Genomic DNA, 72,089 nt, shown 5'->3' with positions numbered 1-72,089 from the left:
GGGAGATTATTTCCTTTTCAAATAACTGAAAATGAGTTGTTGTAATCTGAATAAAGGGAAATAGGCCTTTCTGGAACATTGGGTGAGACAATCTTACTAATTTGCTTGAGAACAAGTTCGGATTTAAGTATAACTTTTGTATGACTGAAGCTTTTAGTGATAGGTCTAATGCTTTAATATTTAATAATTTCTGTCCTCCGAATTCATATTCATTGTATAAATAGGCCCTTTTAATTTTGTCTGGCTTGCCGTTCCAAATTAAATTGAATATATTTTTCTCATATAATTTAAAAAACTGTTCGCTAGGCGTAGGCAAGACCATAAGCAAATAGGTAAACTGGGATAATACTAAAGAGTTAATCAGGGTGATTTTTCCACAAATTGACAGGTATTTTCCTTTCCATGGTAGTAAGATCTTATCTATTTTTGCTAACTTTCTATTAAAATTTATTGAAGTGAGATAATTTATTTCCTTTGGGATATGTCTTCCGAGTATATGCACATCACCATCAGACCATTTTATTGGTAAACTACATGATAATGTAAAAATTTTATTTTTTAGTGATCCAATACGTAATATAGTACATTAGTCATAATTCGGTTGTAATCCAGAGAGGTTAGAAAATGTATCTAGATCCTCTATGAGGCTGTGGAGGGATTCTAGTTGTGGATTTAAAAGAAAACATGAATCATCAGCGTACAATGACACCTTTTGTTTTTAAGCCCTGGATTTCTAATCCTCTGATATTATTATTGGATCTGATTTTAATAGCTAACATCTCGATGGCCACAATAAATAGATATGCCGATAGTGGACAACCTTGTTTCACTCCTCTTAACAGTTTAAAACTTTCAGAGAAATAGCCATTATTTACTATTTTACACCTAGGGTTACTATACATGATTTTGACCAATTTTATAAGAGATTCTCCAAAATTGAAATGCTCCAGGCATTTATATATAAACCCCAGTCGTACTTTATCAAATGCCTTTTCGAAGTCTGCTATGAATAGCAGGCCTGGTTTCCCATATTTTCCATAGTGTTCTATTGTTTCCAATACTTGCCTTATATTATCTCCAATGTATCTTCCATGTAAAAAACCTGTCTGATTAGAATTAATAATATCCGACAATACCTTTTTAATTCTATGCGCTATACATTTTGCTAGAATTTTTGCATCACAACACTGAAGTGTAAGGGGCCTCCAATTTTTTTAATGGACTGGATCTTTATATTTTCCACTTGTATCCTGTTTCAGTAATAATGAGATCAGACCTTCTTCTTGAGTGTCAGATAATCTACCATTTACATAGGAGTGGTTAAAACATGTTAATAACGGTCCTCTTAGTATATCAAAAAAGGTTTGGTATACCTCGACTGGTATGCCATCCAACCCTGGAGTTTTCCCAGACTTAAAGTCTTTAATTGCATCCAGAAGTTCCTCCTCTGTAATTTCACCTTCACATCTGTCTTTCTGTATGGCTGTTAATTTGACATTATCAATAGAAAAAAAGCACTACAATTAGCTTCAGTTAGAGGAGATGGAGGCGACTGAAAAGAAAACATATGCTTAAAGTACTTTGTTTCCTCCTTCAAAATATCATTTGGTCAATTGTAACCAGTTTCATTAAGTTCTTTTTGGTAGCATTCCTATGTTGAAGATTTAAAAATAATTTTGTACATTTTTCCCCATATTCCATCCAGTTTGCCTTATTTTTATATTATATTACACTTGATCTTTCTTGAAGAAGTTTCTCCATTTCTTTTTGTTTTTCCTCTAATTTATTCTGTGCCTCTATGTTACAGTTTTTATTGCCATCTATCTGTTCTGTTAGACTTTCTATTTCCTTTGTTAGTATAAACTCTTTTGACCTAAACTGCTTTTGTTTTCGAGATGAGTACTGAATTGCATGGCCTCTAAAGGCACATTTAAAGGTGTCCCATACAATAAGGGGATTTGCTGTACCTGTGTTATGTCGGAAAAAGTCAGTTATAAATTCCTTTCCAATTTCCTTAAGAGCATGTGGGTGATTGTTTGTGGTGTGATTTCCTTTACGGTCCATTGAGCTATGTGGTGGGTGTCCTTCTTTGTCTCTGTCCTGAATGGGGCCAACAACCACAAGTTAAAATAAGAGAGAAATTACAGGAATAAGTTGGATGCAGAAACAAAGATGGTTCCCTCCTGTTGAAAGGATTTGAGTCCAACTTGGAAGAGACTCAGGAGTGAGCAAGACGAAGCTCATGTGGTTGATGTTACCTTGGCACTTCAGTCTATCCTAGTTCCATATCAATGTGAATCAGTAGTGTCAAGCCTCCAACACCCATGTACTGTAGGCCTACAGTATTCACAGTTTCACATGGTACTTACAGTATATTAGCAGAGAAATGCTAATATAGGTACCATGATGTGCATTGGATTTGTGCCACAAATGCTAAAATGTTAGCATTTGAAAACAGTGCCAGGGAAACAAAACCAAAAAGTGTATTGCTGTCATACCTTGTCCATAGACTGCTGACAGGGTAAGGAAACCAATATGTAATTTGGGTGAGCTATCCCTTTAACAATATTACCTCTCGCAGGCCGCCATCAGGGTGTGATAACATCTTTATGCAAACTTTAAGTGAGCCTACTAATATTCTGGCTGTATATTGTATGAAATATACATCTATACACTACCAGTCAAAAGTTTGGACACACCTACTCATTCAAGGGTTTTTCTTTATTTTTACTATTTTCTACATTGTAGAATAATAGTGAAGACATCAAAACCATGAAATAACACAAATGGAATCATGTGGTAACCAAAAAAGGGTTAAACAAATCAAAATATATTTTATATTTGAGATTCTTCAAATAGCCACCCTTCATGACAGCTTTGCACACTCTTGGCATTCTCTCAACCAGCTTCATGAGGTAGTCACCTAGAATGCACGTCAATTAACAGGTGTGCCTTCTTAAAAGTTAATTTGTGGAATTTCTTTCCTTCTTAACGCGTTTGAGCCAATCAGTTGTGTTGTGACAAGGTAGGGGGTGTATACAGAAGGTAGCCCTATTTGGTAAAATACCAAGTCAATATTATGGCAAGAACAGCTCAAATAAGCAAAGAGAAATGACAGTCCATCATTACTTTAAGACATGAAGGTCAGTCAATACTGAAAATGTCAAGAACTTTGAAAGTTTCTTGAAGTGCAGTTGCAAAAACCATCAAGCGCTATGATGAAACTGGCTCTCATGAGGACCACCACAGGAATGGAAGACCCAGAGTTACCTCTGCTGCAGAAGATAAGTTCATTAAAGTTACCAGCCTTAGTGGGCTTAGTGGTACTATTATTTGTTTTTCAACAGGACAATGATCCAACACACCTCCAGGCTGTGTAAGGGCTATTTTACCAAGAAGGAAAGTGATGGAGTGCTGCATCAGATAACCTGGCCTCCACAATCCCCTGACCTCAACCCAATTGAGATGGTTTGGGATGAGTCGGACGGCAGAGTGAAGGAAAAGCAGCCAACAAGTGCTCAGCATATGTGGGAATTCCTTCAAGACTGTTGGAAAAGCATTCCAGGTGAAGCTGATTGAGAGAATGCCAAGAGTGTGCAAAGCTGTCATCAAGGCAAAGGGTGGCTATTTGAAGAATCTCAAATATAAAATATATTTTGATTTGTTTAACACTTTTTTTGGTCAGTACATGATTCCATATGTGTTATTTCATAGTTTTGATGTCTTCACTATTATTCTACAATGTAAAAAAAATTAAAAATAAAGAAAAACCCTTGAATGAGTGGGTGTATCCAAACTTTTGACTGGTACTGAATATATACATACATGTATATATATATTTTTTTTTTTATAGGCCGGCGGCCCATGACCCTGTTATTTGGGGGAGACTTTTACGCTATTTCTCTGTCGTCATAATCGTCTATATTAAGCATTTGGCTGACCAGTGGGCAAGGGCTGGCCCCCCTACCGAGATGGGCCGGCCCGGTTTTCTGATTGGCTGACCTGTGGTGGTGCAAATTCACATTCAAAGTCAAACGTGCTTAATCAAAGAGAGTGAGACCTGCTCTGACTCTGTCAGTCACTCAGTCAAAACAGAAAAACAGAAGGGTAGTGCCAAAAAAGTTAGAGAGTCCATGAAAGGTCTCTTGAGGCCGACGCTGCTAAATATGTGAAATTAACTGACTTGTTTGTTAAAAGTTCTGGTTCTGCACAGATCATGTAGCCTACTAATATTCTGGCTGTATATTGTATGAAATATATTTAATAGCTACTATAGAAGGCTAATTAGTGAAGGGGGATTCGGGGGAACATTTAGACACTAGGCTACTTGCAATATAGCCTAACAAGTCCTTAGATTGGCTTTCATAACACATAGGTAAGACAATAGCCATCTACTAGACATTTATACAGTGATTTTTACTAAACACAAGTCATCATGTATTACAATAAAGGTCCATTCGGGGACTGTCTGTGTTTTTAAATTGTTTTATCAATGTTTATTCTCTTCTAAATCTCAGTCTCTTCAGCCCAGTGAGTGGGTTTATGAGCTGTATCAACAAGTGACTCTGGTGTTGTCACGGATCCCCACAGTACTGGCCCTGTGTAGCTCAGTTGATAGAGCATGGCGTTTGCGACGCCAGGATTGTGGGTTCGATTCCCACGGGGGGCCAGTATGAAAAATATATGCACTCACAAACTGTAAGTCGCTGTGGATAAGAGCGTCTGCTAGATAACTAAAATGTAAAAATGTACTGCTGCTCATACCGTTCACCAGCTCCGGAGGTCTATGTCACCGGCTTTCTAGGCGTCACTGACCTGGATCATTACCACCAACCCCGGACTGTCTTGTCTCATTACGCACACCTGGTTCCCATTCCCCCCTGATTAGTATGTGTATATACAGTGGGGGAAAAAAGTATTTAGTCAGTCACCAATTGTGCAAGTTCTCCCACTTAAAAAGATGAGAGAGGCCTGTAATTTTCATCATAGGTACACGTCAACTATGACAGACAAAATGAGGGAAAAAAATCCTGAAAATCACATTGTAGGATTTTTAATGAATTTATTTGCAAATGATGGTGGAAAATAAGTATTTGGTCAATAACAAAAGTTTCTCAATACTTTGTTATATACCCTTTGTTGGCAATGACACAGGTCAAACGTTTTCTGTAAGTCTTCACAAGGTTTTCACACACTGTTGCTGGTATTTTGGCCCATTCCTCCATGCAGATCTCCTCTAGAGCAGTGATGTTTTGGGGCTGTCGCTGGGCAACACAGACTTTCAACTCCCTCCAAAGATTTTCTATGAGGGTTGAGATCTGGAGACTGGCTAGGCCACTCCAGGACCTTGAAATGCTTCTTACGAAGCCACTCCTTTGTTGCCCGGGCGGTGTGTTTGAGTTCATAGTCATGCTGAAAGACCCAGCCACGTTTCATCTTCAATGCCCTTGCTGATGGAAGGAGGTTTTCACTCAAAATCTCACGATACATGGCCCCATTCATTCTTTCCTTTACACGGATCAGTCGTCCTGGTCCCTTTGCAGAAAAACAGCCCCAAAGCATGATGTTTCCACCCCCATGCTTCACAGTAGGTATGGTGTTCTTTGGATGCAACTCAGCATTCTTTGTCCTCCAAACGCGACGAGTTGATTTTTAATCTGACCATATGACATTCTCCTAATCCTCTTCTGGATCATCCAAATGCACTCTAGCAAACTTCAGACGGGCCTGGACATGTACTGGCTTAAGCAGGGGGACACGTCTGGCACTGCAGGATTTGAGTCCCTGGCGGCGTAGTGTGTTACTGATGGTAGGCTTTGTTACTTTGGTCCCAGCTCTCTGCAGGTCATTCACTAGGTCCCCCGTGTGGTTCTGGGATTTTTGCTCACCGTTCTTGTGATCATTTTGACCCCACGGGGTGAGATCTTGCATGGAGCCCCAGATCGAGGGAGATTATCAGTGGTCTTGTATGTCTTCCATTTCCTAATAATTGCTCCCACAGTTGATTTCTTCAAACCAAACTGCTTACCTATTGCAGATTCATTCTTCCCAGCCTGGTGCAGGTCTACAATTTTGTTTCTGGTGTCCTTTGACAGCTCTTTGGTCTTGGCCATAGTGGAGTTTGGAGTGTGACTGTTTGAGGTTGTGGACAGGTGTCTTTTAAACTGATAACAAGTTCAAACAGGTGCCATTAATACAGGTAACGAGTGGAGGACAGAGGAGTCTCTTAAAGAAGAAGTTACAGGTCTGTGAGAGCCAGAAATCTTTCTTGTTTGTAGGTGACCAAATACTTATTTTCCACCATAATTTGCAAATACATTCATAAAAAATCCTACAATGTGATTTTCTGGATTTCTTTTCCTCAATTTGTCTGTCATAGTTGACGTGTACCTATGATGAAAATTACAGGCCTCTCTCATCTTTTTAAGTGGGAGAACTTGCACAATTGGTGGCTGACTAAATACTTTCTTTCCCAACTGTATATGCCCTCTGTTCCCCATTGTCCTTGTCGATTATTGTCCGTTGGTCTCGTGAGTACCGTGTAGAGTGCTCTTGTTGTTTACGAGTCTCGTCCCGTGTAGAGGTTACACCTCGCTCTTTGTTTGGGTTACATCCCTTTTGTATATATATACGTGTTTGTGTTGGGTTGAGTAAATAAAACCCCTAATACGTATTCCTGCGCCTGTCTTCAAATCATTATACAACGTGACAAGTGTCCGATTACGTTACACAGTCACTGCACTGAAGGCTGGAAAGTTCTGCCTATCTCCCGCTTATTTAATTTGCTGAAAGGCCGGTAATCTATCCACTTAAACTAGTCCCGGCATTGTTCTTTGACAAACTGTCACGGTTTCGGCCGAGGCTGCTCCTCCTCCTTGTTCGGGCAGGTTTCGGCGGTCGTCGTCCCCGGAGTACTAGCTGCCACCGATCTATGTTTCATGTTCGTTTGGTTTTGTCTTGATGTTGTACACCTGTGTCTAGTTAGTCCTCGTTAGTGTCCTATTTAGTTCTTGTTGTGTGTGTTGGGTGTTGTGTGTGATTGCTCCTCTGTTTGGTGTTCGGAGCTACGTATTCTTCCCTCCGTGTTTGGAGAGGTTTTCGCACATGTTTGTGCGCCCTTTTGTTTGACGCCTGTGTGCGCCGTTATTTCGCCTCCGGGCTTAGTGTTCTCGTGTACTACGTGAATAACTCACTAAAGTCTTTTGGACTTAGCTTCTGCGTCCTGCGCTTGATTCCTGCACCACACCCACCTTCAGCACCCCATGACAGAATCACACACCTTAATGAATGGAATCAGCAGGAGCAACAGTCACGCCTGAGTCGTTGGAGGAGCATGTCCGCGGCCAGGATGACCAGATACGACAACTGGGGACCGCTCTACAGGACGTCATCAACACCCTGCACCGATGGGAGTCCAGAGGGGTACCCACACCTCCACCTACCCTGCCACCCCCATTGGCCGGTCCACCAGTCCCAGGTCCGGAACCCAGTGGGATTCGGCTCTCGCTCCCGAGGGCATATGACGGAACAGCTGCCGGGTGTCAGGGGTTCCTCCTGCAGGTGGAGCTCTACCTGGCCACTGTACACCCGGTGCCCTCGGGACACGAGAGCGTTTCCGCCCTCATCTCCTGTCTCACGGGCAAGGCGTTGGAATGGGCCAACACCGAGTGGAGGAGGATGGACGCCACCACCATCTCCTACGCCGAGTTCTCCCGTCGCGTCAAGGCCGTGTTCGACCATCCACCTGAGGGCAAAGCGGCGGGGGAGCGTCTAGTCCACCTTAGACAGGGGAGGAGGAGTGCACAGGCATTCGTGCTGGAGTTCCGGACTCTAGCGGCAGACGCGAGGGTGGAATGAACGGGCCCTCATCGACCATTTTCGATGTAGCCTACGGGAGGACGTTCAACGTGAGTTGGCCTGCAGGGATACCAATTTCACCTTCGACCAGTTGGTCGATATGTCCATCCGTCTGGACACCCTGCTGGCCACCCGTGGCGTCCCCGAGTGGGGTCCGTCCATTCCACACTCCGGCACCTCCGAGCCGAGCCCTATGGAGCTCGGGGTGCTGGCGCTAGAGAAAGGAGGAGGAGGAGCCCGAGGGGGCCTGTCCCCTGCACCAAGTGCGGTCGTGGAGGCACACTGCGGCCAGGTGCTGGGGAGGGTTCCCCGAGGGAGGGGAGACAACAGGCCACGCACTGGGGAGCCCTCCCAGGTGAGTAGACGCCCCACTTACCCAGAGCTCTCTGTTGCGCACTTTTGTATACCTGTTTGTTTTCCACAGGTTGCACCTCATTCCCAGCATAAGGCGCTAGTAGATTCAGGCGCAGCTGGGAATTTTGTTGATCGGAAGTTTTGTTTAGATTTAGGGATCCCCCTCCTACCTGTTGACAAACCTTTTCCGTTCATGCTTTAGAGATAGCCGCCCGTTGGGGTCGGGGTTGATTAGGGAAGTCACAGCGCCACTTAGGATTTGTGCGCAGGGGGTCATGAAGAGACTATACAGTTGTATCTGATCGACTCTCCTGCGTACCCGGTGGTGCTGGGAATTCCTGGTTAAGCACCCATAACCCTGCTATTTCGTGGCAACAGAGGGCTCTCAATGGGTGGTCTGCTCAGTGTGAGGGCGATGTCTGGGTGTTTCCGTAGGGGCGACTTCGGTGGAAAGTCCAAACCAAGTGCCCGGACTGCACATTCCGCCTGAATATGGGGATTTAGCTCTCTTGTTTAGTAAAGCTAGGGCGACGCAGTTGCCTCCTCATAGACAGGGGATTGTGCGATTGATCTCAGGCAGGAGCAGCGCTCCCCACGGGAGCCACGTGTATCCTTTGTCTCAAGAGGAGAGTAAAGCTATGGAAACGTACATAGCCGAATCTTTGAGACAGGGATACATACGGCCCTCCACTTCTCCCGCCTCCTCGAGCTTCTTTTTTTGTGAAGAAAAAAGATGGAGGGTTGCGCCCGTGCATCGATTACCGTGGTCTCAATCAGATTACTGTGAAATACAGTTATTCACTCCCTCTGATTGCGACCATGACGGAGTCATTGCATGGAGCGCGGTTTTTCACAAAACTGGATCTCAGGAGCACGTATAACTTGGTGCGCATTAGGGAGGGCGACGAATGGAAAACAGCGTTTAGTACCACGTCAGGTCATTTCGAGTATCTCGTCATGCCATATGGGTTGATGAATGCTCCATCAGTCTTCAATCCTTCGTAGATGACATTTTCCGGGATATGCAGGGGCAAGGGGGTGGTCGTGTACATTGATGACATTCTAGTGTACTCGTCTACCCGAGCCGAGCATATAGCCCTGGTGCGTCGTGTATTGAGGAGGCTGTTGGAGCACGATCTATATGTCAAGGCAGAGAAATGTCTGTTTTTCCAGGAGTCGGTCTCCTTTTTGGGTTATCGGTTGTCCGCGTCAGGGGTGAGAATGGAGGTGGATCGTGTGTCCGCTGTGCGTAATTGGCAAACCCCAACCACTGTCAAAGAGTGCAGCAGCTCTTGGGCTTTGCGAATTACTACCGGAGGTTTATCCGGGGTTTTGGACAGGTGGCAGCTCCCATCACGTCCCTTCTGAAAGGGGGTCGGTGCACCTGCAGTGGTCGGCTGATGCGGACAGGGCCTTTAGGAGACTGAAGGACCTGTTTACGTCGGCTCCGGTGCTGGCGCATCCGGACCCGCGTACCCTTTCAGGTCGAGGTGGACGCGTCTGAGGCCGGTATAGGGGCCGTTCTCTCTCAACGGTCCGGCACGCCACCTAAACTCCGCCCCTGTGCTTTTACTCTAAAAGCTCAGCCCGAGCGGAGCGTAATTATGCGTCGGGGACAGGGAGCTGTTAGCTGTAGTTCAGGCCCTTAAGGTGTGGAGGCATTGGCTTGAGGGGGCTCAACACCCTTTCCTCATTTTGACTGACCATCGGAACCTGGAGTACATCCGGGCAGCGAGGAGACTGAACCCTCGCCAGGCTCGATGGAGTATGTTTCTCACCAGGTTCGTATTTAAAATCACGTACATCCCTGGGTCCCAGAATGGTAAGGCAGATGCGCTGTCCCGGCGGTATGACACGGAGGAGAGGTCCGTTGAGCCTACTCCCATACTACCGGAGTCTTGTCTTGTGGCACCGGTGGTGTGGGAGGTCGATGCCGAAATCGAGCGAGCGTTGCGTGCACGACCCCCAGCCCTCCACAGTGTCCTGAGGGTCGGAAGTACGTTCCGCTCGAGATTCGGGATCGACTCATTTACTGGGCTCACACGTCACCCTCCTCTGGACATCCGGGTATTGGCCGGACAGTGCATTGTCTTAGCACTAAATACTGATGGCCCACGTTAGCCAGAGATGTGAGGGTTTATGTCTCCTCCTGCTCGGTGTGCGCCCAGTGTAAGGCGCCCAGACACCTGCCCAGGGGTAAGTTACAACCCCCTGCCCGTTCCACAACGACCATGGTCCCACCTCTCGGGGATTTTGTGACAGACCTTCCCCTCTCTCAGGGGAATACCACCATCCTGGTCGTTGTGGACCGGTTCTCTAAGGCCTGTCGTCTTCTCCCTATGTCGGGTCTTCCCACTGCCCTACAAACCGCAGAGGCCCTATTTACCCACGTCTTCCGGCATTACGGGTACCCGAGGATATAGTGTCTGATCGAGGCCCCCAGTTTACCTCCCCGAGTATGGAGAGCGTTCATGAAGCGTTTGGGGGTCTCGGTGAGCCTTACCTCAGGGTACCACCCGAGAGTAACGGGCAGGTAGAACGAGTCAACCAGGATGTGGGTAGGTTTCTGAGGTCGTATTGCCAGGACCGGCCTGAGGAGTGGGCTCGGTACATTCCCTGGGCCGAGATGGCCCAGAACTCTCTCCGCCACTCCTCTACCAACCTAACCCCCTTCCAATGTGTGTTAGGTTACCAGCCGGTTCTGGCACCTTGGCAGCAGAGCCAGATCGAGGCCCCTGCGGTGGATGATTGGATGAGGCGCTCGGAGGAGACGTGGAACGCTGCACACGTCCACCTGCAGCGGGCCATCCGTCGTCACAAAGCGAGCGCCGATCTCCACCGCAGTGAGGGGCCGGTGTACACACCCGGAGATCAAGTCTGGCTCTCTACCAGAAACCTACCCCTCCGCCTGCCCTGCCGGAAGCTGGGTTGGCGGTTTGTGGGGCCTTTTAAAGTCCTGAGAAGATTGAACGAGGTGTGTTATAGGTTACATCTGCCTGTTGAATATAAGAATATTAACCCCTCGTTCCATGTGTCTCTTCTCAGGCCGGTGGTAGCTGGTCCACTCCAGGAAGGGGTGAGATAGGAGAGACTCCTCCGCCCCCACTGGACATCGAGGGGGCTCCGGCGCACACCGTTCGGTCCATCTTGGACTCAAGGCGCTCGGATGGGGGGTCTCCAGTATCTCGTGGAGTGGGAGGGGTACGGCCCGGAGGAGCGGTGCTGGGTGCCGCGGAGGGACATCCTAGACCCATCTCTCCTGTCGGAGTTCCACCGGGACCATCCCGCGTGCCCTGCTCCGCGTCCTCCTGGTCGTCCCAGAGGCCGGGGTCGGCGCACGGCTGGAACCGCGCGTCAAGGGGGGGGTACTGTCACGGTTTCGGCCGAGGCTGCTCCTCCTCCTTGTTCGGGCAGGTTTCGGCGGTCGTCGTCCCCGGAGTACTAGCTGCCACCGATCTATGTTTCATGTTCGTTTAGTTTTGTCTTGATGTTGTACACCTGTGTCTAGTTAGTCCTTGTTAGTGTCCTATTTAGTTCTCGTTGTGTGTGTTGGGTGTTGTGTGTGATTGCTCCTCTGTTTGGTGTTCGGAGCTACGTATTCTTCCCTCCGTGTTTGGAGAGGTTTTCGCACATGTTTGTGCGCCCTTTTGTTTGACGCCTGTGTGCGCCGTTATTTCGCCTCCGGGCTTAGTGTTCTCGTGTACTACGTGAATAACTCACTAAAGTCTTTTGGACTTAGCTTCTGCGTCCTGCGCTTGATTCCTGCACCACACCCACCTTCAGCACCCCATGACACAAACACAGAAGGTTGTATATTGAATTAAATTGAAGAAAACAGACAGAGAGTGAGAGAGAGAGAGACTGACAGTTTCTTAATGTAGCCATTGGCTACAGCCAAAACATTAAGGAACTGGCAGTCTCTCTCTCCTCTCTCTCTGTTTTCTTCTATTGAATTATATGTAGCCTAATATTTAAACACTTATCTAAAGTGGGCTGCGGGGAACAATTGAAATGCACTAATTTGAAATATGTAGTTAGGCTGTTATAAGGTAATATATAAGCCAATGGTCATCTATTAGACATTTATTCAGTGATGTCCTTCTTTGTCTAATATACAGTATGTGTTTATTCATTAACATATATGTAATAGTAACTAACCCTTAGCATGGGGGGGACATGTATGACAGCTAGGCACTTATATTTGCAATGTAAGTAGTTAGGCTTTCATAAGGTATCATGAGCCAATGGTCATCTATTAGACATTTATTCAGCAATCTTTCTTCTTTATCTAATAAATGTGTTTTTTCATTCACAACTAGGATGTTACTGGGCCCAGCACAGGCAGTGTGGTGCCCTGGTCTTCTGGTATCAGAGCTGTGGGAAAGGATGCTAGGCTTAGCAGAGACAGATCAGAGGTGAGTGCAGTGGAGGTAGGAAGAAAACAGAGAGGCACAGATGTACTGCCAGTTCCTTAATATGTTGGCTCTATATGTAATAGTAATTAACACTTATGAGTAACAGACAGACAGACAGAGACAGTGACAGATGGACAGACAGATGGACAGACAGATAGACAGACAGAGACAGAGACAGAGTGACAGATGGACGGACAGACAGACATAGTGACAGATGGACAGACAGCAAGACGTGGACAAAGAGCGAAGAGAGCAGAAGAAGAAGACAGAGTGCAGACGGACAGACAGACATAGTGACAGATGGACAGACAGACAGAGTGACCGGTGGACATACAGACAGATGGACAGACAGACAGACAGACAGACAGACAGACAGACAGACAGACAGACAGACAGACAGACAGACAGACAGACAGACAGACAGACAGACAGACAGACAGACAGACAGACAGACAGACAGAGTGACAGATGGACAGACAGACAGAGTGACAGATGGACATACAGACAGAGTGACAGGTGGACATACAGACAGAGTGACAGAGTGACAGATGGACAGACAGACAGAGTGACAGCAGAGAAGATGCAGAGACAGACTGCCTGACAGGGAGGTAACAGAGACACAGTTATAGTGGTGAGTTGTATCTCCAGTGGTGTTTTTACATGTTGTATTTGTCTTAAACATGAGCTGGTTAAAAAGAGATGGTTAAAAAAGGAGGAGGACTATGTTTGGCCGGTCACTGGTACAGTAAAAGTTGTTATGTGTCAGTAGCATTACTACCTGTGTGTAAGTCTTCAGAAGGTATTATACCCCTTGACTTATTTCACATTTTGTTGTGGGGGTAGAAGCTGTTAAGAAGCCTTTTGGACCTAGACTTGGCTCTCCGGTACCGCTTGCTGTGCGGTAGCAGAGAGAACAGTCTATGACTTGGGTGACTGGAGTCTTTGACAATTTTTTGGTGTCAGAGGAAGGCCTTAAAAATTGTCAAAGACTCCAGTTACCCAAGCCATAGACTGTTCTCTCTGCTACCGCACGGCAAGCGGTACCGGAGCACCATGTCTAGGTCCAAAAGGCTCCTTAACAGCTTCTACCCCCCAAGCCATAAGACTGCTGAACAATTCATCAAATGGCCACCCGGACTATTTACATTGAACTGCGTTGTTGGTTAAGGGCTTGTAAGTAAGCATTTCACAGTCTTAAGGTCTATTACACCTGTTGTATTCGGCGCAAGTGACAAATTAAAATTGGATTTGATTTGATTTACAGCCTGAATTCAAACTGGATTAAATATGTTTTACACACAATACCCCATAAAAGTGAAAACATGTTTTTAGACATTTTTGCAAATGTATTGAAAATGAAATACAGAAACATCTCAATTACATAAGTATTCATACCCCTAAGTCAACACATGTTAGAATCACCTTTGACAGTGATTACTGTTGTGAGTCTTTCTGGGTAGGTCTCTACAAGCTTTGCACACCTGGGTTGTACAATATTTGCACATTATTCTTTTAAAAATTCTTCATGCTTTGTCAAGTTGGTTTGCGATTTTCAAGTTTTGCCATAGACTTTCAAGTCGATTTAAGTCAAAACTGTAATTAGGCCACTCAGGAATATTCAATGTCTTCTTGGTAAGCAACTCCAGTATATATTTGGCCTTGTGTTTTAAGTTATTGTCCTGCTGAAAGGGGAATTTGTCTCCCAGTGTCTGTTAGAAAGCAGACTGAACCAGGTTTTCCTCTTGGATTTTGCCTATGCTTACCTTTATGCTTGTCATCGTCCTTGCCGATGGATTTGCCCCAAACATAACGCTTTGTATTCAGGACATAAAGTCAATTTCTTTGCTACATTTTTTGCAGTTATTGCAAACAGGATGCATGTTTCTGAATATTTTTATTCTGTACAGGCTTCCTTCTATTCACTCTGTCATATAGTTTAGTATTGTGGAGTAACTACAATGTTGTTGATCCATCCTAAGTTTTCTCCTATAACAGCCATTAAACTCTGTAACTGTTTTAAAGTCACCATTGGCATTATGGTGAAATCCCTGAGCGGTTTCCTTCCTCTCCGTCAACTGAGTTAGGAAGGAGACCTGTATCTTTGTAGTGACTGGGTGTATTGATACACCATCCAATGTGTAATGATTAACTTCACCATGCTCAAAGGGATATTCAATGTCCGCGTTTTTATTTTTATCCATCTACCAGTAGGTGCCCTTCTTTTTGCGAGGCATTGGAAAAACTCCCTGGTCTTTGTGGTTGAATCTGTCTTTGAAATTCACTGCTCAACTGAGAGACCTTACAGATTATTGTATGTGTGGGGTATAGAGATGGGTTAGTCATTAAAAAATCATGTTAAACACTATTATTGCACACAGAGTGAGTCCATGCAACTTATTATGTTACTTGTTAAGCATATTTTTACTCTTGAACTTATTTAGGCTTGCCATAACAAAGGGGTTGAATACTTATTGACTCAAGACATTTCAGCTTTTAATTTTTTATTAATTTGTAAACTTTTCTTAAAACATAATTCTGTGGTGATGTTGGCTGTTGTGGCTCAAATACCATGGCTGAATTTTTGTCCCAGTCCGCCCCTGCTTGTCTAAGTACTTTCACACTTCTAACAGCCATGGAGGATGTCTTGTTGCAACTACGTCCACATATGCCATGTAAATAAAAGAGGATAACATGACTTTACTATATTAAAACTTATTGTTTGAACAATAAAAGTGGTTGCATTGAAGGCTGGTGCATCAATGCACTGGTGGTTTTGTGCTTGTGTGGTGAGTAGCCTAACCTTGCCTGTCATCTGAAGACCTTTGTTAGCTTACCAAGCTAATTCCTCGGCTTTAGCTTGAAGGATCATCAGGGCCCAGTTTTTCAAAAGTTATCCATCTGGATTTCACCTATCGGATAGGATTAAATATAGATTAAATAGATAACTTTTTTGAAACTGGGCCCTTATGATCAGGACAAGTATTCATAAAGTGTCTCAGAGTAGGAGTGCTGATATAGGATCGGTTTGACCTTTTAGATCATAATGAATAAGATTTGATGGACAAGGGACCTGATCCTAGATCCGCACTGCTACTCTAAGACACTTTGTGAAAACGGGCCCTAATCCTAGGATCTCAGTAAGCGGCAGGTAGTCCGTGGATCAGGGTGAGCAGCCATTAGTTAGCTGTTCAACAGTCTTATTGCTTGAAGATAGAAGCTGTCTCAGAGCGTGTTGGTCCGAGACCTGATTGTCCAGGACCGTTTGCCAGACGGTAGTGGAGAGAACAGTCCATGCCTTGGGTGGCTGAAGTCTTTGGTCATTTTCCAGGTCTTCCTCAAACACAACCTGGTGTAGATGTCCTGGAGGGCAGGGAGCTTGCCCCCAGTGATGTATTTGGTGGTCCACACAGCCCTCTGTAGAGATGTAGAGATGGTTGAAGGCGGTGCAATTGCCGTACCAGGCGGTGAAGCAGCCGGTCAAGATACTCTCAATGGTGCAGCTGTATAACTTCTTGAGGATATGAGGGGCCCATGCCGAATTTCTTCAGTCCCCTTAGGTTGAAGAGGCGCTGTTGTGCCTTCTTGGCCAGGTCCAGATGGAGCTGGCGTGTCGAGATGACAACCTCTCCTTGGATGCACTCATCGCGATGGATAACCTTCTTCGGGAGTGTCGCCACCTCCATCGCCTCTCTCCCTCCTCCTTTGGCCGTCCTGAGACAGAGCCTGAACCCATGGAGGTAGGGTCCACACACCTCCCCGCGGCAGAGCGACACCGTCAGAGACAGCTGGGGCTCTGTCACTATTGCGGTCAGGTGGGGCACCAGCTTCAACGGTGTCCAGTGCGTCCCAACCAGGAGTCCACGAGGGCTGGCGTGAGTATTCCATCATCACTTTACGCCAAACCCTTTCTGGTTTCGATTTCACTGGTTGGCTGTCCCTCAGATGTTGTCTCTACAGCTCTAGTTGACTCTGGTGCCGTGGGGAATTTCATTGACAAGGCCCTCTCCTCCTCCCTGAACACCACCTCATACCTGCTCTCCTCTCCTTTTCTGGTTCAAGAACTGGATAGTCGACCACTGGGATCCGGGACAATCACACACATCACAGTACCACTCACCATCACTGTGGGACCTGTGCACCAAGAAAGCCTTCCCTTCCTTATCATCCAGGCAGCCGTACACAAAGTCATCCTCGGCATCCCGTGGTTCCAACGTCACGACCCCACCATCTCCTGGTCGAGGATGGAGATCCCTGCCTGGGCACCTGGATGTCGGAACGCCTGCTTTCCCTTACCCTGTGGTTCCACGTCGGTTGAGAGTCCTGTGGTTGCCCAGGCCAACATCCCGGAGGTTTACCAGGATCTCCGGGAGGTTTTCTCGAAGACCCGCCCCACCTGTCTCCCTCCTCATCGCTCCTGGGACTGTGCCATCGACCTGCTAGCTGACTCTGCGCCTCCGCGCAGCCGCGTCTGAAACCAAGGCTATGGAGGAGTACATCCAGTAGGCTCTCCAACAGGGTTTCATCCGCCCATCCACCTCCCCGGCGTCAGCAGGCTTCTTCTTCGTGGCCAAGAAGGAGGGAGGTCTGCCTTCAGCATGATGTCTGGGCACTACGAGTGGGCACTACGAGTACTTGGTGATGCATTCACTCCTCTCTCCTCAAGGGTGGCGCCCGTCAGTTGGTGTGGAGTCCTGGAGCCTACGAGGCCTTCCGCCTACTGAAGAGTGTTTCACCTGCACCTCATTGTTGAAACACCCAGATCCTACGCTGCCCTTCATGGTGGAGGTGGATGCCTCAGAAGTGGGAGTGGGGGCTGTCCTGTCACAACACCAAGGTAACCCACAGAAATATTATCCATGTGCATACTACTCTAAAGAACTGTCTCCTGCAGAGAGGAACTATGACGTCGATGACCGGGAGCCCCTGGTGATGAAGTTGGCACTAGAGGAGTGGAGACACTGGCTGGAGGGCGCCAAGGACCCATTTCTCATCCTCACCAACCATCGGAACTGTGAGTACATACGGACAACCAGGCGGCTGAACCCGCGCCAAGCAAGGTGGGCCCTTTTCTTGACTAGATTCAACTTCACTCTGTCATACCGCCCAGGTTCAAAGAACATCAAAGCCGATACCCTGTCCCGTCTCCACGATTCGGGAGAGGTTCCTGTCCTGAGTGCGCCCATCATTACGCCCTCCCGAATCATTGCCCCCGTGCTTTGGGACATAGACGTGGATATCCTCCAAGCTCTGGAGAGGGAACCCACGCCAGTTACCTGCCCTTCGGAGTGCACCTACGTTCCCACGGAGGTAAGGGATCGGCTGTTGACCTGAGCACACACATCACTTACCGCTGGACACCCAGGTATCACCCGCAACATTCAATCCATCTCTGCTAAGTACTGGTGGCCCACCTTGGAGCAGGATGTCGCCCGCTACGTCAACTCCTGCTCCGTATGTGCCCAAACCAAATCTCCTCGGCACGCTCCAGCAGGGAAATTCCTTCCCCTTCCCGTGCCTCAGCGGCCTTGGTCTCATCTGTACATTGATTTCATCACTGACCTCCCCTCTTCTGATGGTTTCACTACCATTATGGTTGTTGTGGACAGATTCTGTAAATCCTGCCGTTTATTCCCTCTCTCTGGTCTCCCTACCGCTCTCCATGTCGCCAAGGCACTGTTCCAGCAGGTCTTCTGGCACTATGGCCTTCCGGAGGACATCGTCTCTGACCGTGGCCCACAATTCATGTCATGGGTATGAAAAGCCTTCATGGAGAAGCTGGGGGTCACGGTCAGCCTCACTTCTGGGTGACTGGCCTCAGTCCAACGGGCAGGTGGAGAGGATGAACTAGGAGCTGACCCCCTTCCAGTGTGTCCTGGGATATTAGCCAGCCCTGGCTCCGTGGACCCGAGCCAGACCGAAGCTCCTGCAGTGGTAGAGTGGTTCAGGTGCGCAGAGGAGGTTTGGAACGATGCCCACATGAGACTCCAATGCGCCGTCAGCTGCCAGAAGGAGAAGGCGGACTGCCACCGCAGTGAGGCTCCTGTGTTCCATCCTGGTGATCGCATCTTGCTCTCCACCAGGAACCTCCCGTTCTGCCTGCCCTGTAAGAAGCTGAGCCCCCGGTTTTCATGTTTTCCTCCTCAGGCCAGTGGTTCCTGGTCCCCTGGCTGGTGCCGTCCTCCGCAACACCCCTCCGCCTCCCTCCGCTGGACATCGCTGGGAGCCCCACATCAAATTGGCTAGCTAATAACAGATCGCGTCAATATGGCTTGTTCACAAGCTAACATTTAAGGAGGTAAACTAGATGGCTAACGTAATATCCAAATATTGTTTGATTTTCTTCCCATCTGTAGTGGTGTTGACAGTAACGTTAGTCCGACTGACAACTTTACCAGGACAAGGACTTGCCGAAGTCAAGCTCTTTCCAAAAGCCTAATCTCTGATGAAGCAAGCTAAATGACTCATGTTGTTTGGTTAGCTAGCTAGCTACATGCCAAATGGATAGGCTACCATAACGTATCTGACATTACATGATTAATTTATGTTTACTGATCATGAAAAGCATGCAGTTACTTGCTGTATAACTCTGATGATAGAGCTAAATGTGGAATAATCAGAAATGCATTTCCTGCTTTTACTTATAGGTCAGCCATTCTCACATAGGTGCGGAGTGCAATAGAGATTGCATTATATGTGGATCTGTTGGGGCAGTATGCGAATTGGAGTGGGTCCAGGGTGTCTGGGATGATGGTGTTGATGTGAGCATGACCAGCCTTTCAAAGCATTTCATGGCTACAGGTGTGAGTGCTCCGGGGCGATACTAATTTAGACAGGTTACCTTGGTGTTCTTGGGCACAGGGACTATGGTGGTCTGCTTGAAACATGTAGGTATTACAGACTGGGTCAGGGAGAGGTTGAAAATGTCAGTCAAGACACTTGACAGCTGGTCAGTGCATGCTCTGAGTACACGTCCTGGTAATCCCTCTGGCCCTGCAGCCTTGTGAATGTTAACCTGTTTAAAGGTCTTCCTCACATTGGCTACGGCAAGCGAGATCATACAGTCGTCTGGAATAGCTGTTGCTCTTATGCATGGTTCAGTGTTGCTTGCCTCGAAGCGAGCATAGAAGGTATTTAGCTCGTCTGGTAGGCTTGCGTCACTGGGCAGCTCGCAGCTGGATTTCCCTTTGTAATCTGTGATCGTTTGCAAGCCCTGACACATCCGACGAGCGTCAGAGCCAGTGTAGTGGGATTAAATCTTAGTCCTGTATTATAGGCTTGGGCGATATACTGTTTATACAGTATACTGGGGTATTTCGAAATACTTAATTTATTTATTTATTTGTGGGCGGTTGGGGGCACCCTTGCCTGGGAGTGAGTGCTACGCCACTGCTTATAACTATAAGCTAAGTATAAATATAAGGAATCTAAGATGTGTCAAATAAATAATATCCAGTAGGGCTCTAGCTATGCATTTGGTTTGTTAACTTGCTAGCTAAGTGGCTAGATGTCAAGATATAGCTCCTTGGTTACAGCAGATACATTCAATCCCCACCTGGATCACAATCCCTGTTGCCTAAATTGTTTTGTGCGTCAAAAATGCAAATAGCGCCCCTTGTGTGAACATAAGGTAATACTGTACACCTCAGCATGGTACAGAAACAGTATGATGATATGAAAATCTGGACATCGCCCAACCCTACTCTATTGACATTTTGACTGTTTGATGGCTCGTCGGAGGTCATAGAGGGATTTCTTATAAGTGTCCGGATTAGTGTCCCGCTCCTTGAAAGCGGCTGCTCTAGCGTTTAGATCAGTGCAGATGTAATCCATGGCTTCTGGTTGGGATATGTACGTACGGTCACTGGAGAGAAAGAGAGAGAGAGAGAGAGAGAGAGAGAGGGGGGGGGGATATCCAGAGACCGCTGTCATCTCTCAGGTGTTGTTGCGATGGATGAGTGGAAGTTAGTGGGGGAGTGTGACCGCTCTCTGACACCACCAGCTGTCTCTTCTGTGGGGAATTAATCACCCAAATGGTTTACCTCAGTGTCCATGTGTTACTCTTTGTGTGTCTGTGTGTGTGCCTCTCTCTCTCTCTCTGTGTATAAAACTACACCTTTTGGAACAGCACGGACTGTGAAGAGACACACATACACACTCTACATGACCAACCGTATGTGGTCGTCGTCTTCAAAGTTGTTTCCGCAGGTCGCAAAAAGCAATATTAGCATGACATGAGCTGAATTAAATGTAACTTTGAAAATAAAAAGCTTGGAATATGGTCAGTGCTCTGTTGACATTTCACAGAGATATGCTTGCTTTTGTGAGAAATATTTGACAAACAACAGGAATTTCTAATGAATAAGAAAAGCGTACACTAAAACATCCATCTTACCTCTATAATGTTTTATGTCCTGCGGATTCGAGAAGAAAGATGACGAGTTCAACGGGATAGGTAGCCAGTATTTTATTTTCCAGATTTTTTAACACTTTTTCTTTCTCTGGCTTCCATTGATTTAGACACCCTAATTCTGGCCATCCTACAAGGGTAAAAACTCCAATAACCTTTGAACGATTTATGATGACATGAGGTTTGGAACATTGGTTTTCTTAGAGGAATATCTACACAGTTAATATAAATAGTATTTTACCCATTGGTCAAAATATGCGTTTTTTGATTGGACAACCTGCTCTTTCTCAACCCCCTCTCTCTCTCTCTCTCTCATTCTCTCTCTCTCATTCTTTCTCATTCTCTCATTCTCTCTCGCTCTCCCTTCCTCTATCTCCCTCTCCACCTCCCTCTATCTCCCTCTCCCCCTTCCTCTATCTCCCTCTCCACCTCCCTCTATCTCCCTCTCCCCCTTCCTCTATCTCCCTCTCCACCTCCCTCCCTCCCCTCAGACAGTAAACACAGTTCAGGGTTTTTGGATTGGACACCCTTTTCTTTCACAACCCTGTCTCTCTCTCAATTCAACTCAATTCAATTGAAGGTGCTTTATTGGCATGGGAAACATATGTTAACATTGCCAAAGCAAGTGAAATAGATAATAAACAAAAGTGAAATAAACAATAAAAAATGAACAGTAAACATTACACTCACAGAAGTTCCAAAGGAATAGAGACAGTTCAAATGTCATATTATGTCTATATACAGTGTTATAACGATGTGCAAATAGTTAAAGTACAAAAGGGAAAATAAATATACATAAATATGGTTGTATTTACAATGGTGTTTGTTATTCACTGGTTGCCCTTTTCTTGTGGCAACAGGTCATAAATCCTGATGCTGTGATTGCACACTGTGGTATTTCACCCAATAGATATGGGAGTTGATCTCTCAATAGCAAGGCTATGCTCACTGAGTCTGTACATGGTCAAAACTTTCCTTAATTTTGGGTCAGTCACAGTAGTCAGGTATAGCTCTCTGTTTAGGGCCAAATAGCATTTCAGTTTGCTCTGTTTTTTGGTAAATTCTTTCCAATGTGTCAAGTAATTCTCTTTTTGTTTTCTCATGATTTGGTTGGGTCTAATTGTATTGCTGTTGCTCTGCTGGGGCTCTGTGGGGTCTGTTTGTGTTTGTGAACAGAGCCCCAGGACCAGCTTGCTTAGGGGACTCTTCTCCAGGTTAATCTCTCTGTAGGTGATGGCTTTGTTATGTAATGTTTGGGAATTGCTTCCTTTTAGGTGGTTGTACAGTTTTTGTTGGTTGTTTTGTCATAGTTATGTCTAGGGCGGTATATTTGGGAGGGAATGCTGTCACCTCCAGGTAGGTGTTCTTCCCCTTGTGTGCTAAGAGTGTCAGGTTCTTGTCCAGTTCTGGCATTTAGGTCGCAACAGACTAGTAATGTCCCTGGGTCTGGAAATGGTTGATCTCCCCCTCTAGGATGGAGAAGCTGTCATCGTTAAAGTATGGGGACTCCATCGGGGGGATATAGGTAGCACACATGAGGACATTTTTCTCTGTTGAGATAATTTCCTTATTAATTTCTAGCCAGATGTAAAATGTTCCTGTTTTGACTAATTTAATAGAGTGGGTTAGGTCTGCTCTATACCGAATTAGCATACCCCCTGAGTCTCTTCCCTGTTTCACACCTGGTAGTTTGGTGAATGGGAATACCAGCTCTCTGTAACCTAGAGGGAAACCAGTGGGTCCGTCTCCTCTATACCATGTTTCTTGTAGGATGACAATGTATTTTCAGGCCAAAGGCAGATGACCTCAGACCTTGTATATTCCAGGATGAGATAGTAAAAGCTTAGTGTTCCATATTGTCTAGGACATAAAAATGGTATCCATGAATTCATCTGACTGTAGGTAAGCAGAAAAAGGGCTTAATTGTCAAAATATCGCACTGTCCCTTTAACATTCCCACACAGCACAACAGCCAGAGCAGACAGACATATGGAATGCCATATTGACACCATACTGAGACCATACTGAGACCGACAGATCAACATTGCTCTTCAACACCGATGTTCTATCCTACCCCAGGATAGGACCCTGTCTGAGAGGGATCCAACTACACACACTGACACTGACTGTGTGTCTGTCTGGCAGACAGACAGTGATACACAGCATACTGATGATTGGCTGGTCTTATCATAGGGGTTAACTACTGATGATTGGCTGGTCTTATCATAGGGGTTAACTACTGATGATTGGCTGGTCTTATCATAGGGGTTAACTACTGATGATTGGCTGGTCTTATCATAGGGGTTAACTACTGATGATCGGCTGGTCTTATCATAGGGGTTAGCTACTGATGATTGGCTGGTCTTATCATAGGGGTTAACTACTGATGATCGGCTGGTCTTATCATAGGGGTTAGCTACTGATGATTGGCTGGTCTTATCATAGGGGTTAACTACCGATGGTTGGCTGGTCTTATCATAGGGGTTAGCTACTGATGGTTGGCTGGTCTTATCATAGGGGTTAACTACTGATGGTTGGCTGGTCTTATCATAGGGGTTAGCTACTGATGATTGGCTGGTCTTATCATAGGGGTTAGCTACTGATGATCGGCTGGTCTTATCATGGGTACTATGGTTGCTGTTATCATAGGGGTTAGCTACTGATGGTTGGCTGGTCTTATCATAGGGGTTAACTACTGATGATTGGCTGGTCTTATCATAGGGGTTAACTACATCCTTATTACTACATCCTGGCTGTGGCCATTAGCAGAACAGAATATAACTTATTAGAAAATCAAATGGTCAATTGACAATTGAGTAGTCTCGTTAAGTAGTAATGACATTACTCTTTACATTGATTCCTGAAAATATCTGACGTGAGACAATGGAAATACAGTACCTAGGACATCCAGTACCGTTTCTACTGTATCCTTACATAATTCAGAGTATTATGTCTCGATAAAGTTCCTATAGGATCACAAATACTCTTTAAGCAAGGCTTGCATCCCAAATGGCACCTTATTCCATAGTGCAGAACTTTTGTCAAACTTTTTGTTCCCCCTCTCCTCTGTTCCCCCTCTCCTCTGCTCCCCCTCTCCTCTGCTCCACCTCTCCTCTGTTCCCCCTCTCCTCTGTTCCCCCTCTCCTCTGCTCCCCCTCTCCTCTGTTCCCCCTCTCCTCTGTTCCCCCTCTCCTCTGCTCCCCTTCTCCTCTGCTCCCCCTCTCCTCTGTTCCCCCTCTCCTCTGCTCCCCCTCTCCTCTGTTCCCCTCTCATCTGCTCCCCCTATCCTCTGTTCCCCCTCTCCTCTGCTCCCTCTCCCTCTCCTCTGTCCCCCTATCCTCTGTTCCCCCTCTCCTTCTGCTCCACCTCTCCTCTGCTCCCCCTCTCCTCTGCTCCCCCTCTCCTCTGCTCTTCCTCTCCTCTGTTCCCCCTCTCCTCTGTTCCCCCTCTCCTCTGCTCCACCTCTCCTCTGTTCCCCCTCTCCTCTGTTCCCCCTCTCCTCTGTCCCCCCTCTCCTCTGTTCCCCCTCTCATCTGTTCCCCCTCTTCTCTGTTCCCCCTCTCCTCTGCTCCCCCTCTCCTCTGCTCCCCCTCTCCTCTGCTCCCCGTCTCCTCTGCTCCCCCACTCCTCTGTTCCCCCTCCTTTGCTCCCCCTCTCCTCTGTTCCCCCTCTCCTCTGTTCCCCCTCTCCTCTGTTCCCCCTCTCCTCTGCTCCCACTCTCCTCTGTTCCCCCTCTCCTCTCCTCTGCTACCCCTCTCCTCTGTTCCCCCTCTCCTCTGCTCCCCCTCTCCTCTGTTCCCCCTCTCCTCTGTCCTCCCTCTCCTCTGTTCCCCCTCTCCTCTGTTTCCCCTCTGCTCTGCTCCCCCTCTCCTCTGATCCCCCTCTCCTCTGTTCCCCCTCTCCTCTGTTCCCCCTCTCCTCTGTCCTCCCTCTCCTCTGTTCCCCCTCTCCTCTGTTCCCCCTCTCCTCTGCTCCCCCTCTCCTCTGATCCCCCTCTCCTCTGTTCCCCCTCTCCTCTGCTCCCCCTCCTCTGTTCCCCCTCTCCTCTGCTCCCCCTCTCCTCTGATCCCCCTCTCCTCTGCTCCCCCTCTCCTCTGCTCTCCATCTCCTCTGTTCCCCCCTCTCCTCTCCTCTGTTCCCCCTCTCCTCTGTTCCCCCTCTCCTCTGCTCCCCCTCTCCTCTGTTCCCTCTCTCCTCTGCTCCCCCTCTCCTCTTTTCCCCCTCTCCTCTGTTCCCCCTCTCCTCTGCTCTCCCTCTCCTCTGTTTCCTCTCTCCTCTGTTCCCCGTCTAATTCATCCCATCCCAACACTGAGTTGCACTTGTATTGTATCATAATCATGTACTTTTATTATCAAGCCTTACATATAGAAGCATGTATCCATTTACATGTACTTTCATTAACAACATTAGTTCTTCAGGTATGCTTGTGTTATTGATTGATTGATTTTTCCATAGGCAGTGAAAATGTAACCCTACATAGCTAACTTAATCATGTCTCCCTCATTCTTGCTTTGAACTGTGGATTTGTGCCTCTTTCTTCCATCGCATTGAGCCAGTTAGCTAAGCCTAGCAATAACTCACACACACACACACACACACACACACACACACACACACACACACACACACACACACACACACACACACACACACATGCATGCATACAATAACTCACATTATGTAACTGAAGCTAAGAACAGCATGGTTTTTCAGATTCACTGTTCAGCAGCTTTACAAAGTATTTGTTGGGTTGAGCCACAAGATCCTGCTACCAGATAGTTAGTTTAAAGATGATGAAGAATGATTAAGAAGACACATCTAAACATATGGGAGGCCCTATATGAAATACTTCCATGTTGATTCATATCATTTGTCTGAAGAAGCAGATAAAAATGTATCATGCTGTTAAAAGCAAAACAATACTTATTGATCTACGATCAATAGATGACTTTGACAGCACAAAACATTTAATTATGGTGAATAGTTGAAGGATAGCATTGCAAAATCAAAGCCCTAACCGAAATAACCAAGGCTTGAAGCAGTTATATGAACGTTTTGAAGCATCCCTGGCCTGCAGTGAGTGGTCAACACATTACTCCAGCTTTTCTAGAGCTTTCTCAGAACTCCTCTAATGTGGAGGGGAACAGAACAACATAAGTCAATGCACAGAGCAGGGGGGGAAAAACTGGTATGCCGACTTGAAAGCCCAGCCTGTGTGTGTGTGTGTGTGTGTGTGTGTGTGTGTGTGTGTGTGTGTGTGTGTGTATGCCGACTCTGAATTTAGCATGGTTGCATGCCTGGTGTCTGTAGTATGTTATCTCTCACAACCTTGAACCCTGACCTGTGACCCTGAAGGTCATCCATACATCATAACCATTCATTACCAGCCAAGGTTCTGTCCTGATTCTCCAGTATGATGCGTTTCTGAGTGGAATGTTCCTTTAATGTTTGCTGGGCGCTCTTAGGACTGTACAGGATGTACAGATGTGGGATCTTAATTTGAGGCAGTTTGCTACAGCAGGAAAATAATCCTGCAGCAACAGGAAATGTGAATTATTATGTGGATTATAATTACCGTATTGGTCCGAATATAAGACGGCCTTTTTTCCCCTCGAAATAGGTCCAAAAGGTCGGGTCGTCTTATATTCGGGGTCTAGTATTCAGAGCGCAGTTTCTCTTCTTCGGCGCTCCCTTTAAATGTCAATACAATTCGGCGGGCACAGATGGCGCCAAAAATTCGTTCCGGACGGAGGGAAGAGGCGTCTCCACAACCAGCCCGTTACCGGTGTTTAAAGATGGAAAGACAGGCTGACCATTTAGAGACAAGTGGCTCAAAAGTGGGCCAGGTCAATAAACAACAGCGGAGGAGCTATGATGCCAATTTCAAAATAATGGTTGTCAATAAGGCAGAGTCATCTAACAACTGCCAAGCTGCCAAGACATTCGGGGTCACTGAGTGTAATGTAAGAAGATGGCGAGCAGAAAAACAACGTCTAAAAGATGCTAACAGTCAGCGAAAATCCTTCCGTGGTCCTCAAAGTGGTCGTTTCTTGAGGTTGACCGGAGGGTTTTTGAATATGCCAGGGAAAAAAAGAAGTGAGGAATGCCCATTAACAGAGCTGTCATCCAGGTTAAGGCCCTGGAAATCGCCAGAGAGCTCAACATCACTGGATTTAAAGCCAGCCTCGGCTGGTGTCAGAGGATGATGCGGCGGAATGGACTGTCACTTAGACGGAGAACGAAGTTTGGCCTAACGCCTGCCGTCAGACTTCGGAGAGAAGTCTACTGTGTGAATGGATCCTGCATGCATGGGATGCTATTCCCCTCACAGAGCATCATCGATGGCTTTAAAAAATGTTGCATCTCAAATGCATTGGACGGCAGCGAGACGACGTGCTTTGGGAGGAGCCGGTGGAAGCGGAGCAGCTGGGGAGCGGCGACAGCGAGAAGCGAACACAGCGGGGCAGAGGACGTGTGTGAGGGATAGAGAGACATCGGAGGAGAAGTTTGGCGAATTTTTGTTAAGTTTAGTTAAATGTGTGGCCTGTATTTTCTCTGTTATTTAAAAATGTTGCTTTATTATTGCTTGATATTAATTTTGAATCATACTGTACATAGTTTGCCTTTGTGTTTAATTCACTGTGTTTTTAATATTGTTATTTTAAAATAAAATGAAGTTCTTTGTTCGGCAAATCTAGTCTGCAAATCTGTTTTTCTAAATGTTTGTGTTGAAAAACGGGGGGTCGTCTTATAATCAGGGTCGTCTTATATTCGGACCAATACGGTAATGGACATGTTTGTAGGGGTTGATACATTTTTCGTAAGGGAAAATCAAGTCTGAAATTTCAAAGTGGAAATTACGAACTAAAGATTCCTTTTTAAACCTCAAATACACTACAAGTTTCTCCTGCAACGTGATCAAATTAAGATCTTACAACTGTAGAGGTTAAGCATCCCTTTTTCACTTTCACACATTAAAATGGACTGCAGACTGCAGGTGGGGTGCTGACCTCCTGCAGAGCGTGTGTGTATGTGTGTCTGTGAGAGAGAGAGTCAGCGTGTGTGTCCGTGAACTGTCCTGTCCTAGCGTTCCTCACACAGCTGGGTATTGTCCCTGTGTCTCCAGTTAGGAGGTTCTGCTACAGCCTCAACATCCAGGATACATTCAATAAATAAACCCTGATATATATAGGCTAGCCAGCCCTACTTGTGTTTGACTCATCTTCAAATCCAAACACTTCTGACTCATTCACATCGGGGCGTATTCACTCATCAATCCTCAGAAAGGTCAGCTGAAGCCCTGGTCACTTTTTATAAATAAATCCTGATACAGAGTTAGGGCTAGGCAGCCAACTAGTGTTTGACTGATCTTCAATCCAAACACTTCTGACTCTTTCCCATCATATCAAGGTGTTTACTGGAATACTATAGGCCTTTTATTCACACACTACTAATAAATACATAACATTGTAATACTACTACTAATAATAAATACTTTACAGAACAGTGTAATATTCATAATAATAATAATAATACATACTTTACAGAACATTGTAATACACTACTACTAATAAATTGTTTACAGAACAGTGTAATACTACTACTACTACTAATAATAAATACTTTACAGAACAGTGTTATACCACTACTACTAATAAATACTTTACAATACAATGTAATACTAATAATAATAATACATACTTCACAGAACAATGTAATACTACTACTAATAATATATACTTTACAGAACAGTGTAATACTACTACTAATAATAAATACTTTAGCTGTGCTTCATTGAGCTTTCCTGGTGCAATGGAACCAGTCCCAATAATCTTTTGCACCTGTGCAGATTTTTTGCGCTTCGAAAATGTCGCCGCCAGTATTTTGACATTACGCAACAACCTGTTGTTCACATTCTTGCTTTTCCATTCTTGCTTTTTTTGTGTGTGTTACCCTGATGTCACAGACTAGTACAGTACAGTGTTACCCTGAGGTCACAGACTAGTACAGTACAGTGTTACCCTGAGGTCACAGACTAGTACAGTGTTAACCTGAGGTCACAGACTACTACAGTGTTACCCTGAGGTCACAGATTAGTACAGAGCAGTGTTAACCTGAGGTCACAGACTAGTACAGTGTTAACCTGATGTCACAGACTACTACAGTGTTACCCTGAGGTCACAGATTAGTACAGAGCAGTGTTAACCTGAGGTCACAGATTAGTACAGAGCAGTGTTAACCTGAGGTCACAGTCTAGTACAGAGCAGTGTTAACCTGAGTTCACAGACTAGTACAGTGTTAACCTGAGGTCACAGACAGGTACAGAACAGTGTTAACCTGAGGTCACAGATTAGTACAGTGCAGTGAACCTGAGGTCTCAGACTAGTACAGAGCACTGTTAACCTGAGGTCACAGACTACTACAGTGTTAACCTGAGGTCAGCAGACAGGTACAGAACAGTGTTAACCTGAGGTCGTCAGACTAGTACAGGGCAGTGTTAACCTGAGGTTGTGCGTAACACAGAGCAGTGTTAACCTGAGTTCACAGACTAGTACAGTACAGTGTTAACCTGATGTCACAGACAGGTACAGAGCAGTGTTAACCTGATGTCACAGACTAGTACAGAGCAGTGTTAACCTGAGTTCACAGACTAGTACAGTGTTAACCTGAGGTCACAGACAGGTACAGAACAGTGTTAACCTGAGGTCACAGATTAGTACAGTACAGTGTTAACCTGAGGTCTCAGACTAGTACAGAGCACTGTTAACCTGAGGTCACAGACTACTACAGTGTTAACCCGAGGTCACAGACAGGTACAGAACAGTGTTAACCTGAGGTCACAGACTAGTACAGAACTGTGTTAACCTGAGGTCACAGACTAGTACAGAACAGTGTTAACCTGAGTTCACAGACTAGTACAGAGCAGTGTTAACCTGATGTCACAGACTAGTACAGAGCAGTGTTAACCTGATGTCACAGACTAGTACAGTACAGTGTTAACCTGATGTCACAGACTAGTACAGTACAGTGTTAACCTGAGGTCACAGACTAGTACAGAACTGTGTTAACCTGAGGTCACAGACTAGTACAGAACAGTGTTAACCTGAGTTCACAGACTAGTACAGAGCAGTGTTAACCTGATGTCACAGACTAGTACAGTACAGTGTTAACCTGAGGTCACAGACTAGTACAGAACTGTGTTAACCTGATGTCACAGACTAGTACAGAGCAGTGTTAACTGATCTGTTCAGTTCATAAATTTCCACAGCTCTCAAAATCCATTATATCTTACTATGAACCCCAAATGGAACGTTTATCAAGATGTGTCCCAAATGGCACTGTATTCCCTATATAATGCACTACTTTTGACCAGAGCGCTATGGTCCCTCGTCAAAAGTAGTGCACTAAATAGGTAATAGGGTGCTATTTGGGATGCAAACTCATTCTCACTATGAACTCTAAAAGAAAGGTTTCCCAGGTTGCATTGGAGCCTGTAGATTGGCTGCCGGAGTGGTGATGCATGTGTGTGTGTGTGTGTGTGTGTGTGTGTGTGTGTGTGTGTGTGTGTGTGTGTGTGTGTGTGTGTGTGTGTGTGTGTGTGTGTGTGTGAATGTCTGTGTGTATGTGTGTGTGTGCATGTGTGTGTGTGTGTGTGTGTGTGTGTGAATGTCTGTGTGTGTGTGTGTGTGTGTGTGTGTGTGTGTGTGTGTGTGTGTGTGTGTGTGTGTGTGTGTCTGTGTGTGTCTGTGTGTGTGTGTGTGTGTGTGCTTGCCAACATGACTAGTATTGGGTGAATCCTCCCCAAGTCATTCTCCTCATTAAAAAACTGTTACATAACCAAGTTCAGGCTGACTGGAGTTATGGTGATGTGATACAGGCTGCGTCCCAAATGGTACCTTATTCCCTATATAGTGCACTACTTTTCACCAGAGCCCTGGTGTGCAGTTATGCAAGGTCTCTTACCAGTTAGATGTAGAGTGCCCCTGAAGAGTTTACTGTAATACACAGCTTTTAGTTTCTTTGCACCCCATGTATGGAACAATCTAGTTCCCTACAACTACATTGAACAAAAATATAAACTCAACATGCAACAATTTCAAAGATTTTACTGAGTTACAGTTCATATAAGGAAATCAGTCAGTTGAAATACATTCATTAGGCCCTAATCTATGGATTTCACATGACTGGGAATACAAATATGCATCTGTTGGTCACAGATACGTCAGTATCTGGTGTGACCACCATTTACCTCATACCTCGCATAGAGTTAGTTGATCCACTGTTGTCCCACTCCTCTTCAATGGATGTGCAAAGTTGGCGGGAACTGGAACACGCTGTCGTACATGTCGATCCAGAGCATCCCAAACATGCCATATATGCTGCCTGTTTGTGTGTGTACCATCTGCCCGGTACAGTTGAAACCGGGATTAATTTGTGAAGAGCACATTTCTCCAGCATGCCAGTGACAATCAAAGTTGAGCATTTGCCCACTGAAGTCTGTTGCCAGTATAATTCTGTAAATTTACAAGGGAAGGTTTTACAACGTAGCTAAGATAGCCAGCTATGTTAGCTAGCCTACAACAACTCCATTCAGATTAAACAGCAGCCTACCTGTCATTGCTCGTTGTAGCCTACTCCTTCTCATTTAGCTAACTTAATTCTGTATTTGTAATTTTATTTTGCATTGATTAGAGATCCCCCACTTCACGTTGCTACACGTGGAGCCTCTGACTGTAGCGTGCACCACTTTTATTAACACGCATGAAACGTGTTATAGCTTTATGGCTTTATATTATTTATATTTATATATTTATATATTAGCTTTATATTTTATTTTTACGTCATAAAAACTATATTGAAAAGTGTGTTGTTTTTATTAAATAAAAAATGTCTGATGTCATGGTATATCATTTTATTTTATTTAGACAAAGCCTTTTCGTGTGTGGCAGGTAGCTTAGTGGTTAAGAGCGTTGTGCCAGTAACCGAAAGGGCGCTGGTTCTAATCCCCAAGCCGACTAGGTGAAAAATCTTTCGATGTGCCATTGAGCAAGCTACTTAAGCCTAATTGCTCCTGTAAGTCGCTCTAGATAAGAGCGTCTGCTAAATGACATAAATGTTAAAATAGGCCTATGTGTTATTTTTATGAATACTCTCTCAAGTATTCGAATACTAATTCTAAAATTCGGATAACTGTGCCCATCCCTGCTGGATGCCAGGTCCTGGAGAGTTACAGCGAACCAGGGGCCGCAGTGACATCACCATGACACTGCACTGCTCAGCAGCCTCCTTGTCTGACACACAGATGTTACTAAATACTAACACACCCATCCACATGTATAGATATATTTACATTAGGACTCAGACGCACATAGACCTATACCACGCACACACACACACACACACACACACACACATATTCACACACAGACGTGGATGCAGACACATACACACACACAGACCTAGACGCTGACACAGACAGAAAAACAGGCTAGTATGCTCAGTAGAGTACCATCTTCACCTATATCCCAACAGCTATTCAATTACATTTTCACCCCAAAAACAAAAATGGTATCGGTCAAGAGAGAAAAGACGACAGCACAAAAAACTCTAACACATCAATGGTGTAGATCACTTTAATACAGAATCCCTGAATAATGTAGACGCAAAACAAAAGGAGTTTGAGGAAAGATCAGGTGTCATTTATCAACAAAAAAAATAAAAAATTGAACGGAGAACGGCGACAAATGCACCATGTTTTTCCAAAACCTTCAATATAGAAACACGACACAAAATAACCTACAAAAAATAGTTACAAAAGATGGAGAAATCCTTATCTCACCAACAGAGATTTTTGAATGAGGAAGTAAAATATTTTTAACAAATGTTCTCTTGTCTAAGTACTCCTGTCACGGTTCAGACAGACGACAAGAGGACCACAATTGCGTCACACCAGAAAGTTTATTTAAACTTAAGGGGAAAGGGATGTAGGGAGTGAGTGAAGGCTCCAGGGGTTATCCCGTCCGATGTGCTGGGTCTGTGCCTCCCCCCAGTGGCAGCGATGCGTCCGATGACGCCGGGGGTTGGTGGTCCAGAAGTCCTGGGGGGAGGAAACACAGACACAACGGGGGCGGAATGAAACCAGGCAGCAGTACAGTTCAAGGGAAATCCAAAATACGTAGTAGCAAGGCAGAAGGCTGGTCAGAGTTACCGGGATTGAAGAGTAGTCAGGAGTCGTAATGGCAGAAGCAGGTCTGGATCTCCTGAGGCAGAAGAGTATCCAAAACCAGGCAGGTCCGGGGTCACAAAACCAGGGTGAGCCAGAAGCGCGAGCAAACAGGTTCCGGGTGTGAGCTTTGCAGACGATCTGACAAAGGAGAGCTGAAAGACAGGGCTATAAATACTGGGAGAGGTTAGTGGGTAATGCAGCGCAGCTGGCAGAGTAATTAGAGCCGAGCAGAGCAGGGACAGGTGGAGCTAGTTAGGCTGAGTAGAGAGAGAGTGGTGAGCAGAGTGGAAACAACTTAAGGTGGTAACCCAGTGGAGTGAGAGGGCTCATGACAGAACCCCCCCCCCAAGGGACGGCCCCAGAAGTCCCAAGAGCAACACCACGCCGGGCGGGAGGAGGGGAGCCGGAGGAGGGCTAGAACTCCTCCGAACGGTCCGAGTGAACGTCCTCATCCTCGGAGGAAGCCGGAGGGCCGTGGTCGGGAGATGGGACAGGTCCCGAGACCGGATCAGGCACAGGACAGGAAGCCGAGCGGGCAGGACGGTTAGAGACCCCTCTGGGGCGGCCCCCTACGGATTGCAGGTTGATCAGGATGCCGTTGGTGGAAAGCGGTGATGAGAGTCCTATCCACAATCCGACTAGCTGGCACCCAGGTCCTTTCCTCAGGTCCATAGCCCTCCCAGTCAATGAGGTACTGGAGACCCTACCCCTCCGTCTGGACCGAAGCAGGCGGCGGACGGTGTAAACCAGACCACCATCGACGAGCCGTGGAGGAGGAGGACAAGGCGCAGCAGGGACCAGCGGACTCCTGGGCACAGGCAGGGGCTGCAGCAATCCGGCTGGGGGCTGGCAGGACGACTTGTGTTGGTTGCAGATGGGGCAGGCTTGGACGAATTCCCGTACATCCTTCCTCAGAGAGGGCCACCAGAACCTCTGGGCGAGCAGGTTGTAAGTGCGGGTGGAGCCAGGGTGACAAGCTAGGCGGGAGTCATGTCCCCACTGAACGACCTGGGACCTCAGGTCTTCGGGGACAAAAAGGCGGTCAGCTGGGCAAGTGCTGGGACCTGGCTGGTTACGGAGAGCCTCCAGCACCTGTTCCTCAACAGCCCAGGTCAGAGCTGCAACGATGCAGGGACTTGGCAGAATCGACACAGGGTCCTTGGAGGGGTCAGGAGCGGAGTTAGTAGGTACTGGCCGAGGGGGTAGTGCGGCGGCAAGCAGGCAGGTTCGGTGGCAGTCCTCTCCCCACTCCCTGATCACCCCGGTCACCCAGTCGAGCTGAGGGTTGTGCCGGCGGAGCCATGGGTAACCCAGGATGAGGGGTTGGCCTGGAGAGGGGAGCAGGTGAAACTGGATAGTTTCTTGATGGTTTCCGGACAGACCCATCGAGACCGGGGCCGTGACATGAGTGACCGATCCGAGTAAGTGTCCGTCCAGTGCCCGGGCAGGAATAGGAGGTGTCAAACGGAGGTTCTCCAGTCCCAGTTGGCATGCCAGCTTGATGTCCATTATGTTGGCTTCGGCGCCAGAATCCACCAGAGCAGCCAGGGTGTGAGTTGAGTCAGGGAGGCGGAGGTGAACTTGCAGCAGGGGTTTGCGGTCGGAGGACTGGATGGTCATTGAACTCAACCGGACTCCCCCTATGCCCGGTGAGCTTCGGCCCTTTAAAGGGCAGGTTACCACACGATGTCCATCACCTCCACAATAGAGGCAGAGGTTTGAGGTGAAGCGTCGCTGGCGCTCTGCAGGAGTGAGAGAGGCTCGCCCAATCTCCATAGGCTCAGACTGATCAAGCTGAACTGGGTGAGTGGCAGTAGATGACAGGAGCCCAGTCGGATCTCTCCGAATGCCGGTAGTAGGTGGACCTTGGCGCCCCCTCTCACGACGACGGGTCTGTATCCTTCTGTCGATCCTGACAGTCAGTGCGATGGCTTCATCAAGAGTGGAAGGCAGTTCATGGGAGACCAACTCGTCCTTGATATAGTCAGCCAAACTATGGAAGAACGCGTCCACCAACGATGGTGTGTTCCAAGAACTTCGTCTAGCCAGGGTTCGGAAGTCGATGGAATGGTCTGCGACTGTACGTCTGCCTTGTCGAATACTGAACAGTTCACGAGACGCCTCTGCGGTTGGTGACTCCAGGTCAAACACCTTCAGCATCTCCTCGGCAAACCGGTCGAAGGTTGCACATGCGGGGGTTTGACGTTCGAACTCTGCTGTTCCCCAGAGTCGAGCTCGGCCCGTCAGGTGAGTGATGGCATACCCAACTTTAGCCCCTCCGTGGCGAAGGTCCTTGGCTGCAAGGAGAACTGAAGTCGGCAGCTAGTCAGGAATGGCCGGACCTGGGTTGAATCGCCGTTGAACCGCTCGGGGTTTCCAATCTTGGGTTCGGAGCAGCGGCTGCAATGACCGGGGCAGGTAACTCGGGGGCAGGGCTGGTGGGCAGACTGGCTGGGTCAGGTTGGTGAGGAGTTGAATGATCATGGCGAGTTGTTGTTGCTGCTGCTGGGACTGCTGCTGGTGCTGCTGGAACTGCTGATGCTGTTGGTGGCCGACCTGAAGCAGAGAGGTGATGTCGCCGCTCATGCGGCCTAGCTCTCTCTCAGTGTGTTCCAGGCGTAGCATGGCGGTGGGTTGCTCAGGTTCTTCGGTTTCCATGTCGGGGGAAGTGTGCGCTGAGTCCATGATGGTCAGATCGTACTGTCACGGTTCAGACAGACGACAAGAGGACCACAATTGCGTCACACCAGAAAGTTTATTTAAACTTAAGGGGAAAGGGATGTAGGGAGTGAGTGAAGGCTCCAGGGGTTATCCCGTCCGATGTGCTGGGTCTGTGCCTCCCCCAGTGGCAGCGATGCGTCCGATGACGCCGGGGGTTGGTGGTCCAGAAGTCCTGGGGGGAGGAAACACAGACACAACGGGCGGAATGAAACCAGGCAGCAGTACAGTTCAAGGGAAATCCAAAATACGTAGTAGCAAGGCAGAAGGCTGGTCAGAGTTACCGGGATTGAAGAGTAGTCAGGAGTCGTAATGGCAGAAGCAGGTCTGGATCTCCTGAGGCAGAAGAGTATCCAAAAACCAGGCAGGTCCGGGGTCACAAAACCAGGGTGAGCCAGAAGCGCGAGCAAACAGGTTCCGGGTGTGAGCTTTGCAGACGATCTGACAAAGGAGAGCTGAAAGACAGGGCTATAAATACTGGGAGAGGTTAGTGGGTAATGCAGCGCAGCTGGCAGAGTAATTAGAGCCGAGCAGAGCAGGGACAGGTGGAGCTAGTTAGGCTGAGTAGAGAGAGAGTGGTGAGCAGAGTGGAAACAACTTAAGGTGGTAACCCAGTGGAGTGAGAGGGCTCATGACAACTCCAACCTCACTTGATGATATGTTTTGTGATATCCTTCTCCCAAAAAATCATGTTAAACTATCTCCGACAAAAAATACAATATTGTGAAAGCCTAATTACACATGACGAACTATGGTTGGCAATTGATTCCTTTTAGATGGGGAAAACCCCAGGTCTAGATGGCATTCTAATACAGACATATCAAACTTTTTATGAACTACTGAAAGATCCATTACTATCATGTTTTAATTACTCATAAATAAAGGACAAACTGTCGGACACACAAAAATAGGGCCTGATCTCTCTCCTACTGAAGCAGGAGCCAGAGGGGCGATTCCCACGGGGGGCCAGTATGAAAAATGTATGCACTCACTAACTGTAAGTTGCTCTGGATAAGAGCGTCTGCTAAATTACTAAAATATATATATATTTTTAAATACAAAGACCCTGTCTCTTGACAAATGTGAGGCCCCTCACCCTTCAATGTTGTGGTTAAAAAATATTGGCAAAATGTATTGCTCATAGAATAAAAAAAGGTACAAGCCTCTACAGAATACAAACATTCCAAAACATGCATTCTGTTTGCAATAAGGCACTAAAGTAATACTGCAAAGAATGTGGCAAAGAAATTCACTTTTTGTCCTGAATACAAAGCATTATCCAACAAAACACATCACTGAGTACCACTCTTCATATTTTCAAGCATGGTGGTGGCTGCATCATGTTATCTGTATGCTTGTCATCGGCAAGGACTAGGGAGTTTTTTAGGATAAAAAGAAAAGGAATAGAGCTAAGAACAGGCAAAGTCCTAGAGGAAAACCTGTTTCAGTCTGCTTTCCACCAGACACTGGGAGACAAATCCACCTATCAGCAGGACAATAACCAAATATACACTGGAGTTGCTTACCAAGACGACATTGAATATTCCTGAGTGGCCTAGTTACAGTTTTGACTTAAATCAGCTTGTTTATCTATGGCAAAAATTTAAAATGGCTGTTTCGCAATGATCAACAACCAACTTGACAAAGCATGAAGAATAAAATGTACATAGTATGTATAAGCTGGAAGTAGAGGCCTAAGCGTTGTTGTTCACTAGTCTACTCCAATCAGGGAAGGGGTCGTGGGGTTGGAAAGTAATAAAGGGAAACATATATATATTTTTAAGGATATGTAATAATATGTATGTATATGTATTTATATGTATGTATGTGTATATATATATATATATATATATATATATATATATATATATATATATATATATATATATATATATATATTTGCGAGGGAAAAAAAACATGTGGGGATTGGAAGTGATGCAGACAATTACATTGATGGAAGTTACAATCTATCTGCAATATTAAAGCTGATCAACCCACACAAAAAAAAATAAAAAACTTGACAGAGCTTGAAACATGTAACATGTAGCATGCCACACCGCTTGCATTACGTGCTCGTGCGTTGCAAAATAAATGTACACATACATGTTATTCAATCGTTTCATCAAAACTGTTTGCGCGCGTCAACGAGCGTCTGCGTAGCCAGGCACTAAAATAGAACTTGGTTCTCTTTTTGACGCTTGACGCGCTGCAAGTCCTGCCTCTCCCATCTCCTCATTGGTTTTTAGGAGCATATACCCACGTGGGTGATTGAAAGATGAACTGAGGTCCACACTCCAGTCCAGTTGGTGGTGGTAATGCCCCTTAAAGTTGGTTGCCAACTGCCATATAAATTCCAAAGAAGAAGAAGAAGAAGAAGGAGACTAGGAGAGATTACTAGAAACTCACTAGGTTTACCCTTTTATCTGTGGATTAATTGTCAGAGTAGAGGACCTTGTGCATTTAAGGTAAAATAACAACCCAATGTTTATATCCCAGGACATTAGCTAGCAACAGCAAGCTAGCTAGCTAAATGGCCACGAATGTTTCATGCATTTCGACCTGTCCCCAAATTAATATAGTTGGTTCAGAGTTTGTTTTGATATTTCAACCTGCGTGTCCTCATCGCGTCTGGTGTGGATGGACAAAATCAACATGCGTGCGATGGCGCACGGATGGACAAAATCAACATGCGTGCGATGGTGCACGCGGACTCACACACGGTCTAGTCAGCGTGTAAGGTATCAAACTCCTTACTCTTAAGGCTGGTTTACAGTAGACAGTTGTCGCAGTGACATCATGAACATTCTATTGTTGTCCGACATCAAACTTGTCGTTGTTGTTATGAAAAAGTATAAACACAAAACGACAGCCTCTATATGACATCAGCAGCCCGTTGTTCCAAATAACTTGCTCTATTTGAACACCAATAAACCCATCCAAAATGAATTTAGTAAATGTCAACATAGCAAGCCAGGCAACTAAAAGCAAGTTTCTAAACAATGCGTTGGTTCGTTAATAGCTTGTTAGCTAGCTAGATGGCTAGCCAGTTTAAATAATGAGAGTATAGCTGACAACGTCTTAACTATAGCTAGTTTTTATTCATTACTACAGGAAAATAAACCCCACACAACAACATCATTATTAAAATTTTTTATTTTAAGGTAAAATATCTTACGGTTGTGAGTGTGACAAAATAAAAGCAGGTCATTCTATCAGAGAATTTTAGAACTCCTGCGCCGTCTTGTCACAGATGGATTTGGTCTTGCTGCTGTAGCAGCCCAGCAAGTGTTCTTGGTCACTGAGAGGGAACCAAGATGGCGTCTCAGTTTCTCTCCAGACTTGGGTTCAAATACTATTTGAGCTTGCCCATTGCAATAGAAAGTCCTAAAAGTGCAAACCCTGCCCACCTGGCATTGTAGGTAAGCTAACATTTGTATAGGTATTTAAAAGATTTCTAATTGTATTTGAACCCAGGTCTGCTCTGTTCCTAATCAAGAAGGATGGCCCACAACCTCTTGGCATGAGGCAGAGTTAGAGTCAGAGTTGACTCTTTAAATCTTATTTTTTCTCTTGAAACTGCTTTGTATTCAGTTTATGGTAAAACAATAACATACCAGTGTCCATCTTCTGAGCTGTGTAGACTTTATAGACATCTGTACTTCATAGGGAAGATGTTGTAATGGGATGACGAGTGATCATATCCATGCTTTTACTCAGATCAGATCTGTTCTTGATGCCCCATGCAAAGACTTTCCAGGGTACAATAGTGCTTTGTTCTTCTGAAGTACAGTGCATTCGAAAAGTATTCAGACCCCTTCACTTTTTCCACATTTAGTTACGTTACAGCCTTATTCTAAAATGGATTAAATAAATAAAAATCCTCATCAATCTACACAACATACCCCATAATATCAAAGTGAAAACAAGTTTTTAGAAACTTTAGCAAATGTATTAAAAATAAAAACAGAAATACCTTATTTAAATAAGTATTCAGACGCTTTGCTATGAAACTCGAAATTGAGATCAGGTGCATCCTGTTTCCATTGATCATCCTTAAGATGTTCCTACAATTTGTTTGAAGTCCACATGTGGTAAATTCAATTGATTGGATATGATTTGGAAAGGCACACACCTGTCTATATAAGGTCCCACAATTGAAAAGTGCATGTCAGAGCAAAAACCAAGTCATGAGGTCAAAGGAATTTTCCGTAGAGCTCTGAGAAAGGTTTGTGCCGAGGTACAGATCTGGGGAAGGGTACCAAAACATTTCTGCAGCATTGAAGGTCCCCAAGAACACAGTGGCCTCCATCATTCTTAAATGGAAGAAGTTTGGAACCACCAAGACTCTTCCTAAAGCTGGCCGCCCGGCCAAACTGAGCAATCGGGGGAGAAGGGCCTTAGTCAGGAGGTGACCAAGAACTCAATGGTCACTCTGACAGAGCTCCAGAGTTCCTCTGAGGAGATTGGAGAACCTTCCAGAAGGACAACCATCTCTGCAGCACTCCACCAATCAGGCCTTTATGGTAGAGTGGCCAGACGGAAGCCACTCCTCAGTAAAAGGCACATGACAGCCCACTTGGAGTTTGCCAAAAGGCACCTAAAGGACTCTCAGACAATGAAAAACAAGATTCTCTGGTCTGATGAAACCAAGATTGAACTCTTTGGCCTGAATGCCAAGCGTCACGTCTGGGGGAAACCTGACACCATCCCTACGGTGAAGCATGGTGGTGGCAGCATCATGCTGTGGGGATGTTTTTCAGCGGCAGGGACTGAGAGACTAGTCAGGATCGAGGGAAAGATGAACAGAGCAAAGTACAGAGAGATCCTTGATGAAAACCTGCTCCAGAGCGCTCAGGACCTCAGACTGGGGCAAAGGTTCACCTTCCAACAGGACAACGACCCTAAGCACACAGCCAAGACAATGCAAGAAAGGCTTCGGGACAAGTCTCTGAATGTCCTTGAGTGGCCTAGCCAAGCCTGGACTTCAACCCGATCGGACATCTCTGGAGAGACCTGAAAATAGCTGCGCAGCGACGCTCCCCATCCAACCTGACAGAGCTTGAGAGGATCTGAAGAGAAGAATGGGAGAAACTCCCCAAATACAGGTGTGACAAGCTTGTAGCGTCATACCCAAGAAGACTCAATGCTGTAATCGCTGCCAAAGGTGCTTCAACAAAGTACTGAGTAAAGGGTCTGAATACTTATGTAAATGTGATATTTCCATTTTTTATTTTAATACATTTGCAAAAATGTCTAAAAACCTGTTTTTGCTTTGTCATTATTGGGTATTTTGTGTGTAAATTGATGGGGGGGGGCAATTTAATCCATTTTAGAATAAGGCTGTAACATAACAAAATGTAGAAAAAGTGAAGGGGTCTGAATACTTTCCGAATGCATTGTATCTTTAGAAGAATACTGTGAAGATACTGCAGGGTCTCAGTTTGCTTTGTTCATCTTTATAAATGTGTTTTATGAGTATAGTTTATAAGTTCTGTAAGGTCCACAAGCATCATGAACTTGTTATATGCGCTCTTTCTTGGGTGCATCTTTTTTATAACCTTTATAAATACAGCATTTACTGGGAATATACTGGGAAAGGTACATGGAAATGAGGTGGATATTATTTTTGTTATTGTAAATAGCTTATGCCGTTGGGAATATATTTGAGTCTTAATCATTTAGCTTTCACTTTCAAACATGGAACATTGCCAGTAAACATTAAACTGTATGTAGCTAATGTTGATTTATTCTACCTTTTGGGGAGAGAATGTTTGTGATAAATGTAAATAGTTTCTGCTTTCATCTAAAATGCAGTAGCACATTATATAACAGAGTATACAAAACAACATCCCTTTGGAGAGTATTTTGAGATAAATTACAGGTCTTAATGTTTCTTTTTCTCTCACCCTTTAAGTAAATGGATAACCAGACATAAACATGGGGTGCGTCCCAAATGGGACCCTATTTCTTAAATAGTGCAATACTTTTGACCAGGGCCCATAGATGCTTCAGGTTTCTTATTTTAGCAGGAGAATAAAGCTTTGGCCCCTCATCCACCCCTCTTCCCTCTTCCATGGGGTGCGAGAGCACCAGATGTTCCGGATGACTATGTGATCACGCTCTCCGTAGCCGATGTGAGTAAGACTTTTAAGCAGGTCAACATTCACAAGGCCGCAGGGCCAGACGGATTACCAGGACGTGTACTCCGAGCATGTGCTGACCAACTGGCAAGTGTCTTCACTGACATTTTCAACATGTCCCTGACTGAGTCTGTAATACCTACATGTTTCAAGCAGACCACCATAGGCCCAAGGCCACTAAGATAACCTGCCTAAATGACTAACGACCCGTAGCACTGACGTTTGTAGCCATGAAGTGCTTTGAAAGGCTGGTCATGGCTCACATCAACACCATTATCCCAGAAACCCTAGACCCACTCCAATTTGCATACCGCCCCAACAGATCAACAGAGACTTGTCCCGAAGCAACTCCTGCGTTGTCTTGGCTGTGTGCTTAGGGTCATTGTCCTGTTGGAAGGTGAACCTTTGCCCCAGTCTGAGCGCTCTGGAGCAGGTTTTCATCAAGGAACTCTCTGTACTTTGCTCCATTAATCTTTGCCTGGATCCTGACTAGTCTCCCAGTCCCTGGTGCTGAAAAAAAAAACACAGCATGATGCTGCCACCACCATGGTTCACCGTAGGGACGGTGCCCAGTTTCCTCCAGACGTGACACTTGACATTCAGGCCAAAGAGTTGAATATTGGTTTTATCAGACGGGTGGCCAGCTCTAGGAAGAGTCTTGGTGGTTCCAAACTTCTTCCATTTAATAATTATAGAGGCCACTGTGTTCTTGGGGACCTTCAATGCTGCAGAAATTTTTTGGTACCCTTCCCCAGATCTGTCTCTCAACACAATCCTGTCTCTGAGCTCTACGGACAATTCCTTCACCCTCATGGCTTGGTTTTGCTCCGACATGCACTGTCAACTACCTTATATAGACAGGTGTGTGCCTTTCCAAATCATGTCCAATTAATTGAATGTACCACAGGTGGACTCCAATCAAGTTGTAGAAACATCTCAAGGATGGTCAAAGGAAACAGGATGCACCTGAGCTCAATTTCGAGTCTCATAGTAAAAGGGTCTGAATACTTACAGTACCAGTCAAAAGTTTGGACACAGCTACTCATTCAAGGGTTTTTCTTAATTTTTACTATTTTCTACATTATAGAATAAAAGTGAAGACATCAAAACTATGAAATAACACATATGGAATCATGTAGTAACAAAAAAGTGTTAAACAAATCAAAATATATTTTATATTTCAGATTCTTCAAAGTAGCCACCCTTTGCTTTGATGACGGCTTTGCACACTCTTGGCATTCTCTCAACCAGCTTCATGAGGAATGCTTTTCCAACAGTCTTGAATGAGTTCACACATATGCTGAGCACTTGTTGGCTGCTTTTCCTTCACTCTGCGGTCCAACTCATCCCAAACCATCTCAATTGGGTTGAGATCGGTTGATTGTGGAGGCCAGGTCATCTGATATAGCACTCCATCACTCTCCTTGGTCAATTAGCCCTTACACAACCTTTTGGGTCATTTTCCTGTTGAAAAAACAATGATAGTTCCACTAAGCGCAAACCAGATGGGATGGCGTATCGCTGCAGAATGCTGTGGTACCTTTGCTGGTTAAGTGTGCCTTGAATTCTAAATAAATCACAGACAGTGTCACCAGCAAAGCACCCCCACACCATCACAGCTCCTCCTCCATGCTTTACAGTGGGAACCACACATGCGGAGATCATCCGTTCACCTACTCCGCGTCTCACAAAGACACAGCGTTTGGAACCAAAAATCTGAAATTTGGACTCACCAGACCTGATTTCCACCGGTCTAATGTCCATTGCTTGTGTTTCTTGGCCCAAGCAAGTCTCTTCTTCTTATTGGTGTCCTTTAGTATTGGTTTCTTTGCAGCAATTTGACCATGAAGGCCTGATTCATGCAGTCTCCTCTGAACAGTTGATGTTGAGATGTGTCGGTTACTTGAACTCTGTAGAATTTATTTGGGCTACAATCTGAGGTGTAGTTAACTCTAATGAACTTATCCTCTGCAGCAGAGGTAACTCTGGGTCTTCCTTTCCTGTGGCGGTCCTGATGAGAGCCAGTTTCATCATAGCTCTTGATGGTTTTTGAGACTGCACTTTTTCCGTATTGACTGACCTTCATGTCTTAAAGTAATGATTGACTGTCGTTTCTCTTTGCTTATTTGAGCTGTTCTTGCCAAAATATGGACTTGGTCTTTTACCAAATAGGACTATCTTTTGTATACCACCCCTACCTTGTCACAACACAACTGATTGGCTCAACCGCATTAAGAAGGAAAGAAATTCCACAAATTGACTTTTTAAAAGGCACACCTTTTAATTGAAATACATTCCAGGTGACTACCTCATGAAGCTGGTTGAGAGAATGCCAAGAGTGTGCAAAGCTGTCATCAAGGCAAAGGGTGGCTACTTTGAAGAATCTCAAATATAAAATATATTTTGATTTGTTTAACACTTTCTTGGTTACTACATGATTCCATATGTGTTATTTCATAGTTTTGATGTCTTCACTATTATTCTACAATGTAGAAAATAGTAAAAATAAAGAAAAACCCTTGAATGAGTAGGTGTGTCCAAACTTTTGACTGGTACTGTATGTAAATAAGGTATTTATGTTTTTAAATTCTAATAATTTTTTATACATTTCTAAAAACCTGTTTTCACTCTGCCATTGTGAGGTATTGTGTGTAGATTTCTGAGGATTTTTATTGATTTAATCCATTTTAGAATAAGGCTGTAACGTAACCAAATGTGGGAAAAGTCAAGGGGTCTGAATACTTTCCGAAGGCACTGTATGTAGGATCAAAATAAACCTTGCATGAATAAGCTGGTCTTTAGACCTGAACACTACTTAGAAAAACCCCAGAAGAGAAGACAACACTCTAGAAAGGCTTTTTGATTATGGAATTTAATCATTGCTGTCTTTCTCTCTTTCTTGCTGACTCCCCCAACAAATCCATCCACCAAGGGCAGTTGGAGCATCAAGAACAACACAGAACCACGTCAAGATCTCTGTAAAGAAAGAAGAAAAAGGGGATTCAGTTGCTTTGTGTAATATTTATGGGGTCACTTAACACTTTCCACACTGTTCTCATCAAAGAGGAATGAGGTGAGTACACACATATGAAACCATTTCACCCTCTCACCACAGGCTGCTGTAGAGCAGGATTGAATCATTGTTGAGCTCTTTACTGCTTAAGCTCTTCTGGTGACCCTTCCTCCTGTAGAGACATCTGATCTGTGTCCACGTTCATTCCCAGCTAGCACATTTGGTTCATTGGAAGTTGTGGGAACATACGTTTTTGGTTTCCCATTGGTGCTGGCCATAAAGCCATACGTTTCCTCACTGGTAAAACTGATTTTTTTTTAAAGTTCTGAGAACGGAAGTGAACATTTCGCCTGTTCTGGGAACATTCATTTTTAGGTTGCAGGGAGGTTTTGAGAACATTTTACTATTGTTCTCTGAAAGTTTTCCTGGGAGGTTTTATTAACATTCTGAGAACGGAAGTTATAGGTTATTTGAAGGTAATTAAATAACTTTCTGCGAACACTGTTAGCTTAACTGTTTTGAACTCCAAGCACAGATAGGACATATGGAATTCATTTGCTTAGGCATTAATCATGCAAACACATTTCTTTTTTATTGTGGCACAGCATCAGTGAGATTTGAACCTATGATCTTCTGTTTTCTATCTATGGAATTAGTCCACTGCGCCACCAGGATGGAACTAGTATGCCAAGTTTTTTTTTTTTTTACTCAGCCAACACACCGGAACACACTTAACAAGATAGTGTTGTTGTTGCTGCTAGTTGAACAAAGAGGCCCATTTCCCTACTCTGTCAGATTCTGTCACCTGTGTGTGAAAACACTGAGACCTCTCAACCAAACCCACATGATTTACAGTATGGAAGTACTGTCTGAAGTGCCTAGTGATCATTTAACGAACTTCTTGTGTATTTTACACAATACCTGCTAGTTTTATCTACGATTCCATACATTAATTTTCAACAGATGGGCAGATTTTTACATGGCAATGTAGGGAGAAAAGTTTAAAGGCCTTTCATAGCCTAAGACATAATAATTTTCATAAAAGATAGATACCCACACACTGTTGAATGCTCCTGCAGTTTTACTGAGGACTTTCTATACCCTGCACCTGACAGTTACTGGATGTACGTACACTACCTCTAAACTAACACTGTCTGTCCCCCAGTCTAACCCCCACGTATACAGTTTAAGTTTTGAAGTGTTTCCCAAGAACCCCATCCTGGCTCAGAGTCGACATGGCTGTGGTCTGACTGTATGTGGTCCATAGCCTCTACCAGACCTCCGTCCAGTCCAGGGACTCTCTCCAAGGCTTTCCCAGAAGTACTCCACCCTCCTGTTCTGATAGCAACAAGTGGAGAACCCTGGAGGGGGGCCAGGATGAGGCGAGCACCATCTGCTTTGCTAACATGCAAGGCAAGCCAAAAGTGGCACGTGTGTGTGTGTGTGTGTGTGTGTGTGTCAAAGAGTTGTGAAGATGTCTTGCTCTTCAGTGGAACACAAAGAGGAAAAGAGTGGGTTCTTTCTTTCTGCTGAACGTTGGCCTTCCTTTCAGCTGCTATGGCTGTAATATAAGGTTCACTGAGAAAATCTGCTTGTACACTGTCATAAAGGGGTTATAGAACGGGGTGTGCTATGAATTATCGGGAGAGAGGTTGTGGAATTGTCAAGTGCTCTTTAAGTCTCTGTGTGTGTGTGTGTGTGTGTGTGTGTGTGAGTGCGCGTGTGTTTGTGTGTGTGTGTGTGTACATGCGTGTGTGTGTGTGTGTGTGTGTGCGTTTGTGAGTGTGTGTGTGTGCGTTTGTGAGTGTGTGTGTGTGTGTGTGTGTGTGTGTGTGTGTGTGTGTGTGTGTGTGTGTGTGTGTGTGTGTGTGTGTGTGTGTGTGTGTGTACTAAACAACCCAAAGGAGGAAGCAACACAAAACTGACAGACAGAATGAAGATCTTGTACTCATCTACATGGACACCTACAACCCCTCCATTATCTCAGCCAATCATGGCTAGCCAGGAAGGATCCTGTCTTTCTTCCTACCCACTGGGCACAGACATCAGTTCAACGTCTAGTTTTGATTGACATTTGGTTGAGTTATCAACTAACGTGAATTCAACGTGAAATCAACCAAAATATTGTAATTTCTTTGGTTAAAAGTTGGGTGAAAAAATAAGAAATGCCCTTACGTTGATGACTTTTAGCAAATCCAATCAGTTTCCCACGTTGTAATGACGTGGAAACAACATTGATTCAACCAGTTTGTGTCCAGTGGGTATATACTGTAGACGACAAAAGCTCCTTCTAGTGTATAGAGGGAGAGTGTGAGAGGAACATGGGTGGGTAGGTAACACTGACCTGGTGGGTAACACTGACCTGGTGGGCAACACTGACTAGGGTTGAATGGCGGGAACCCGGTTACCGAGATTTACTGGGATTTACTGCCCAAAACACTCCCTTTTCCCGGGGATAAATAACTGCGGGAAACCAGTCAATTATAATCAATTATTTATATGAAAAGCATGAAGTGGAACTGTTCAATTATATGTCCTTATCTGGCTTCTCTACCGCCTCTGCATGATGAATCAACGCTCAGGGTGGGGACAGACAGCCCATCTCTGTATGGAGCGCAGTTCACAACGCATGTAGACCGACAGTGTCATCTCATCATAGGCTATGCTACAGTAATATAAAGACTGAATGTGCGTCTAATGTACCATCTCCATCTGGCTTCAGGGGTCACCTTGTTTTTTAATTGTAAAGAGTATAATTTTTTTTTATTTTAGCGTAATTGTTGCTTTAAGTGCAAGCGAGAGCACTCTCTCGCAGTCTTTCTCTCTCTCCATAAACTCCATTCAAATTGCATCCAAATAGATCATCCTGTTCTAGATTGATATAGCCCTACATACATTGCATTCGGAAAGTATTCAGACCCCTTCCCTTTTTCCACATTTTGTTGTGTTACAGCCTTATTCAAAAATTGATAAAATCAAATAAATTCCTCATCAATCTACACACGAAACCCCATAATGACAAAGCAAAAACAGGTTTTTATAAATTTTAGCAAATTTATAAATGAAAAAAACGGATATGTCTTATTTACATAAGTACTCAGACCCTTTGCTATGAGACTCGAAATTGAGCTCAAATGCATCCTGTTTCCATTGATCATTCTTGAGATGTTTCTACAACTTGATTCATAAATTCAATTGATTGGATATGATTTGGGAAGGCACACACCTGTCTATATAAGGTCCCATAGTTGATGGTGCATGTCAGAGCAAAAACCATGCCATGAGGTCAAAGGAATTGTCCGTAGAGCTCCGAGACAGGATTGTGTCGAGGCACAGATCTGGAGAAGGGTACCAAAACATTTCTGCAGCATTGAAGGTCCCCAAGAACACAGTGGCCTCCATCATTCTGAAATGGAAGACGTTTGGAACCACCAAGACTCTTCCTAGAGATGGCTGCCCGGCCAAACTGAGCAATCAGGGGAGAAGAGCCTTGGTCAGGGAGGTGACTAAGAACTTGATGGTCACTCTGACAGAGCTCCAGAGTTCCTCTGTGGAGATGGGAGACACTTCCAGAAGGACAACCATATCTGCAGCACTCCACCAATCAGGCCTTTATGGTAGAGTGACTAGGTGGAAGCCACTCCTCAGTAAAAGGCACATGAAATCCCGCTTAGAGTTTGCCAAAAGGCATCATGCTGTGGGGATGTTTTTCAGCAGCAGGGACTGGGAGACTAGTCAGGATTGAGGGAAAAATGAACGGGGCAAAGTGCAGAGAGATCCTTGATGAAAACCTGCTCCAGAGCGCTCAGGACCTCAGACTGGGGTGAAGGTTCACCTTCCAACAGGATAACGACCCTAAGCACACAGCCAAGACAACGCAGTGGTTTCGGAACAAGTCTCTGAATGTCCTTGAGTGGCCCAGCCAGAGCCCTGGCTTGAATCCAATCAAACATCTCTGGAGAGACCTGAAAATAGCTGTGCAACGATGCTCCCCATACAACCTGACAGATCTTGAGATGATCTGCAGAAAAGAATGGGAGAAACTCCCCAAATACAGGTGTGCCAAGTTTGTGGCGTCATACCCAAGAAGACTCGAGGCTGTAATCGCTGCCAAAGGTGCTTCAACAAAGTACTGAGTAAAGGGTCTGAATACTTATGTAAATGTGATATTTCAGTTTTGTATTTTTTATACATTTGCTAAAATATCTCAAATCTGTTTTTGCTTTGTCATTATCGGGTATTTTTTTTTTTTTACATCCATTTTAGAATAAGGCTGTAACGTTACAAAATGTGGAAAAAGTAAATGGGTCTGAATACTTTCCGAATGCACTGTATATATCTCCTATCCTACCTCTTTCAGGTAATACAATCAATGCAGTATTAGCCTTATATTTAGCTAATTAATGATGGGTTATGCATAATAAGCTTCTAACTTATAGCCTCTGTCTCTTGCGCAATACGCAAGCGCATGTGCTCCACTGGCCTCTCCTAAAAAAACAATCCTTAGGTCTTGGAGTCCCATGCAGGAAAAGCTTGACTAGAATAGCTTGATGGACATTATTTTTTTAATAATTTCTTATACCAATAGACTATTCGAAGGGGGACGCAAACTCTTTTTTGCTGAATGTTAAGTACAGCAGCCAATAGAACTCACAGGTAGTTTGAAAGAAGAGAGCGAATGCGCGATGGTGGTAGGGTATAGCAGTTATTTATTCAGACCCAAAGCCTAACCATTCAATCTTCGTGAAGAGAAGTGAAAGCCTTCTGCATGTAATTCTAGTCCTATATTATTCAAGGATGTCATTAGAATGATGAAGATAAGGACAACGAAACGTATTCCATTTAACTGTTGAAAGCGAGGAAGGAATGAAGCAACAATAGAGAGAGAAAGAGGAGGTGGGCTAATAACATTAGGGGGAATATTATGAAAGGTATATATGCGTCAGCCTTCAAATTATACAAATAGGCCCTATTATATTTCAAAATAAAATTCGCTAGCCTATACATGTTCTCTTCTGCTTTATCATGGTTTGAACGATGTACGTAATTTCAGTCCATATAATACAGTATAATACAATACAGTACAGTAATACAGTTCCCACTCAAAAAGATTAGCCTACTGGAGCTAGTTTCATTTATTTACCCAAGAGAGCATATAGCTAGCTACATCTATGGGCTTTTATGTTTTTCTGTCATGTGTAATGTGCAGTAGCCTATATCATATAGCCTATGTATTGGATAACTGCACAATCATTTGGGCTTTTCTGGGCTTGGGCTCATTAAATGTCATTAATGTAGGGCTCATAAAATGTATTTAATATATGGCTCATCAGGCTCAGGTAGCATCAGGTTTGAATTTTCATGCTGATCAAAGCTCTAATAAAATCCAGACATATTTATATGCTTTAAAATGCTTTTGAATGACACTTCTGGTTTTGGCGGGAAATACCGGGTTACCCGGGAAAAAAAGTGATTTATTCTGGGGATGGAACATTTGTAAAATACAGGGAAAATATTCAACCCTGACACAGACCTGGCGAGTAACACGGTGCCAGACTGAAACTGAAATGGTACTATATCCCAGACCTGGGGGAGGGGACTACAACTATTTCAATACAGATACCAAATTACAACTTTTTAAAACTATTTGAATACAGATCTCAGAAATTAACTACTTTTTAAAACTATTTGAATACAGATCTGAGAAAGCAACTACTTTTCAAAAACTATTTGAATACAGATCTCAGGAAGTGACTACTTTTCCGAAACCATTGGACTGGCTGCTTTCAACTAATGGCAGAAAACTAGAATGAATAGAGAACACACGATCTCCTATACTATTCCAATCTATCTGAACATCATATTTGATCTACATAATACATTTATATCTGAACATTCAGTAAATATCCATTCTCCTGAATGTCTATTGCCCCAGGTGTACAGTGGGGGAAAAAAGTATTTAGTAAGCCACCAATTGTGCAAGTTCTCCCACTTAAAAAGATGAGAGAGGCCTGTAATTTTCATCATAGGTACACGTCAACTATGACAGACAAAATGAGAAAAAAAATTCCAGAAAATCACATTGTAGGATTTTTAATGAATTTATTTGCAAATTATGGTGGAAAATAAGTATTTGGTCAATAACAAAAGCTTCTCAATACTTTGTTATATACCCTTTGTTGGCAATGACACAGGTCAAACGTTTTCTGTAAGTCTTCACAAGGTTTTCACACACTGTTGCTGGTATTTTGGCCCATTCCTCCATGCAGATCTCCTCTAGAGCAGTGATGTTTTGGGGCTGTCGCTGGGCAACACGGACTTTCAACTCCCTCCAAAGATTTTCTATGGGGTTGAGATCTGGAGACTGGCTAGGCCACTCCAGGACCTTGAAATGCTTATTACGAAGCCACTCCTTCGTTGCCCGGGCGGTGTGTTTGGGATCATTGTCATGCTGAAAGACCCAGCCACGTTTCATCGTCAATGCCCTTGCTGATGGAAGGAGGTTTTCACTCAAAATCTCACGATACATGGCCCCATTCATTCTTTCCTTTACACGGATCAGTCGTCCTGGTCCCTTAGCAGAAAAACAGCCCCAAAGCATGATGTTTCCACCCCCATGCTTCACAGTAGGTATGGTGTTCTTTGGATGCAACTCAGCATTCTTTGTCCTCCAAACACGACGAGTTGAGTTTTTACCAAAATGTTATCAGTAAACCAGCTGTTTGTCTGTGTTGATGTTATCCGTAATCCAACTGTTTTTCCTGTGGTGGTGTTATCAGTAATCCAGCTGGGTGTTTTTCTGTGGTGATGTTATCAGTAATCCATCTGGGTGTTTGTCTGTGGTGATGTTATCAGTAATCCAACTGTTTTTCCTGTGGTGGTGTTCTCAGTAATCCAGCTGGGTGTTTTTCTGTGGTGATGTTATCAGTAATCCAGCTGGGTGTTTTTCTGTGGTGGTGATATCAGTAATCCATCTGGGTGTTTTTCTGTGGGGATGTTATCAGTAATCCAGCTGTTTTTCTGTGGTGGTGTTATCAGTAATCCAGCTGGGTGTTTTTCTGTGGTGGTGTTATCAGTAATCCATCTGGGTGTTTTTCTGTGGGGATGTTATCAGTAATCCAGCTGTTTTTCTGCGGTGGTGTTATCAGTAATCCAGCAGTTTTTCTGTGGTGATGTTATCAGTAATCCAGCTGGGTGTTTTTCTGTGGTGATGTTATCAGTAATCCAGGTGGGTGTTTTTCTGTGGTGATGTTATCAGTAATCCAGGTGGGTGTTTTTCTGTGGTGATGTTATCAGTAATCCAGGTGGGTGTTTTTCTGTGGTGATGTTATCAGTAATCCAGCTGGGTGTTTTTCTGTGGTGGTGTTATCAGTAATCCAGATGGGTGTTTTTCTGTGGTGATGTTATCAGTAATCCAGCTGTTTTCTGTGGTGATGTTATCAGTAATCCAGCTGGGTGTTTTTCTGTGATGATGTTATCAGTAATCCAGCTGTTTTCTGTGGTGATGTTATCAGTAATCCAGCTGGGTGTTTTTCTGTGGTGATGTTATCAGTAATCCAGCTGGGTCATTAAAATTATTAAACTGTTATTCCAAACATGCATCTGGGCGGTTAAGGACCTAGGCTAAGAGGGTTTGATGGGCTCAAGGGTTGTGCGTATGTGAGAATAAGACTAAATGATAGAGTGGAGGAGATAGTGTGAGTATCTCTTTGTCCAGGTGTGCTTGGTAATAAATATAATTAAGTTAATATGGACTCTGATAATACCCATTATGGTAATTCAAAGACAAACCACACCATTAATAATATGACAGTTGGAAATATTACATAAACTTGCTATGCTTTGCTTTAGTCCAACCAGATACACCAGTGGTTTCATTTAGTTGCATAACAAAACACTGGGCTTGGGCAACTCAGTTGTTGTTATTGTTATTGTTTTGTTATTTTTGTTTCTTTGTTTTGACTAAAAACAGCTGTTTCATATTTTAGTTTGAGGTGAAACAAATCGAAACTTCTGGGAAGAAATAATTCAAAATGACGATGATGATTTTTGGAGCTGGTTTTGCTGGTACTGTATGTCTTTAGTTTAGCAGTGCATTTGGTAATATAAAATAAAATAAAATAATAATAATATAGTATGGTAATATCATAATAATAATAATAATAATAATAATAATAATAATAATAATAATATAATATGGAAATATAATAATAATATGGTAATATGATGATAATAATATGGTAATATAATTATACTAATATAATTATATTAATATAGTAATATAATAATTATTATTATATAATTATAATAATATAATTGCACTGGTAAAAAATATTTGGTGCATGATCCCTCTATTTGAGATACTCAACATGCTTCAAACCTGGCAACTTGGCAGAGTTAGCATAACACAGCAAGAGACTACGACAAACAACGGCATATTCCCACAGCATTTCTATAACCAATTATCCACTAATTTGCCAACATGGCATCGTAGATGAGACCTTTACCCTGAATGGCCGATACAGCTGGAGCATATCTCAGACTTAAGTTGTCAGGCACTATACAGACAGACCTGAAACCTGGACCCAATAATGAGCAGGAAATTCTATTTTGGGATCTTAGGAATCCAAGAATCTTCAGCCCCTGTCTTCGTTCCAAATGGCTCCCTATTCCCTATATAGTCAACTACTTTTGACCAGAGCCATGTAGGGAATAGGGTGCCATTTGGGACTCAGCCCAGGAATCTTCATCCCCTCCCACTAAACCATTAGCGCAGACCGGAGCGCCGACCGACCGACCAAACCTCAACCTGTCTTCAATGAATAGCTCCTTTTGTGTGTGTGTGGGAGTCATGTGTGCGTCTCAAATGGCACCCTATTCCCTATATAGTGCACTACTTTTAACCAAAAGTGGTACACTATAAAGGAAATAGGGTGCTATTTGACTCTGGTCGAAAGTAGTGCACCACAAAGAGAATAGGGTGCCATTTGGGACGAAGCCATAGTTTTCCCCTTCTTCTTTCCTTGAAAACATGCGTGACTCCTGATAGAACGTTCTGTGTCTGTAGGAACTCTCTTTCTCTCCTCCTCTTTACGTGTCCAACAGCAAAATATTTTCCCACTTTGGATCATTTGAAGATCCTGGATATCAATCTCCTGTGCATGATAGATTGTTGACCCTTTATATGATTAGGCCTGCGTCCCAAATGGCACCTTATTCCCTATATAGTGCACAACTTTTGACCAGGGCCCATAGGACTCTTGTCAAAGGTAGTGCACTATATAGGGAATAAGGTGTCATTTGGGACGCAAACTTTAACTTTTATTTGGAGATATGATGCTCTCTGTCCACGTCTACCTGTCAGAACCAAGTGATTTTCCAGAATAAATCAGCTAGTAAAATAGGATTTAACTATATGTGCTCAGCTCTTCCCCAGTGGGTCGGTTTATTATCTTTTAATTTAAAGGTTGAACTTGAAGAAGTTTCGGTGATGATTCTTCATAGACTTCAATAGAGCACTACCGCTTCCAACCCTGTCAGTCTAGATTGCGACCGACCATGGCCATGGCTAAAATAAGACATGGATGGACCTTCACCTTATTGGACTGAAACCCTGTTGTGTTTCCAGTCACAGTCGGTCTATTGGCCTCCCAGACAGAGAGATTAGCTGATGTTCTAGTACATCCACGTGAATGGGCTCAGTTTGCATGTGTCTGTCTCACTAATCACAAAAAGCACACAAACGCACAAAAATACCCAAAAGGAAGACGGAATGAAAGAATGTCAAGTGTTCATCAAACTGATCTGTCATCACTGAAGCGGGTGATGACAGGTGGATTAGGCCGGCCAGCCAAGGACTGATTGTTTCACTAGAGAACAGTTTCACAATGTACTGAGAGGGTATTTCACAGCACCTAAAAACAATTAAAATAATATCAACAAGAAAAATATTACTTATTTGGTGCTTCTCACAAAATAATAAATCTTACTAAATGTAATTGCAAACACACTACAAAAATAAAGAGCATCTTACGTTAGTGCGTTTCTAACAATTGTTTTTCCTTTATAGCACTGATAATATAGGTTTTATTTGCAATGATAGTGATATGGGGTTGTTTGAGTTACTTTACACTTAGTTGAACTGACTGATTGTACATTGCTCTAGATAAGCATCTTCTAAATTACTCAAATGAAGTCACAGCAGAGCGTTGCAGCAGCGGTAGTTTAAGCCTGGGTTGTAGATATCCTGTAGAGTTTAAACTGTATTGTAGAGCAGCATTGGAGTTTTAAAGCAGCGATGCAGCAGCGGTAGTTAAAGCTTGGGTTAAGTATAGCCCGTGAGGGGGTCCAATCCGGCCCGCGGGTGGATTGAGAAAAAATGATATATATATGGGGGGGGGCTAACTCAATATACCTTAAAATGACTAAAACCAAATGGAAACTTTGCAGAAATTACCTACATTCATAAAGTTTCTTGACTGTGTCCAGCTCACTAATAATCACCGAACTGAAAGCTAGACAGTCAGGGAGCATCGGAAATTAGAGGACTATTTATTTATTTATTTCAAGGCAAGGAAATATAACACATTTTCAGTGTCGCCCTCTGGACCTCATTGAAGACCGAATGCGCCCCCTGGGGCAAAACGAGTTTTACACTCCTGCTGTAGAGCTTAAACTGTATTGTAGAGCAGCAGGGAGTTAAAGCAACGTTGCAGCAGCAGAAGAGTTTAAGCCTGGATTAAGTATAGGGTTGTAGATATCCTGTAGAGTTTAAACTGTATTGTAGAGCAGCAGTAGAGCTTTAAAGCAGTGTTGCAGCAGCAGCAACACAGCACCTTCTGTGCCCAGGGACCCAAGGCCAGAGCTCCTCCCCTCCTCCTCATCTTCTTAGCTACACTGGACAGCTCTGAGAAGGTAACGCTCCGTGTCTTTCACTCTCTCTTTCTGTGTTTCTTTCCTTATCCTTCTTTCACTCTCTTTTTTCTGTTTCTCTCTGTCTCTTTCCCGCTCTCTTTATATCTTTCTCTTTTTCTGTCTCTTTCCACTCTCTCTCTTTCGCTCATTCTGTTCATCTCTCTCTCTCTTTGTCTCTCTCTCTTTGTCTTTGTCTCTCTCTCTCTCTCTCTCAATTAAATTACATTCAACTCAAAGGGCTTTATTCGCATGGGAAACATATGTTTACATTGCCAAAGCAATTGAAATAGATAGTAAACAAAAGCGAAATAAACAATAAAAAATTAACAGTAAACATTTCACTCACAAAAGTTCCAAAAGAATAAAGACATTTAATACGGAAAGTATTCAGACCCGTTCACTTTTTCCACATTTTGTTACGTTACAGCCGTATTTTAAAATGGATTAAAATTGGGGTTTTCCACTTATCAATCTACACATAATACCCCAAAATGACAAATAAAAAACAGGTTTTAGAATTTTTAAAAAATCTATTAAATATAGAAAACTGAAATATGACATTTACATAAGTATTCAGACCCTTTACTCAGTACTTTGTTGAAGCACCTTTAGCAGCGATTACAGCCTCAAGTCTTCTTGGGTATGGCGCTACAAGCTTGGCACACCTGTATTTGGGGAGTTTCTCCCATTCTTCTCTGCAGATCCTCTCAAGCTCTGTCAGGTTGGATGGGGAGTGTTGCTGCACAGCTATTTTCAGGTCTATCCAGAGGTGTTCGATCGGGTTCAAGTTCGGGCTCTGGCTGGGCCACACAAGGACATTCAGAGACTTGTCCCGAAGCCACTCCTGCGTTGTCTTGGCCGTGTGCTTAGGGTCGTTGTCCTGTTGGAAGGTGAACCTTCGCCCCAGTCTGAGGTCCTGAGAGCTCTGGAGCAGGTTTTTATCAAGGATCTCTCTGTACTTTGCTCCGTTCATGTCACGACTTCCGTCAAGGCTGCCTCCCCTCCTTGTTCTGGCAGGTTTCGGCCTTCGTCGTCACCGGCTTACTAGCTACTGCCGATCCCATTCTCATCACTCCACTTGTCATGTCTTGTCTTGTCAATCACACACACCTGGTGCTCATTCCCCTAATTAGTATGTGTATAAGTGTTCCCTCTGTTCCCTTTGTCTTTGTGAGTGATTGTTTATTGTGAGAGCGAGTAGCTCGGTTGAGCTACTCTTCCATTTGTATTTGCCAAGGTGGAATATTTTTCCTTGTTATAGTTTAGTTTTGACGCTGGGTGCGTTTTATTTATGTAAACGGAATAAACTCTGGACTTCGGTGTTTTACCTCCTGCACCTGACTCCTTCATTCACACCTCGTCACAGAATCACTCACCCGCTGAATGGAGTCAGCAGGAGAAGACCGCATGCCTGGAGTTGAGGCAAGGGTCCAGGAGCATTCCTCAATGCTGGCCAGCTTGGGGGAAGCGATGGATCGGGTTCTTCAGGTAGTAACATGCCTGGAGAGGAGAGGACCCGATCTATCGAGACCAGCTGGTCAACCGGATCCAGCCACCTACACCCCAGCCCCTGGAGGGATCCAGATATTCCGGCCACCGGCGTTTGATGGGACGGCAGCGCGATGTAAGGGATTTCTGCTCCAACTTGAGCTGTATTTCTCCAGCATCAGGCCGGCGCCACTGGAGCGGGAGAAGGTATCCGTCCTCATTTCCTGCCTTTGTGGGAGAACCCTGGAGTGGGCCAACACGGTGTGGAATGAGGGAGGTGCCACGTTGGAAGACTACGGGGAGTTTGCTCGCCTCTTTCGGGCATTTTCGATCACCTGCCTAAGGGTCGAGAGGCGGGCGAACGACTGGTTCATCTGAGGCCGCACAGGACCGCACAGGACTACGCGCTGGAGTTCTGGATGCTGGCAGCGGGGTCTGGGTGGAACGAGCGGGCCCTGATCGACCATTTCCGGTGCCACCTAAGGGAGGACGTCCGACGGGAGCTAGCCTGCCGTAATGCCATGCTATCGTTCTCCCAACTGGTGGACATGGCCATCTGGCTGGACAATCTGCAAGCAGCCAGAGGACGTCCTGGTAGGGGTCTGCCCGTTCCCACGCCGGATGACTCTGACCCCGAGCAGATGGAGCTGGGGGGAGCCGCCGGTCGAGAGAGTGCAGGAGGACAGCGACAGTGCCACTCTGGTGGCACGAAGGGACAATCCACCTCACGTCGCAGTCAACGTTCTTTTGGGTCTGGAGGCGGTAGGCAGGGTACTCACGCTTCACCCCAGGTAACAAACACCCAAACTTGTTCAGAGCCCTTTGCGGCGCACTGTACCTTATCTATCTCCTTTCCCGATCACCTGGTAGTTTCCCAGTGTAAGGCGCTAGTTGATTCAGGCGCAGCTGGGAACTTTATGGACAGGGCATTTGCATGCCGTCAAGGCATTTCATTGGTTCCCCTATCCATTCCACTTCCCATCAGATCACTTGAGAGTCAACCATTAGGGTCCGGGTTGGTTAAGGAGGTTACTGTACCAGTCACCATGATTACACAGGAGACGCATGTTGAGCAGATCACTTTTTTGATTATTGAGTCTCCTGCTTACCCTGTAGTCTTAGATATTCTGTGGTTAGCCCTTCACAACCCCAATTTTTCATGGCCGTAGAGGGTTCTTACGGGGTGGTCGCGTGAGTGTCCGGGTATGTGTCTAGGTGTTTCCGTTGGTGCTACCACGGTGGAAAGTCCAGATGGTACTCCTACCGTGCGCATTCCCTCCGAATACCATGATCTTGCGCTCGCGTTTTCCAAGACGCAAGCGACTAAACTACCACCTCATCGGGAGGGGGATTGCGTGATAAACCTTCGGGTAGACGCTGTACCTCCCAGGAGTCATGTGTATCCCCTGTCGCAGGCTGAAACGGAGGCTATGGAAACACACGTCACCGAGTCCCTGCGCCAGGGGTATACACGTCCCTCCACTTCACCTGCTTCCTTGAGTTTCTTCTTTGTGAAGAAGAAAGATGGCGGTTTACGCCCGTGCATTGATTATCAACCACTGAATAAGGTGACGGTACGATTTAGTTATCCTCTTCCCCTCATTCCTTCAGTGATTGAGTCAATGCATGGGGCCTGTTTTTTCACCAAATTAGACCTCAGGAGTGCCTACAACCTGGTGCGTATTCGGGAAGGGGATGAGTGGAAAACAGCTTTCAGCACAACCTCGGGGCATTATGAATAACTGGTGATGCCCTACGGTTTGATGAATGCTCCATCCGTTTTCCAGTCCTTTGTGAACAAGGTGTTTTGGGACATGCTTGGTTGCGGTGTGGTGGTCTACATCGATGACATCCTGGTGTATTCCTCTACGTGCGCCGAGCATGTGTCCCTGATTCGCAAGGTACTGGTCCGACTGCTGGAAAATGATCTTTATGCCAAGGCAGAGAAGTGTGAGTTTTTCCAGTAGTCAATCTACTTCCTCGGATACCGCATTAATACCACAGGTGTGGAGATGGAGGGAGATCGCATTTCAGCCGTGCGTAATTGGCCGACTCCAACCACAGTGAAGGAGGTGCAGCACTTCCTTGGCTTTGCCAACTACTATTGGAGGTTTATTCAGGGCTTTGGCAAGGTCGCAGCTCCCATTACCTCCTTGTTGAAGGGTGGGCCATCCCGGCTCCGCTGGTCTGCTGAGGCTGATTTGGCCTTCAGTAGATTGTGGGGTCTGTTCACCTCCGCCCCAGTACTGGCTCACCCCGATCCATCACTACCGTTCATAGTGGAGGTGGATGTGTCCGAGGTAGGGATAGGCGCTGTCTTATCCCAGTGCTCGGGAACGCCACCCAATCTCCGCCCCTGTGCCTTCTTTTCGAAGAAGCTCAGCTCGGCGGAGCAGAACTACCGCGTTGGTAATCGAGAGCTGCTGGCTGTTGTCCGAGCTTTGACGGTGTGGAGGCACAGGGAACACCCTTTCCTCGTCTGGACAGACCACCGTAACCTGGTGAACATTCGGGCAGCGAGGAGGCTGAATCCTCGTCAGGCCAGGTGGGCCCTCTTCTTCACCTGGTTTGATTTCACACTCTCATACATTCCGGGTACAAAGAACGTGAAGGCAGATGCACTGTCTCGGCTGTATGACACAGAGGAGAGGCCCAGAGACAACACCCCCATACTCCCGGCCTCATGCATTGTTGCGCCAGTAGTATGGGTGATGGACGCGGATATAGCACAGACATTACGCACAGATCCATCTCCACCGCAGTGTCCAGCTGGGCTGCAGTACGTGCCTGCGCTTATCTGTGATTGTCTGATCTACTGGGCACACACGTCACCCTCCTCTGGTCATCCAGGTATCGGTCGTACAATTCGCTGCCTGACCGAGAAGTACTGGTGGCCTACCTTGGCAAAGGACGTGAGGGTGTATGTTTCCGCCTGCTCAGTTTGCGCCCAGAGTAAGGCACCTAGGCACTTCCCAGCGGGTAAGCTACAACCTTTACCAGTTCCACAACAACCATGGTTTCACCTTAGTATTGATTTTCTTACTGATCTTCCCCTCTCCCAAGGTAACAATACTATCCTAGTCGTTGTGGATCGCTTTTCGAAGTCCTGCCGCCTCCTTCCTCTGCCCGGACTCCCCACGGCCCTACAAACTGCGGAGGCTCTGTTTACTCACATCTTCCGGCACTACGGGGTACCAAAGGATATAGTGTCCGTCCGAGGTCCCCAGTTCACGTCTAGAGTCTGGAAGGCGTTCATGGAACGTCTGGGGGTCTCGGTCAGCCTGACCTATGGATTTCACCCCGAGAGTAATGGGCAGGTGGAAAGGGTGAATCAAGATGTGGGTAGGTTCCTGCGGGTCTACTGTCAGGACCGGCCAGGGAGTGGTCGGTGTTCCTGCCATGGGCAGAATACGCTCAGAACTCTCTCCGCCACTCCTCCACTAACCTAACACCCTTCCAATGTGTTTTGGGTTAACAACCGGTCCTGGCACCGGGGCACCAGAGCCAGACCGAGCCTCCTGAGGTGAATGACTGGTTTCGGCGCGCGGAGGAGACTTGGGACGCTGTCCACGTTCGCCTCCAGCGCGCCGTGCGTCGTCAGAAGGCGAACGCTGACCGCCACCACAGGGAGGCCCCGGTTTTCATACCAGGGGATCGGGTCTGGCTCTCAACCTGGAATCTACCCCTCCGCCTGCCCTGCCGGAAGCTGAGCCCGCGGTTTGTGGGGCCGTTTAAAGTCCTGAGGAGGATAAACGAGGTTACATACAGGTTGTTACTCCTCCTGATTACCGTATTAATCCCTCGTTTCATGTGTCTCTCCTCAGGCTGGTGGTAGCTGGTCCGCTCCAGGAGTCTGAGGTGCGGGAGGTTCCTCCACCTCCTCTGGACATCGAGCGGGCCCCTGTATTTTACCTCCTGTGCCTGACTCCTTCATTCACACCTCGTCACAGTTCATCTTTCCCTCGATCCTGACAAGTCTCCCAGTCCCTGCTGCTGAAAAACATCACCACAGCATGATGCTGAAACCACCATGCTTCACCGTAGGGATGGTGCCAGGTTTCCTCCAGACGTGACGCCTCGGCATTCAGGCCAAAGAGTTCAATATTGGTTTCATCAGACCAGAGAATCTTGTTTCTCATTGTCTGAGAGTTCTTTAGGTGCCTTTTTGCAAACTCCAAGCGTGCTGTCATGTGCCTTTTACTGAGGAGTGGCTTCCGTCTGGCCACTCTACCATAAAGGCCTGATTGGTGGAGTGCTGTAGAGATGGTTGTCCTTCTGGAACGTTTTCCCATCACCACAGAGGAACTCTGGAAATCTGTCAGAATGACCATTGGATTCTTGGTCACCTCCCTTATTTAATCAATTTTAGAATATGGCTGTAACGTAACAAAATGTGGAAAATGTCAAGGGGTCTGAATACTTTCTGAATGCACTGTAACGATGTGCAAATAGTTAAAAGGGAAAATAAATAAATCATTCTCTCTACTATTATTCTGATATTTCACATTCTTAAAATAAAGTGGTGATCCTAGCTGAACTAAAACAAGGCATCTTTACTAGGATTAAATGTCAGGAATTGTGAAAAACTGAGTTTAAATGTATTTGGCTAAGGTGTATGTAAACTTCCGACTTCAACTGTATACAATGTTGTAATGATGTGCAAATAGTTAAAGTACAAATGGGAAAAGAAATAAACATATATATGGTTTGTATTTACAATGGTGTTTGTTCTTCACTGGTTGCCATTTTCTTGTGGCAACAGGTCACAAATCTTGCTGCTGTGACGGCTCACTGTGGTATTTCACCCAATAGATATGGGAGTTTATCAAAATTGGATTTGTTTTCAAAATATGTTGTGGGTCAGTGTAATCTGAGGGAAATATGTGTCTCTAATATGGTCATACATTTCGCAGGAGGTTAGGAAGTGTAGCTCAGTTTCCACCTCATTTTGTGGGCAGTGTGCACATAGCCTGTCTTCTCTTGAGAGCCAGGTCTGCCTACGGCGGCCTCTCTTAATCGCAAGGCTATGCTCACTGAATCTGGACATAGTCAAAGCTTTGCTGAATTATGGGTCAGTCACAGTGGTCAGGTATTCTGCCACTGTCTACTCTCTGTTTAGGGCCAAATATCATTCTAGTTTCCCCTGTTTTTTTGTTAATTCTTTCCAATGTGTCAAGTAATTATCTTTTTGTTTTCTCATGATTTGGTTGGGTCTAATTGTGTTGCTGTCCTGGGGCTCTGTGGGGTCTGTTTGTGTTAGTGAACAGAGCCCCACGACCAGCTTGCTTAGGGGACTCTTCTCCAGGTTCAGCTCTCTGTAGGTGATGGCTTTGTTATGGAAGGTTTGGGAATCACTTCCTTTTAGGTGGTTGTAGAATTTAACGGCTCTTTTCTTGAATTTGATAATTAGCGGGTATCGGCCTAATTCTGCTCTGCATGCATTATTTGGTGTTTTACGTTGTACACTGAAGATATTTTTGCAGACCTCTGCGTGCAGAGTGTCAATTTGGTGTTTGTCCCATTTTGTGAATTCTTGGTTGGTGAGCGGACCCCAGACCTCACAGCCATAAGGGGCAATGGGTTCTATAACTGATTCAAGTATTTTAGCCAGATCCTAATTGGTATGTCAAATTTTATGTTCCTTTTGATGGCATAGAAGGCCCTTCTTGCCTTGTCTCTCAAATCGTTCACAGCTTTGTGGAAGTTACGTGTGACGCTGATATTTAGGCTGAGGTATGTATCATTTTTTGTGTGCTCTAGGACAATGGTGTCTAGATGGAATTTGTATTTGTGGTCGTGGCAAGTTGACCTTTTTAGGAACAAAATTAATTTTGTCTTACTGAGATTTACTGTCAGGGCCCAGGTCTGACATAATCTGTGCAGAAGATCTAGGTGCTGCTGTAGGCCCTCCTTGGTTGGGGAAAGAAGCACCAGATCATCAGCAAACAGTAGACATTTTACTTCAGATTCTAGTAGGGTGAGGCCGGGTGCTGCAGACTGTTTTAGTTCCCTCACCAATTCGTTGATATATACAGTGAGGGAAAAAAGTATTTGATCCCCTGCTGATTTTGTACATTTGCCCACTGACAAATAAATTATCAGTCTATAATTTTAATGGTAGGTTTATTTGAACAGTGAGAGAAAAAAACGCATGTCAAAAATGTTATAAATTGATTTGCATTTTAATGAGGGAAATAAGTATTTGACCCCTCTGCAAAACATGACTTTGTACTTGGTGGCAAAACCCTTGTTGGCAATCACAGAGGTCAGACATTTCTTGTAGTTGGCCACCAGGTTTGCACACATCTCAGGAGGGATTTTGTCCCACTCCTCTTTGCAGATCTTCTCCAAGTCATTAAGGTTTCGAGGCTGACGTTTGGCAACTCGAACCTTCAGCTCCCTCAACAGATTTTCTATGGGATTAAGGTCTGGAGACTGGCTAGGCCACTCCAGGACCTTAATGTGCTTCTTCTTGAGCCACTCCTTTGTTGCCTTGGGTGTGTGTTTTGGGTCATTGTCATGCTGGAATACCCATCCACGACCCATTTTCAATGCCCTGGCTGAGGGAAGGAGGTTCTCACCCAAGATTTGGCGGTACATGGCCCCGTCCATCGTCCCTTTGATGCGGTGAAGTTGCCCTGTCACCTTAGCAGAAAACACCCCCAAAGCATAATGTTTCCACCTCCATGTTTGACGGTGGGGATGGTGTTCTTGGGGTCATAGGCAGCATTCCTCCTCCTCCAAACACGGCGAGTTGAGTTGATGCCAAAAGCTCCATTTTGGTCTCATCTGACCACAACAATTTCACCCAGTTCTCCTCTGAAGCATTCAGATGTTCATTGGCAAACTTCAGACTGGCATGTATATGTGCTTTCTTGAGCAGGGGGACCTTGCGGGCGCTGCAGGATTTCAGTCCTTCGCGGCGTAGTGTGTTACCAATTGTTTTCTTGGTGACTATGGTCCCAGCTGCCTTGAGATCATTGACAAGATCCTCCCCTGTAGTTCTGGGCTGATTCCTCACCGTTCTCATGATCATTGCAACTCCACGAGGTGAGATCTTGCATGGAGCCCCAGGCCGAGGGAGATTGACAGTTATTTTGTGTTTCTTCCATTTGCGAATAATCACACCAACTGTTGTCACCTTCTCACCAAGCTGCTTGGCAATGGTCTTGTAGCCCATTCCAGCCTTGTGTAGGTCTACAATCTTGTCCCTGACATCCTTGGAGAGCTCTTTGGTCTTGGCCATGGTGGAGAGTTTGGAATCTGATTGATTGATTGCTCTGATCATTTCTTTGTCAGTGGGCAAACGTACAAAATCAACAGGGGATCAAATACTTTTTTCCCTCACTGTATGTTGAAGAGGGTGGGGCTCAAGCTGCATCCCTGTCTCACCCCACGACCCTGTGGAAAGAAATGTGTGTGTTCTTAGCAAATTTTAACTGCACACTTGTTGTTGGTGTACATGGATTTCATAATGTTGTATGTTTTTCCCCCAACACCGCTTTCCATCAATTTGTATAGCAGACCCTCATGCCGAATTGAGTCAAAAGCTTTTTTGAAATCAACAAAGCATGAGAAGACTTTGCCTTTGTTTATGTTTGTTTGTTTGTCAATTAGCGTGTGCAGGGTGAAAACGTGGTGTGCTTTACGGTAATTTGGTAAAAAGCCAATTTGACATTTGCTCAGTACATTGTTTTCACTGAGGAAATGTACGAGTCTGCTGTTAATGATAATGCAGAAGAATTTCCCAAGGTTGCTGTTGACGCATATCCCACGGTAGTTATTGGGGTCGAATTTGTCTCCACTTTTGTGGATCAGTCCTTGGTTCCAAATATTGGGGAAGATGCCAGAGCTGAGGATGATGTTAAAGAGTTTAAATATAGCCAATTGGAATTTGTGGTCTGTATATTTTATCATTTAATTTAGGACACCATCAACACCACAGGACTTTTTGGGTTAGAGGGTTTGTATTTTGTCCTGTAGTTCATTAAGTGTAATTGAAGAATCTGGTGGGTTCTGGTAGTCTTTAATTGTTGATTCTAAGATTTGCATTTGATCATATATATGTTTTTGGTGTTTGTTCTATGTTCTTTGTTATAGATCCGTAACGTTTATCTACACATCTCCATTTTGGATAGATAACTCTTCGTGTTGTTGTTTGTTTAGTGTGTTCCAAATTTCCCAGAAGTGGTTAGATTCTATGGATACTTAAATTACATTGAGCTGATTTCTGACGTGCCGTATCTTCTTTCTGGGTCTCTATGTTTTTGGTTGGATAGGATTCTCAATTTCTTTCTTAGGTTTTTGCATTCTTAATCAAACCATTTGTCATTGTTGTTAATTTTCTTAGGTTGTCTGCTTGACATTTTTAGATTTGATAGGGAAGCTGAGAGGTCAAATATACGGTTTAGGTTTTCTACTGCCAAGTTTACACCTTCACTATTACAGTGAAATGTTTTGTCCAGGAAGTTGTCTAAAAGGGATTGAATTTGTTGTTGCCTAATTGTTTTTTGGTACGTTTCTACACTACTTTCCTTCCATCTATAGCATTTCTTAATATTATTCAGTTCCTTTGGCTTTGATGCCTCATGATTGAGTATTGCTCTGTTCAAGTAGACTGTGATTTTGCTGTGATCTGTTAAGGGTGTCAGTGGGCTGACTGTGAACGCTCTAAGAGACTGGGTTGAGGTCAGTGATAAAGTAATCTACAGTACTATTGCCAAGGGATGAGCTGTAGGTGTACCTATCGTAAAAGTCCCCTTGAAGCCTACCATTGACTATGTACAGACCCAGCGTGTGACATAGCTGCAGCAGTTGTGACCCGTTTTTTTGGTTGTTTTGTCATAGTTGTGTCTAGGGGGGCATATTTGGGAGGGAATGCTGTCACCTCCAGGTAGGTGTTCGTCCCCTTGTGTGCTAAGAGTGTCAGGTTCTTGTCCAGTTCTGGCATTTAGGGCACAACAGACTAGTACATGTCCCTGGGCCTGGAAATGGTTGATCTCCGCCTCTAGGATGGAGAAGCTGTCATCGTTAAAGTATGGGGATTCTGTGGGGGGATATAGGTAGCACACAGGAGGACATTGTACTCTGTTGAGATAATTTCCTCAATAATTTCTAGCCAGATGTAAAATGTTCCTGTTTTGACTAATTTAATAGAGTGGGTTAGGTCTGCTCTATACCAAATTAGCATACCCCCTGAGACCCTTCCCTATTTCATACCTGGTTGTTTGGTGAATGGGACTATCAGCTCTCTGTAACCTAGAGGGCAACCAGTTGGTCCGTCTCCTCTACACCATGTTTCTTGTAGGATGACAATGTCTGTATTTCATTCTCTCTCTCTATCTCTCTCTCTCTCAATGTCTCTCTGTCTCACCTGCCCCTTTACCCTTGCCGAGTGGTGGTATAATTATTATTGTTTGTATACAGTTTATGCTGTTGTTGTTCTGAACCCACTGCCCCAAAGTCCTCACCAAGTTGCCGGCCCCCACCCCGACCCTTTCCTTTGGTATGCACTGTACGGAGCTACAGAGGCATTTGGTATGTTATGAATGGTGAAAGTTGCAAAAACAGATATTACATAATTTTTAGCACTAAGAGTTCTTAAACTACAGCGAGCAACATGGTCCAATGTGCCAGTAAATCAGCACAATCTAATTTTTCATTTTTTCAAGTTGCCGCCATCTTGGAGCAAGAATTGAGATCATGTATACTGTGCTAATGCCAATCATTTAAAAAAAGAGTAACAATGTACAATACGCCAAACTTAGCAAACGAGGCATTTGTGGTAAGTACATGGGGGCCAATGTTCCCTCTAAGCTGCGCACGAGTGAATGCGATTATCAGATCAGAGCGCAGAGCCGGGCGTGTGCACATTTGTTGATATTCTTTGCTACTTAGCAAGTTATTGCCCAGTTATAGATAAGTATAGGTCAGCAATGGTGAGTTACTGCTTCTTACAAGCGCACAAACATGTAGGCTACATTTCAAGCTGTCTTTGAAAATTAGCTTCCTGTATCTCAGTTGGTAGAGCATGGCGCTTGCAATGTCAGGGTTGTGGGTTCGATTCCCACGGGGGGCTAGTATGAAAAATGTATGCACTCACTAACTGTAAGTCGCTCTGGATAAGAGCATCTGCTAAATGACTTAAATGTAAAAGCCAGTCAGGTAAAAAGCTTATGTCTTAATTAAAGGGGCAGTGTTGTATTTTGAGACAGGCTTGAAAATGCAAATAAGCCAATAGGCAGAGGGGTAGCCTACATTGTCTAATTCTGTGTATGTTAATAATAATAAATTGTATTTTGTAAAGTGGTTTCTTGCATCATACAACACAATACAATGCAATTTACAGTCACCTATTTGGCCCATGGTGTTACAGACCAAGTAAAAAATATATAATCAATGTCAAGCCCTTCATAATGTAAAAACTTTTTTAAAACTCTCATGCAAGGGTTCGATCCTGGGCTGTGTTGCAGCTGGCCGCAACCGGGAGACCCATGAGGCAGCGCACAATTGGCCCAGTGTCGTCCGGGTTAAGGGAGGGTTTGGCCGGCTGGGATGTCCTTGTCCTATCACGCTCAAGCCACTCCTTGTGGTCGGGCCGGGCGCATGCACGCTGACTTCGGTCGCCAGTTGTACGGTGTTTCCTCAGACACATTGGTGCGGCTGGCTTCCGGGGTTAAGCGAGCAGTGTGTCAAGAAGCAGTGCGGCTTGGCGGGGTCGTGTTTCGGAGGACGCATGGCTCTCCACCTTCGCCTCTCCCGAGTCCGTACGGGAGTTGCAGCGATGGGACAAGACTGTAACTACCAATTGGAAACCACTAAATTGGGGAGAAAAAGGTGTAAAAACGACCCAAAAAATATATATATAAATTGTCGAATGCAATGTAGGCCTGCATTGAATGCCACATATAGGCTACTGTAGGCTATCATATAACTGTCTACTGTCTAAAAATGTAAGGGTACAGCCTCAGTTTTCATTGTAAACGTGTAATGGAGGTTGCACAAAATTCTCACAATGTTCTAGTTTCCGCTCACAAGACCTACAATTTGCTCAGTGCCCCAGGAAATTAGAGGGAAAATTGATGGGGGCCTCTATCTTTATGCACCTTCGCTATTTCCAGATATTAATTATAAAAGTCATATTTTTTTTAAGCAGGGTGGTGCCCCTTTTTCAGTTTGAGCACCTGTGAAAGGTCTGTGCTCTTATCCTCTCTGTCTCTCCGCTCTCTCTGTCTCTCCACTCTCTCTGTCTCTCCACTCTCTCTGTCTCTCCACTCTCTCTATCTCTCCACTCTCTCTGTCTCTCCACTCTCTCTGTCTCTCCACTCTCTCTGTCTCTCCACTCTCTCTGTCTCTCCACTCTCTCTGTCTCTCCACTCTCTCTGTCTCTCCACTCTCTCTGTCTCTCCACTCTGTCTCTCCACTCTCTCTGTCTCTCCGCTCTCTCTGTCTCTCCACTCTCTCTGTCTCTCCACTCTCTCTGTCTCTCCGCTCTCTCTGTCTCTCCGCTCTCTCTGTCTCTCCACTCTCTCTGTCTCTCCGCTCTCTCTGTCTCTCCACTCTCTCTGTCTCTCCACTCTCTCTGTCTCTCCACTCTCTCTGTCTCTCCACTCTCTCTGTCTCTCCGCTCTCTCTGTCTCTCCACTCTCTCTGTCTCTCCGCTCTCTCTGTCTCTCCACTCTGTCTCTCCACTCTCTCTGTCTCTCCACTCTCTCTGTCTCTCCGCTCTCGCTGTCTCTCCACTCTGTCTCTCCACTCTCTCTGTCTCTCCACTCTCTCTGTCTCTCCACTCTCTCTGTCTCTCCACTCTCTCTGTCTCTCCACTCTCTCTGTCTCTCCACTCTCTCTGTCTCTCCACTCTCTCTGTCTCTCTGTCTCTCCACTCTCTCTGTCTCTCCGCTCTCTCTGTCTCTCCGCTCTCTCTGTCTCTCCACTCTCTCTGTCTCTCCACTCTCTCTGTCTCTCTGCTCTCTCTGTCTCTCCACTCTCTCTGTCTCTCCACTCTGTCTCTCCACTCTCTCTGTCTCTCCGCTCTCTCTGTCTCTCCACTCTCTCTGTCTCTCCACTCTCTCTGTCTCTCCGCTCTCTCTGTCTCTCCACTCTCTCTGTCTCTCCACTCTCTCTGTCTCTCCGCTCTCTCTGTCTCTCCGCTCTCTCTGTCTCTCCACTCTCTCTGTCTCTCCACTCTCTCTGTCTCTCCACTCTCTCTGTCTCTCCACTCTCTCTGTCTCTCTGCTCTCTCTCTGTCTCTCCACTCTCTCTGTCTCTCCACTCTGTCTCTCCACTCTCTCTGTCTCTCCGCTCTCTCTGTCTCTCCACTCTCTCTGTCTCTCCACTCTCTCTGTCTCTCCACTCTCTCTGTCTCTCCGCTCTCTCTGTCTCTCCACTCTCTCTGTCTCTCCACTCTCTCTGTCTCTCCGCTCTCTCTGTCTCTCCACTCTCTCTGTCTCTCCACTCTCTCTGTCTCTCCACTCTCTCTGTCTCTCCACTCTCTCTGTCTCTCCACTCTCTCTGTCTCTCTGCTCTCTCTGTCTCTCCACTCTCTCTGTCTCTCCACTCTGTCTCTCCACTCTCTCTGTCTCTCCGCTCTCTCTGTCTCTCCACTCTCTCTGTCTCTCCACTCTCTCTGTCTCTCCGCTCTCTCTGTCTCTCCACTCTCTCTGTCTCTCCACTCTCTCTGTCTCTCCGCTCTCTCTGTCTCTCCACTCTCTCTGTCTCTCCACTCTCTCTGTCTCTCTGCTCTCTCTGTCTCTCCTCTCTCTGTCTCTCCACTCTGTCTCTCCACTCTCTCTGTCTCTCCGCTCTCTCTGTCTCTCCACTCTCTCTGTCTCTCCACTCTCTCTGTCTCTCCACTCTCTCTGTCTCTCCGCTCTCTCTGTCTCTCTGCTCTCTCTGTCTCTCCACTCTCTCTGTCTCTCCACTCTCTCTGTCTCTCCGCTCTCTCTGTCTCTCCACTCTCTCTGTCTCTCCACTCTCTCTGTCTCTCCGCTCTCTCTGTCTCTCCACTCTCTCTGTCTCTCCACTCTCTCTGTCTCTCTGCTCTCTCTGTCTCTCCACTCTCTCTGTCTCTCCACTCTGTCTCTCCACTCTCTCTGTCTCTCCGCTCTCTCTGTCTCTCCACTCTCTCTGTCTCTCCACTCTCTCTGTCTCTCCACTCTCTCTGTCTCTCCGCTCTCTCTGTCTCTCTGCTCTCTCTGTCTCTCCACTCTCTCTGTCTCTCCACTCTCTCTGTCTCTCCACTCTCTCTGTCTGGCCACTCTCTCTGTCTGGCCACTGCTGAGAGGCCCACTGCTGAGAGGCCCACTGCTGAGAGGCCCACTGCTGAGAGGCCCACTGCTGAGAGGCCCACTGCTGAGAGGCCCACTGTGAATCTGGGAGTCTGGTAGTCATTACCAGATTAATTAAAATACAACAGCACTGTCAAAAAAACACCCACAAATCTAGTTGTTTCAACTAATTATTATTCAGTAACTGGTTCCACAGCCTTTTTTAGTTTACTCAACTTCTCGGTCCAAGTGTTACCTGAACTAAAATAATGTAGTTGGCCCAAACTTAGCTCTAACTTAAGAAAGCTTTGGCAGCAATATAGTCATTTTAAAATAATGTATTTGCTCAAATTGTCTCATATGTTCATTCAACTATAAATTATTATTTGGGCATCTTAACTTAAAAAGGCTGTGGAACTAGTTACACACACAGAGCTTTTAACTTACATGTTGACAGACATGATTACATTGTTAATGTATTCAGCAATTATTATACAACATGTCCTCCTCACCTGTGATGTAAACTCACAACCTCGTGGTTTTTTATTTCCCCTTTATTTAACCAGGGAAGCCAGCTGAGAACAAGTTATCATTTACAACTGTGACCTGGCCAAGATAAAGCAAAGCAGTGCGATAAAAACAACAACAACACAGAGTTACATATGGGGTAAAACAAAACATAAAGTCAAAAATACAACAAGGCATTCAAGGCATTCCAATCTTCCTGCTACGTCACCATGTCTGTGTCAATTATCAGTTAATCTGACTATTCTCTTTTCATTGATTTTATTTACTTATTTAAGCACTTCTTTCTTTTTCTGTATAGTTGTCTAATGCTGGTGTGCCATATTACTCTGTTTAATGTAACTCCTGAATCACTATGATAAATAGAATAGTTTTTCTTGAGTGTACTTTTAACAGAGCTGAGATTTACTTTGAAGTGCAAAGTGTAGTAATACAGATCAGTCATTGACCCAGACATGGTGGAGTAGCAGGAAGATTGGAATGTTGTCAACCAAGAGGTTGTGAGTTCAAATGTTGAATATAAATTACTGTATAAATGAACATGCACAATGTATGTCAACATGTGTCTAAATTGTATGTCAAAAGCACTGTTTGTAACTAGTTCCGCAGGCTTTTTTTAGGTAAGATGCCCAAATATACATTTCTAATTGAATGAATATACGAGACAATTTGAGAAAACATATCATTTTAAGTTGATAAAAATGTTGCATACTTTTTCTCATGTTGGAGCTAAGTTTGGGCCAAGTACAAATGTTGAGAGGAAGGGA

This window comes from Coregonus clupeaformis, chromosome 1 (genome assembly GCF_020615455.1).
Source record: "Coregonus clupeaformis isolate EN_2021a chromosome 1, ASM2061545v1, whole genome shotgun sequence".
NCBI classification, from domain to species: domain Eukaryota; kingdom Metazoa; phylum Chordata; class Actinopteri; order Salmoniformes; family Salmonidae; genus Coregonus; species Coregonus clupeaformis.
The sequence above is the reverse complement of the archived record's forward strand: the minus strand, read 5'-3'. Positions refer to the sequence as shown.